Raw genomic sequence first — 71,845 nt, forward strand, 5'->3', positions numbered from 1 at the left:
CGATGATCCTACTCGATTTTTCAGGGCACGCATGCACTTAGGGCACTTAGGGCACTTAGGCTTCGAGATGGAAGATTTCGCCAGAGACTTTTTAATGTTATTGTCGTTTTTCCAAGCTATGCGTACGCGCAGTTTTCATTTTTTAACAGTATGTTTGATTTTCCAAGGCAAATGCTCATCTATGTAAGGTAGCGTTACGAATCCGTCTTCCGATAGGACGTGTTCCCGCCTCCTACCACCCATCCCCCCAGGCGCTCTAGACTTTTTTGCTTCCTCCAACAGTCTACCTAAAAGTTGCGGGGAATATCCGTCGCCCAACAGAAAGCCCATTTTTTGTTTAGGCTCTTTCTTTCCTTTCCACTACTTGATGAGCTGTTTAGAGTCCTATGGGACATGTTACGAATTATATTGTGCTTAGTGGAAGTTGGATGCGCTGATTTGCTGTGCAGAATGATATCAGAGTTAGTGGGTTTGATAAAGAGCTCCGTTTCTAACGTTGTGCGGTTGCTCCTCCTTTCCACCGTCACTAGCTTATGCAAATGTGGGGTCCCCTTTCTGTTGTCCGTGCGTCCATACCCCAGCATAATAATCGATGTATTTAGTCAAGAAAGTTGGTTTTAGTGGGCTGGCGGCCAGAGTCTTCGTCTCAAATTGATGTAAAAATATTATCGCCAGAGGAGGAGAGCATGGGTCCCCCCATTGCTATTCCCAATTTCTGTCGGTAAAGGCTATCTCCGAATGAGAAAACATTTTCCTGGAGACACCGCTCTAAGAGACCGCAGATATCCTCTTTTGGTGGACCGAAAGCATCAATTTCGTGAAAATGTTTGCCTTAGTTTGCACGGCCGCGATAGCGTCATTGACTAGTATCTTTCCATATAAATTGGCAACATCTACACTGGACCAACTCATTAAACTAACTTTCTCGGTTCGATGCATCAATGATCATGCTGCGGTGTGGACGCACGGACAGCCTGCCCTTGACAATTTTTTAGAGTTCATGAACAACCAGCATCAAAATCTCGCTTTCACGATGGAGCATTCAGGGGCGGAAAAGGGTTCCATATTTTGATACGCTAGTGACGGTGGAAAGGAGGAACAACCGCACAACGTTAGAAACGGAGCTCTTTATCAAACCCACCAACTCTGGTATCATTCTGCACTGCGAATCAGCGCATCCAACTTCCACTAAGCACAACATAATTCGTAACATGTCCTCATCAGGTAGTGAAAAGGAAAGAAAGAGCAAAAACGAAAAATGGGCTTCGCTGTTGAGCGATGGACATTCTCCGCAACTGTTAGGTACAATGTTGGAAGAAGCAAAAAAATATTGAGCGCCTGGGAGGATGGGTCTTAGGGAGGCGGGAACACGTCCTATCGGAAGACGGATTCTTAACGCTACCTTACATAGATGAGCATTTGCTTTGGAAAAGCAGACACATTGCTAAAAAATGAAAACTGCGCGCACTCATAGCTTGGAAAAACGACAGTAACATTAAAAAGTTTCTGTTGAGTTCTCCATTTCGAAGCCTAAGGGCCGGGTGGCAACATATGTCATAATGCAGTTCTGAGTTTCAAGGGGTTTGCACGCAAAAAAGCGTAATTTACGAAATCAAATAAAGCTATGTGAAAAGAACATCAGAGGGGCATAGTCGATGTCGGGGAGTCCATGCGCCCTATTCGTCTGAGATATAATTAACACCTGCGATACGCTAAAACAAACAGGGAATACCCCTTTCGGTGACCATTTTCTGTCAAAACACGCTCAGGCTGAAATCGAGGGAGGTAAGAACCATGCGCCCCTTTTAGAGCTCAAAGTCGTCTGCGGAGCACAGGACCACCCAGACAGGAAAATAATAGAATCTATTCTTATAAAAAGTCGGCGACCAAATCTTAACATACAGGGTTCATCATGGCCGATCATGCGAAGGTGATATATGTCCTTATGTGTGATGTGGGCTAGCTTAAAATTGTTTACATGTGCAAGTGATACCTGACGTGCGATGTGCGATGCCTGTTCAACTGAAATCGTTTGCATGTACAATTGATGCGTGATGTGTGATGCCTGTCTACTTCAACTCGCTTGCATGTTTGAATGAAGCGTAATGCGCGATGCCCGTTTGCTTGAATTCGTTTGCATGTTCACGTATGTTCGCGTATTCTAATTCTTAGATGGGCACTGTGTCGTGGTAATGGCTGGCAATCGCTCTTTGTATAATCTCCTGATTGTTGGTGTCCTGTAAAAACTGTGGCTTGCTGTTTCAAAAAAGAGCCCTGAAAATCGGGTAGGATCATCGGCAGGCAATTTTTAATTTCCTTTTGCTATTGTTTTAGTAAAGACATGCTGCCGAAATATCAACCTAACTTTTTCCATTCTCCTGTTTTTTTCGAGGAATAAGGCCAATACAACCGCCTTATCCCGCCTATCATTTCAATGGCAAACATCTGCATTATTTTGGACGACGCTTACCACCGCTGAATTACAGTGCTGCGTAATCTAATGACTCATGCGTGATTGAGGCAAGCAAGCCTTTTGCTTTTCTCAGGGCAATATGCCTTTTCACGATCTATACTCGACGCTCAGTGACAGTTGTGAATGCTAGAAGAGCCGGGGGGTTGGCGTGCCTGTAAAGTCTAATCAACAACAAAACGACACTCAACAAAACCATCACGCGTAGTAGCCAGAGCAGCCAAAGCGACCGTGGCTACCACCATATGCCGCCAGGAAACGCACGAGCTTCTGGGCATCACGGACGAACCAGACCACCAGCCCGGTCTTAGCACCACTTAGCGACTTAGGAAACCCCTGGAGCACCACTCAGCGACTTAGGAAACTCCTGGAACACCACTCAGCCGCTTGGCAGCAGGCCCGCCAGCGACGTCATCTCTATACCGCCTCACACAGCCGCTCCGTTCCATCATTATCGGGATCAGTGGATGCCTGAGCACTGTCGGAGGACTAGCTGACCAAAACGTTGGGTCTATATACCAGCACACAGGACGGCGGCGGGGGTTGAAACGCTGTCCCATCCGTGATGCAAACGCCTCGTCTGAAACACTCCGGAAAATCCAGATGAAATTTGTTGTTGTTTCCCATGGAAGTAACGCGGGCGCGAACACAGTGTTTGGTTAGAAGCCCATCGTCTGTTTGCTTCACTGCCTGCAGACAAGGAGAACACTGTCCGTTTTCCCCCAACCTACCGCCACCTCTTCTGCGCGGCCACTGCCTACGCGACCTCCTGGTGTCATTTTGGTTCCGTCGAACAGCAGTGCGCAGTGATACGAGCTTCGCACATTTGTACGCAAAGAGTACAAGTCAGCGCTATCCTACAGCTAGGCAGCACCAATACATTTAAAAAGCTGAGATATTAGCTGCTTTCACGATGGATTAATGCACTGAAAAGTTTTAAAAGTTGTTTTGATGTTTCTATGAGGTTTTAGTATACAGTTAACATTTTGAGAAGGAAAAGGTTGCGTTCGTCCAATGCCATCAACATGCGATAGGTAAACTACGTGTACCCAACAAAGAATGTGTCTGCTAAAAAAAACCTAGACCCCTTATAGACATATTCCTTCAGCTCATGCCTTCAGCTTGCCTAAATTCTAGGAAATTACCGGGCCTGGCAAGCAGCAATATGAGTCGGTTGGGGACGTTAGATGCTGGCTGCACCATTGTTGTTTAAATCAGTGCTGTGTGGGACTAGGCAGTCTAAGTTTTATTGAAGGATCCTTTAACTTCGATAATGTTGAGGTATGTAAGCTCTTTAATTATTGTACCTGCAAGTGCTGCATGCCTCTGAACAGAGAAGCCACGAGGATACAGGAGTTGTGTTGTCGCCGGAGTAAGAGATGCAACCGAATGTATTTAATACGTTTTGAAAAGCTTCGGCAACAAGACATCTGGCACCATACCTAAACATAAGGGTATGATCTAACTTATAGTCAGCCAACCGCAACTTTATCGAATTATGTGTCCTTACAAACATGTTTTTAAATCTCCGCGAAACACTTGTAGCCGAAGATCGGTAACGAAATGTGTGCGGTTAGAATACAAACGTCGAAAAGCTTTTTTAAAAGCTTTAGAACACGCGTGGGTGGGAGTCAATTTGACCATCCTTTTCGGAATGGTTTCCGAACGGCGCGGCGTAGCCGCACCAAAATTTGCATAGCTGCAGACAACAGAATAGCAGACTTTTCTGTGGTAAATAGATTAGGTTTACCTTATAAAGCCGCTGACCTAAGGTAGGGGTGAAAGGCAAGCCATGGATTCAGAGAAAGCAATTTCTAGAGAATCGTTTAATCTGATGGAACAACGGAATGTTAGACGAAGCCATACATATCTAAGATAGTTTCCTAGGCAACACAACAACTGAATTGCAACGTCCTATTGGCCTAGAGTCGGATATGAAGGTCAGACCAAGGTCAAAACCAGCCTGTATTTTTACTCGACAGCTTGCCGTATTAAATAGTTTTTGGTGCTCCTTTTAAATTTACTTACAACAGGGACAACGTCACGCATCTTCAACGTATGATCCGATATCTTCATTGTATCACTGACCTAAAATGACGCCGGTCAAGACGTTGTTTTCAAGAACATAGCACCTAGCGTAATCCTTGGCGCTTATTCAAATGAAAAAGCAAAGGAGTCTTGTATGATGTTGATCACCATGATCTTATAAAGATCAAACAAGGTCACGGACATCAAATTCACATCAACATTTTTTGCTTTTTATCTATATCTTACTATCTATGCTCACGGCGGTTGCATAGAAAGGTTTGTGGACACTTTGGACAACATTCTGGAGTTTGAACTTGTTTGGCCTTATTTGACCAGAAGATCATAAACTAGAAGCCTTAACTTTTGACACCAGTAAATTCACTTACAGGTCAACATGAATTTGGCGTCTCTAGCTTTTGTAGCATTTGAGATCTCAGATGGGCGTCTAATTGACCCCCCCCCCCCCCCGAGGGAAGGGTATTCAACCGGCCGCCGGGGCACGTATCAAAAAGGGTTTTCACTGTAGCCCTTGGTGAAAACCTTCATTGTGACCAACCCAGACGTTACATTGCCTTTGGCCAGCCATGCAAAATGTCATTACGTGTGCCATATGGAGGTTGATGATGACTTTGATTGGTGGTTGTTCTGAAGAAAGGTTCCAAGCGAAGACCATGCAAAATGTCTTTCTAGGATATTTCCTTTACAGTGCACGAGAGAGATATTTGGCAGGTGTTTATTTAGCCGGCAATATACTTTACCGCTTGCGCCGTCTGGTGCGATCTGGACTGCACCTTGTTACGTGTTGCGGTGGCGGCAGCCCTCCGCTGGCTTATCTGTACAGGGTTCGGCGTATCGTTGTTTGAACTTCTTCCACACACTTCTAGTTGGTTCGGACTTCCCCCGTCCATGGGACGTCCGCTGTTCAGGAAGACGTAAAGCGGGAAAAGAGGAATATAGGCAGTAAAAGGGGGAGAAAAGCGGTCCAGTCGATCGGCGGATCGGTCTTACGGTAGAGGACGGGGGGGGGGGGACAGCGATCAGCCCCGGTGGCAGGTGGCCTCAGGTCAGCCAGAGGCCGGGTCGCCAGCCAGTATAGGGGTTGGTCGAGCGTCTGCGGGTGCCCAGCATGAGGCCTGATGTCCATATGACCTGCGGGTCAGGCAAGGAGGGGTCAGCGGCCAGTCTCTGTATTGGTCTGGTGACTCTCGGCGGCCACCGTGTGACCTGGCTGTCAGATGACCTGTGAGACAGCCGGATGGCGGGGTCAGCAAGTGATCTCTGTGTAAGTCTGCTGTCTGCGGGCGGTAAACGTTAAACACTTTTCTTCCGTGCAGCTGCGCTTTCGATGCATCGAGCACCAGTTGATTGATTTGATTTGGCCACTTCTTCCAACAGCAATGAGACCATCCCCCTCAGTCAGACTTGTGCCTGGTTCCCAAGATTTCTTCCCGAGAACCGGTTCCTGGTTCCTGGTTCCGGAACCAGGAAGAACCCAGGAACCAGTCTGACAATAAGTCGAAAGGCTCAGTAAAAACCAGGATCCAGCTTGACAATAAGTAGAAAGATCCAACAAGAACCAGGATCCAGCTTGACAATAAGCCAAAAGATCCAACAAGAACCAAGATCCAGCTTGACATGAAGACGAAAGATCCAGCAAGAACCAAGATCCAGCTTGGATTAGACATAGGGACCCAACAGGAACAAATATCCAGCCTGGAATTATGTTGAGGGATCCAGCAAGAACCAAGACCCAGCCTGGAACATGCACAGTGATCCAGCAAAAATCAAGATCCAGCTCAGGCTTAAGATAGAGATTCAATTTCAGCAGGAACCAAGATCCATTCTAAAATTATGTTCAGGAGCAAAGCAAGAACCAGAATCGTACCAGAATTTCTTCACAGCAGTTGCTGCTTACACTCCCCACTTTTCCAGGTCCAGCAATGTATACTGTTCTGAATGTAAATTAATAAAATTAGGTCCATGAACATTGCTGGTTATCTGCTCAGGCTGTTCCTCACATACCATAAAACAAATTTACCGTTCTTCAATGTTAATAACACAACAAATTCAGAGGAACAACATCAGTAGCTTGTCAAGACACAGGTATGATGCAGACTTGCCAGGTCTGCAACTGGGCTGTTAGCCGCCTAATGCTCTCCTGAAAGGAAAGGCCCGTGCGGATATCACGGAAATAATGAATGATATATATATATATATATATATATATATATATATATATATATCAGTTTACATGAGAATAACACAAAATGATCAGCTCCTCGAGCTCGAGTTCCTCCAGTCCCTGCTAGAAAAATACTTATGCACAGATCGCAACTTTACGTTCGTTGTTAAGCGTATTTGGGAGGAGCATTATGCATATAAATAAGACAGTACTAATATCCTTATTCCCCTTAACATAGCTAGGAGAATGGAGAGATAGATGTATTGATATTTCAGCTACACGTCTTTATCGAAACGAATATCAGTTACAACTGACCTTCGTTTCCATAAAGGCATGTAGCTGAAATAACTGACTTTCGTTTCGAGTCAGCTGTAACTGACTCTAATCTCTACCAACCCGAAACTCTACTGACTCGAAACTTTACTGAATCGAAACTGACCAACACAGCACTGCTGGCCCTGGGAATAAGGCTAGCAATGCCGTCTTATTTAGATCCGAACTTGTATGCATGGTCGACGGCAGCACAGTTGAAAGAAATCTTATGGGCAACAAGCTTCGAGTGATAAAATCGTAACTGGGTACATGGCCATCGTGCTACCGCAAATCAAGAAGAGAAAAGCTATGCTTTGTAGATTCTGTACCGGCCCCAAACGTGAGATGTACGGTTACCTGTAGTATAGCGAAAACATGCCAAAATGTGCACGACAGATGTTCCTCTTATAGTTCACCATGTCACTTAGTCACCCCAGCATTTCAACGACGAACATCTGCATTATTTCGGATGACGCGTACCGCCGCTATGCTTGCGTGATGCGTTAGGTCATAACTCGTGCGTGATTAAAGCTATATAACTTTAACGGACTATATAACTTTTCGCGATCCATAGTCGACGATTCATGACACTTCGCTATGAACGCTACGTGACCTTAGAGGCCGACACACTCGTAAAAGTTATGTAACAACGGCACTCGACGAGACCGCCACGCACAGTAGCCAGATCAGCCGAAGCGACCGTCGTTACCACGATATCCCAGCAGGAATCATACGAGCTTCTGGCCATCGCGACCGGACTAGGTCACTAATCTGGGCCTAGCGCTACCTAACGACTCAGAAAACACATAGGTAGTACTCGACCGCTCGACAGGCGGCCCGGCAGCGACGTCTGCGCTGCCTCATCTCACACAGCTGTTGACCAGCCAAACCCCATCAACCAAGGCCCAAGAAGACCTAGTGCCAGTCGTTGGCAGGCTGCCAAATTCCTGCCGCTTCGAGTGGCGTCGACAGCGGGCCCTGCACTGTCTCGGCCAGAGAGCCTCCGTGTGGATGGTACTGCCCCTCGCGGACCCTGTGCTCCCAGGGGTTCGGCCGGGAATGACGTCATGGGTTGTCAAGAGTGACGTCAAGGGTTTAGAGGGTCTGGACGACCGGCCCCACGGATCGTTACAGCGGTCAGGCGACAACAAACAGCGCTGTTTGCTGGCTTTTGACACGAGTACGGTCAAAAGAAAAGGCGGCATATGAGCGTGAATTAGCTATGATGATGGAGTCAGGAGCAGCAAGAAGCGCGTCATTTCAGCAAATTGGCGATTGGCCTGCTATTTTATCGCCTGCCTGCTGTGGAAATAATGGGTAAGACAAATCGATGGGCCATGGCTTCAAATGTGTCGGCTGCATAACAGTGCAGAGTAAACTTGTAGCCGCCGATGATGAGCCAAGCACTTAGTGCTGACATTCAATGGCTAAGGGAATGTTCTGCATTTGAAGATATTAAAGCTATCATAAAATATGATGGAATAAACTCACGTATAGGTATTGATGTCCTTTCAACTGGAAAAGCTTTCTCTAGACTATATAATTTCTACATTCAGTGAATATGCTCATCGATGCGTCATTGTTTGATTGCGTCATGGAACGTTGGTATGACGCCTGGGTGCTGCCAAACTACCCGCGCGAGTTTGCCACTCGCTTGCAATGCTTCAGACTCTTCGAGATATAGCAGCACGATGTTGGACGTGCTCGCTAGGCTATTCAGCCCTTTTTCGTAATGTTCTTGCATATGTATTGCCCACTTTAGCATATTCTTTTGCATTCGCATACTCGGTTTTAGTGTCATTCTTAAAGTCTTCGCTTACAAGTCTTTTTCCGCGGCAACTAGCAAGTGAAGAAACCATATCCAACTTCTTACACTGTGAGAAGTTGATGATGACAGAGTCAGAATCACACAAAACGTGACTCGTGATTGAAGCTTGTGCAGCTTGCTCAACATTATTTGAGAACTAAGTGATGTGTGCTGTATTTGGAAACCCCGCTCGTGGACGCCAGATCCGAACGGCTGGACGGTAATCCTTTTCCTGGCCTCGAACGCCGTCTGGCTTATGAGGTGGCAAGATTTTAATGACGCTACCATGGTGCCACGCTGACCCAAATGACCTTGGGATAGCCTGCAAGAAATGTCTGCGCATCCTTGCGGGTGTTTGGCTAAAAAATAAAGTGTTTTAGGTCTTAAGGAGTGCAAGTTTGTGAACTACACCGAATGACGTTTAAAATGGCTCTTTCATCTTAAAACACCTTGCAAATGTGGAGCACTTCCTTGAAGAAAGCAGGCATTAAAATGGATATTGTTCAGTCACAGAAAGCGCCCGGAATACATGTGAAACCCGAGCGCCTGGACCAGCGCCATCAGGCTGGGTCCGCTGAGGAATCGGAGAAGAGGTGGGGTGCGTCTGCTGATCACATTGGAGACGGGTGGAACACCCAGCACGACTGGGAGCACAGCCAGGGGCCGGAACAGCGGCCCGGACATGGCTCTGATGCTGCTCTGCCGGAGGGCAGCAGGTGCTGGCGCTGATGAGAGACTGCCGTCTTCTTCTCATTTTGTACGATGCCTAGCCGCACACTACGTCTCCCCCCGCTGTTGCCTCGTTCAGCGATGTTCCGCATCGATCTCTTCGTCAGCATAGACACTGTTGTTGCTGACGCTGACAGAAGCCCGGCCGGGTATGAACTCACGCGCGAATAGCGTCTGACCTAACGACGCCACAGGCCATTTCACCGCCAGCTAGTGCAAACAGTGATGTTCGCTGGTGGCGTGGGGTCCCGCGTTTCCATTGGTGGCCAAAGAATGCCGAGTGGTCGCTTTGCCAGCGTGAACGGATGGTCTCTTGCGTTTTTCCTAAGGCGCGACAGTTTGCCGTGTTTGCAGAAGTAGCGGGTGAAGCGAGTGCATGTTTGCAAGTGTTGACCTCGTGTCAAATGCGCAAAAGTGCCGCTCGATAGAAAGGTGCCAATGTGCATAGTCTAAAAGGTGTGGAGCACTTCACGGATGGGAGCAATCCGCGGATGGTGGATCCATACGAAGATTGGATTGGACTGGATCAGAAATTTTTATCCAAACATGGATTAGTACCGTACTGGATTTTCAAATTTCCCAGCTCAAACTGATTGAACGGATTGAAAACCAATGAAATGGAAATTATCACTTAATTGTCACCGATATGCTCAATGAAGACACAAAACAAGAAAGTAACCTTTGAACCAATGAAATGAAGCACTTTCAGTTCCAAGTAATGCACAGGCCACATGCTAAATAACTCGGTTGCGTATACCACAGGCAAATTTTCTGTTGAACAGATCACATTGTCAAATTGATATGGATGAGTGAAACTCGTAGATGCTGTTATGGAACACTAGAGCTCTTATTGCTTACAAGACCACTAAAATGTCTTAATAATCTAGTAGCCTATCTGATGTGCAGCATCTGTGCAAATTTGCATTTTTCCCAATTGTGTTCTTGGGGGCTCGCGGGCCATGCAAAAAACAAAACGGAGGTGGTCTTGGAGCTCTGTGGTGCTTTGTTTGACTATAACATGTTCTTGAAACATTTTGCAAGCATTTCGTAGCAGTTTAAAAAGCTCTTGTGTCTTGCGAGAACACTTAAGGCAATTCTACAGCCACCAATTGTCTCTTTACGGGAACTGGCTCCCTACGGATTCATAGGCCGCCAACTCCATAGGCTCAACCAATATTGTGCAAGGTACCACGACGTAACCAAACAATGACATATTGAAAATAATTTTCACTACACAGAGAAACTGTGCTGTCTAGAGCGGCATTTTTCACTTCAATATGCCAAAAGTTACAAGTGTGCTTATTTCATCACATCTGACGTTTGGTTCAATATCTTCAAATGTGAAACATGCACTTTAAACCACTGCACATAGACAGGGACATCGTTTTGTTTACGCACGCAGACTTTATCGCGTCAGCACGCCCTTGGAAGCCGGCGTACAAAAAAATCCAGGGCATTGACATCCGGTCCGTGGCCTCGAAGATCTCTAGTTACTCGGCAGTAGCTGCACACTGGTCATGGACGGTTCTTGCCGGGTGACCTGCGACTTTTTTATCGCGAGCTACGTATAAAATCATTTACCGTGTTAATTGAAACAAACAGTTGCATTCAGGCTACATTTACATTTTTGGTTCAATAAAGAAAAGTGTTAATTAATAGTGCTCTTAAACCAATCAACTTGACTTCCTCTACCAATGACCAGGACTACCATATTTAAGATTGCCGCCAAAATGCAACAGATACTAAAGGATATGCTGAAACCTAAGCTGTGAAGTGTATTTCCGAGGAGCATTTCATAATTACATAGGAAAGTACTTTAACTTTCGTCGGATTACCAGGAGAAAGTAGAAATAGTCGTGTTAATATCTCGGCTCAGTGCCATTATTAAGTAGTACTGTACCGGATATCGTGTGACCACTCACACTGGTTTTGATAAAGACATGCAGCTGAAATACTAATACATTTATCTCTGCTTTCCTCTGGTCATGTGACGAGGAATAGGCACAAAGTATTGTTTTATGTAAGAAATTCTGGGGCTATGACAAGGATGTTGCCAAGGGCAACACGACACCAATCTCACAGCTGTGTCAAAGATTTCGTCCGGACCGTTTTGGACGGATGGATTTGTGAGATCCGAGCTTGCGCTGAACAGTGTTTGCGTGATGATCCCCAGCACCGATCGCACAGTACCAGGTCCGCGACAGAGTTCTGCGGCGAAAGTTCAACGTGCCGCAAGGCAGACCACCTGAGGTGGGGTCATGCCATCTGACCTCGCCTGACCTTCCGCGCGTTCGTTGCCATCGGCCGTAGACCATATGTCAAGGGTGAATAGCGAGCGTCTGTGGCGATTCGAACTCATCCCGCCACGGGTGGGTGGGTCGGATTGTAAGCGCGCTAACGAACTGAGCTTTCGAAAGGGGCCCGGAAGTCGTCTATATTGATGCCCTTCTCACGATCCTGCCTCCCAGTTCAGCCACCACTGAATACAGTTTCAGTGCGCGACAGGGGCTGAAAACTTGCTTCGCTTAACTCTGGTACAGAAGAAGATCAGCACAGCAGCTGTGCATCGCGTGCAACTGCGATAATAAAATATATGCCGGCGTAGGACAACGGACGTCCAACTGCGCGTTGAAAGGGAAAGGAGATGATGGCCGCTTGGACTATTTCTCTCAAAAAATGCTCACAGGGCTACTGCTAAATTTTCGGAAAGTTTTGGGTCTCTTTTCTTGACACATGACAATGGCAGTTATGAAGCGACTGGTAACTCACTCATTTTTCATTCAAGTGTTGCTATAATAGTTTCCCGACCTCACCGCCCCTCCCCCTCCGTCAAAATGTGGTGGTGCCCCCCTGACAGTGAAGTGGATCTCGACTAGAACACTTCCTGGTGGTCTGAGAAATAAGTTTTTTTCGTGATTTCATTTGATGGAGAGAATTTTCCCCAGCAGCCAATTATTTACATGGCTGCATTGCTTTTTTAAAGCTTGACGTGCCTGATGTGACCAGCCAACCGATTTCATCCATAATTCTCAAACGTTCTTTTTATGAGTGGTATTCTGTCAGTAGACCGGACTGTTTAGGTCGTGGGGTGACCCCCACTTTTTAATTGTACCACACATGTATCTATAACGCCCTTCAGTCATCAAATTCAGCCTTTCTGTGCCGCTCACGACTCGGGTTTGCATTGCCAAACAAATGAAAGTCGAGCACGGAAGCCCTCCTCGGGCAGCACGTTCTCGCAGATAGCGAGCAGCCAGTCGGCAAAATGAAGTTTTTGTCTAGGAGCAAACGTCACCAGATCCTGTCAAGTACGCATGGCATGCAAACGACAACAAAACATGTGTCCGATAGACTTAATTCCGCGCCTTTCATATAGGCATCGCCGCGGTATTTCAGAGGCAACTCCGTTCACCGAGTTAAGAAACTTACCCGCTCGGCAAAGCAGTCATGAACAGTTTTCACGCATTTCAGTGTAGTAAGGGCAACATCACCTCACCGTACCGTGAGCTCCCGCGGCAGACCCAATCAGGGGAGGCAACTGGTCGAGTCGCTTCAGCGGATCCACGGCAGTCATTGGTGACCAGACCAGCGAATAGCCGAGTGGGTATACGCGGTGCGCAGCTGAAACAATTGTTTAAGGCACCAGGACAAACGATTGTGGAGCCTTTTAGTGTGTTCGTAGTGCTTGCGTACTGTCGACGGCTCTGGGGCTCGCTGACAAAAAAGAAGCTCCCTTTTGTCCCCGATCATGGAAGCCCCACCTCCGTTGTAAGTTCTGGCTGCGCCTGTCACTCTACACACCCACATTGGCAAAACCCCACGGACGCAGGTCACAGGTCATGTGAAGAAACCCATTCTAATAAAAATAAGCCTGATATAATCAAGATATACACCAGCGCCGGATGCTCGCAGGTCTACAAACCCGCACCGGTCGCACATGCGTGACAGAGGAACCAACCTCACCCGTCCCATCTTTCCAGTCGCCTCACAATGTGTGTTATGTTCTAGCTTTACGACGTAGTCGTACCTAGGACAACATTGACCGAGAGCCAGTGACGGCCGTTGCATCGGGAAATCGCGCTCACGAACACCACACATGAACAGCTCGACAATACTATTCTTTATTAGCATTGATCGCCAAATGGGTTATGGAATGGCAGGATTTGAATGACGTGATTATGAAGTCATAAATTCTAAGGTGACTTGAATACTCTCGCTGATATCCTTTTCCCTCTTTTCGCGGGCGTGTAGCTCAGAAACTAGAGGGGGTTTAGGTCTAAGACAGGCAGTTCTGAGAACAGCACCTCAAGGCCCTCTAGATGGCCACTCCAGTTCAAAGCCCCATATAAATGTGGAACACTCCTTTTCAGCGTTGTCACATCGCTTGGCAGACGCGTTATTCTCGCCAGCATTGTCAGTGAGTGAGAATAGGCGGTATCGCTGCAACAACCCGAACTGATCATTAAGGTGGCCGAACCAAATAAGGACATACGTGACCGAAGAGTCATGTCTTTAACATGGGCACATTGTTATTGTTTCGCATTAGACCAAACGGATTATTTTTCCGAAAAACAGTATGGTGAAACTAGAGGAAAGCGGTACAAAACATTCTCACACCAGCTTCGTGCTTATCAAACCAGCCTAATTGATAGGACATTGTGCTCTAAAATATTGCTCCAGCTGGTCCACCACGCGCCACGAACTTGAACAGTCTAAGCAATTGCTCGTTACTAAAGCCTTTTCGAACAGAGCCATTGGCGAAGAGATTGAGCCCACCTTGAATCGACGAAACCAGAAACCACTCGACAGTAAACCGGCCCATCAACTTTTGTATCATAATCAAGTCTCCCCGTCGCATAAGGTGCATGGATAAGTTTTGCGGGACATATTCAAGACAAATATCCCACCGACTGATGAAAACACTGAAGTAAGACTTATCACCTATTATAAGAGTAGAACAACTAGTAGCCTTATAATGAAAAACAACTTGACAGCGGACCAAAGCCAACTAAAGCGCACCAGTACAGTATATGAGTTTAATTGTCCTTACGAAGACTGCCGGCTTCGGAACTCTACATATATTGGTAAGACCACAACATGCCTGTCACGACGCGTGACTTTGCACCTGTAAGACGGAGCACCAGACCAAAATATGCGCAAGACCCACAACCAAAAACTTATGCGCTCTGACCCGACCGAAAAATCGATACTAAAATCATGTCCGAATAAGCGCCGCCGACAAGTTCTTGGAGCCATTCCCATCAGAGAAAGAACCCCTGACTTCAACAAACAACTTAAGTCATTTGGACCTGTTCAGTCACCCAATGACAGCAGGGCGATTCGATGGCTTTACCTTTCCATGGTGTCAAACTGGCTGGAAAAGTGATATGCGTCTGTTTGTGTGTTGTGTAACTTGACTACACATTCGGATGCATAATCTGTTAACTGATGGTTCACCAATGAGTCTCCAATAAGTCTCAAAGCATGCCTCGTATTTTGCCATCTTCTAATATTTTCCGTCGGACTGTCTCATATTGCTCTGAGAATGAGGAATGAATGTCCTTGAAACGTTAACTGCTATAAACTAATATATATGAATATAGGTGAGGGCGAGTTCATTTATAACTTACCAAACAAAACGAGGGATCTAATTCGAGCAATCGAACAAACGCCCAAGAAACTAACAGAGTGTATATTTGCCCTTGCGTATAACAAAACTTGCATATATATATATATATATATATATATATATATATATATATATATATATATATATATATATATATATATCTCTCTCTCTCTCTCTCTCTCTCCCTCTCCTCTCTCTCTCTCTCTCTTTCTCTCTCTCTCTCTCTCTCTCTCTCTCTCTCTCTCTCTCTCTCTCTCTCTCTCTCTCTCTCTCTCCTTCTCTCTCTCTCTCTCTCTCCTCTCTCTCTCTCTCTCTCTCTCTCTCTCTCTCTCTTCTCTCTCTCTCTCTCCTCTCTCTCTCTCTCTCTCTCTCTCTCTCTCTCTCTCTCTCTCTCTCTCTTTAACACCCCTGTCGGTGTGCGTGCGTATACATCCGCACAATATGCACATGCAGAAGTGGTGCATATCACCACACACCAAATATTCTTGAGCATACATGAATTTACACATGAACTGTCTCATTTCAGGGTTAGATATACTTCACGTTATATACCTCTGTTCATAACTCAGCTAGATATCACGGAGGCTGAAATATCTTGACAAGAAGCCAACAATCGCGTGATCGCTGCCGCCTTCACCGAGACATGCATCACAGAAAACCTGCCGTCGACATCAACGAGTATAGATAAGGAACATCAACAAGTATATATAATGCATTTCAGCATTAGGTTTAACATTGGTTTTCGGACAACGTTTTTGAAAGGTAAACGCCTTTTTATCTTGGCATTGGCTTACCGTGGGGTTCAAGTTAGCCAACGGGGACGCGCCTACGGAATCTAATTTTCTATAACAATTCCGATTAACTTCAGCTGTGATGACATTTTATGTCACGTCGGTACTGGACCACTTGTGTCGCTAAGTATGACGCATGACAGCCACAGGCAGGACACTAACCAAACCAGTCCGTCTCAGTCAGCCCCATCGAGGCTGCTCTCACAGCAGGGCACGTCAAATCCGCAGCATCCGCCACGGCAGTGGCCCATGTTCAGGTCAGCTCGGCGGACTTCTGAACAACTTGGAGCCGGTAATCAACAAAGAATGCTGAGGAGGCATGTACATGGCTAAAAAAAACCGGCATCCACACACCATACACATTAGCCAGCTGCGCACCACCGCGGCCAAGGCTACAAAGATTATAAGGTAGAACGCTCCGGTCTCCGTGGATGTAGAGCCTATGGCTTTGGGAGAGCCGCGAATTCGGACATTATATTCGTCCTTTGATTAGTCAAAGGATTTCATGTCGTGATAGAATTAAACCCCGGTTGACCATGACAATAAACCTCAATTTCCAGCACTGTGGTAGTGTGTTCAAGGGCTGGCCTCGGTCTGTGTGGCGCGATATTCTAGGATCTTGAGGTGGAAAAGTGATGTTTGTAATCGTGCATACACCTATAACTTAAGATGCTATTTTGGCAAGTACTAACCAAGCGTAGATGCTGCTGTTCAGGATCAATTGTTTTCATGTAAAAGGCTTGTCATTTTTTTGACGGCTAATCTGACGCGGCAAGACATGACACAAGACACAAGACACCGTCATGTCCACAAAATCTGCATTTGAAACAGGAAGCATGGCGTGAAGAGTGGTCAGGAAACAGATATGAACAGAAGTCAATGGAAAGCTTGAAAAGCTTGCAAAGTTTAAAAAATGAGCCTTTTCCCGATGTCGCGGAGTTAATTACCATCATAACCGAGATTTCCTGGGGTTTAAGGCTGTGACGACAAAAATCCTCTGCCCAGTCACAGGCTTAGAATGATGTCCCGAATTCACAGCAGGAGTTTAGAAATAGTGACACTTTTTTGTAATGTTAGATACCGGAGCACACCCCCATGACTACGGTCATGGCTATTAGATCGCGGCGACGCCAAGCACAATGCAGCGCGTGACTTTAAGTCGAACACCTCCATTAAGGAGAAATTCAAATTACAAATGGCGTAGCTAATATGGCCAGCCTAACCAAAGTGCACGTTTTCGTGCAACTTGTTTAGGCTCAGCTCTACAATTTCTTGGGACATGGCATTAAAAGCAAAAAAGTCATAAACGCAAATGACACCATGCTGCTTCAATAGGGAATCAGCTATGGCGTACTTAATGGTTAGTGCCGCCGCAATTGTAGTGGCAGGTTTTGAGAACTGAGTTATCTACAAGCAATAATTTTGGAAATTGTGAAATTTGAGGATTTTTGACGTGACCTATGGGCCACCAAATTTTCAGTTGCGAGAGGTAATCAGGTATGACACATTCAGTGGTGAAGGCTTCACAGCGATCGGTGCAGTAGGTTCTGAGATGTGAGTTGTCTGCTTTTGCATGTGAAATGTTCCTTTCACATTTTTGAGGTGTTTGATCCCAGGCCAGGTTATGATGTTGCCGCCCAATTACTAACCTTATTACACTGAATCGCTTGGTAAGGTATTCAAGGCAAATAGACGAGCCGCCTGACGGCTCGTCTAATACGGCTCGTCTAATACGGAATACGGCTCTGACGACGGGCCGACGAGGTAGAGCGCTGCTCGCTTCATTGATCGGTCTTTTAAACCCTGCCTTAAAATACGGTTCACAGTGATTCGATGCCTTCTAAACGTATACTGAGCATGGGTAAGAATACCGTGGCAATCTAAAAACCAGGGTAGTTGGCGACCCACTATTGCTTCTGTCGGTTGACAGGACGACTAGGCAAGGGACATGAGTCGATAGAAAGCGCAAGTTTAAGCCAGTTTTTCTCATTGCAAAAATGTATCACGGCAGCATTTTAACACGCTACTAGAACCACACCTCTCATCCATACCAAATTCAAAACTGCCAAAATGACATTACAAAAATGAATGTCGTGAAGGTGTAGCACACCATTTTGATCGTTCTTGGGACCTTCTCATACACTACGCAGCATTCCGGAAGCCGGCAGCAGCTATGTTAGTATGAGTGGACCACTGCACTGGTTACTGCACCGATTACTGGTTACTTTTTACTGCACTGGTTACGCCAGGAGTGAGAGAGTCAATTTCAGAAGCTTTCCAGCAGAAATCGTGACTTGAGAACGGCGACTGTTTCTTACCGCTTACCACGCTGGGACGGCACGCGAGTGATCTCTTTTGCGGCTTCCACCCGGTGTGACGCGCCCACCGGGTGTGACGCACCATGACAGCCATACGCAAATCCGGAAGTGCGAACAAGCCGAGCTATCCAGGAATTCGTTTAATACGTGCTCAAGTACCCGATCACGGCGTAAATCAACTGGGTATGGTAATACACTCACACTGTGACGTGCGCTTGACACCCACCATACTGCTTCCACCATACTGCTTCCATCATACTGCGCCGAGAGAATGATGTCGCCTTCTTACGCGCGATCATGCTCGCCGGTTAGCTGCAAGCATCAAGACAATAACGTCCTCGTCAGCAGGCATGGGCTGCGTCCCGGCACGCGTCCGTCCCTTAGGGAACCGGGGTGCTCCATGCTGATGACACCCTGCTGACCCTCGGATGACACTTGCTCCATGACTGATGACGCCCTGACTACACTATAAGGTCACCACAGAGTACGTTGGTTTATGTGACGACTGTTCACTACCGACGCGTTAGCCCATCATCGTTGGCCGTCATCCCAGGTCTTGTCTGGGAGGGATCAGCTATAAGGCGTAGGCGCGCGTCTGCACGTGGTCAAATCTTTAGGTTTTCATCTGGATTAAGTCACCTCTTTCGCCGCTGCTCACGGATGTATCGATACTTCAGGCATTCTTTCGAGACTTGTGGTTGTGTGCGCTCATTCCGAATGGGTCTGTTGTTCGGATATTTGCCTCAGATGGTTCGACTCCTCAGGCATTTCGAGTGTTTAGGAGAACTCGCTCCGAAGAGATGCTTATCTCGGATGCGTCATCGCTTCGGATGACCATCTGGAACGCCAGCACCTCAGTTGTTCATCTGGATAAGGATGACGCCGTACGTGACAGAGGCCGTCATGAGAGATAGCAGCGTGCTGCGGTTGACGTCGAAGAAGCCGGCCGCACTGATGTGGCAGTTGGTAATGTGCAGCTGCTGCGCGGCCTGCATGATCTCCAGCTGATGGTCCGGCCGTGACGTTCCCTGCTCGATCAGCATGGTCAGAGGACGCTGGGCCGCCGCCGCGACCTTCTGACCAGCCAGGCAGAGTACGGCACACCTTGCTAAGGCCACACATAAGTTGACAGCCACCATGGGGATGGTGGTGCTGTTGTCAGAAGATGACTTGTTGATGAAATCAAGTACGCTCTCCATAGCCAATGCAAAGCTAAGAACCATGAAGACGAGGATATGGACGCCGTACGTGGCGTTAAAGAGGTCTGCAGTGCGGGCGGCAGTGGCATATTTCTGACGAATTAGGCAAATTTGTTTTCCTGTGTGCGTGGACGTCGAAAGAGAGTGAGGATTGTTTGCAGATACATTGCCCACATCCGTCTTGTGAATATTGCCAGAATTTCCGACCAAAAACACGTTATTTCTCTTCTGCCTCGACACGGACTTGTTTTCGTGCAGTTCGGGATGCATCATCAGACTGACGTCTTCGGAGATAGCTTCAAACATGTCCGTGATGGCCAGCATGAAAGCCAAGATCTGCCAGAACAGCAGGATTCTGAGAACAACAGAAAACAAACCGACGGAAATCAAGATAGTGAACTTGAGATTATAATCGAGGATACCCTGAGAGTTGGCAATCAAGTCGAGCAGCAAGATGAGCCCTGAAATGGTGATATCGCGGATTCGTGTCTTGAAATTGTTGCCAAATCCTTGGCAAGCAGCCAGGAGCCTAGCGGCACTCCTGCCGATTAGGAAATTCACGATGCCGGTGGCGTTAAAAGACACGATCAAAGATATTTTTGTGACGACGGTGAGCAAAGGGCTGGATTTCAACAAACCGCTTTGTACACCGTCGATGACAGCGGAGAGGAGAAAGCTTGAGTAGACAACTGGTAGGACAGCTTGTACAAGCGCCATGAGGCTGGGTCCGCTGAGGAAGCGGTGACTAGGTGGGGCGCGTCTGCTGATCACATTGGAGACGGGCAGAACACCCAGCACGACTGAGAGCACTGCCAAGGGCCGGAACAGCGGCCCGGACATGGCTCCGATGCTGCGCTGCCGGATGGCAGCCGGTGCTGGCGCTGATGAGAGACCGCTGTCTTCCTCCTCTCTGTTCGCGGGCTTTCCACTGTGCTTGACTCGGACGGGTCACAGTCTGCTCGGTATCGGATAGCTGTCACGAGGATCCAGAGTTTCCGCGATGGTCCTGCTTCTCCTCGTGGACCCTGCCCTCACCAGAGAGCCTCTGACCAGCGGTGACCAGTTTGCGCGATGGTCCTGCTTCTCCTCGTGGACCCTGCCCTCACCAGAGAGCCTCTGACCAGCGGTGACCAGTTTGCGCGATGGTCCTGCTTCTCCTCGTGGACCCTGCCCTCACCAGGGAGCCTCTGACCAGCGGTGACCAGTTTGCGCGAGGATCCTGCTTCTCCTCGTGGACCCTGCCCTCACCAGAGAGCCTCTGACCAGCGGTGACCAGTTTCCGCGATGGTCCTGCTTCTCCTCGTGGACCCTGCCCTCACCAGAGAGCCTCTGACCAGCGGTGACCAGTTTGCGCGATGGTCCTGCTTCTCCTCGTGGACCCTGCCCTCACCAGAGAGCCTCTGGCCAGCGGCGACCAGTTTGCGCGAGGATCCTGCTTCTCCTCATGGACCCTGCCCTCACCAGAGAGCCTCTGACCAGCGGCGACCAGTTTGCGCGAGGATCCTGCTTCTCCTCATGGACCCTGCCCTCACCAGAGAGCCTCTGACCAGCGGCGACCAGTTTGCGCGAGGATCCTGCTTCTCCTCGTGGGCCCTGCCCTCACCAGGGAGCCTCTGACCAGCGGTGACCAGTTTGCGCGAGGATCCTGCTTCTCCTCATGGACCCTGCCCTCACCAGAGAGCCTCTGATCAGCGGTGACCAGTTTCCGCGATGGTCCTGCTTCTCCTCGTGGACCCTGCCCTCACCAGAGAGCCTCTGACCAGCGGTGACCAGTTTGCGCGAGGATCCTGCTTCTCCTCGTGGGCCCTGCCCTCACCAGGGAGCCTCTGACCAGCGGTGACCAGTTTGCGCGAGGATCCTGCTTCTCCTCATGGACCCTGCCCTCACCAGAGAGCCTCTGACCAGCGGTGACCAGTTTGCGCGAGGATCCTGCTTCTCCTCGTGGGCCCTGCCCTCACCAGAGAGCCTCTGACCAAGACTGGCCAAACGAAGCGGCGGGTGCGCACTACGACCTCATGGATCGTTACAACAGCTGCAGTGGAGCAAACAGCGATGTTTGCAGATGCTGTCGCCAGACCGACTAGTTATAAAGATGGCAAAGAGCATGCAAGTGCCTCGCTGACTAAGCTACGGAGCAAAGGGAAAGGTCAGACATCTTTTGGGGGAAAACGATGGGCCCGTCATGTTATTGTGTCTGTCTTTGAAAATGATGCTCTGGGATGATCGATGAGCTCTGGTGTGTTACGTGGCGCAACGCGTCGACAGTATAGTAAGGCTGAAGTGAAATGCCATCGATTTTGAGTAAAGCTTTTGAAACCTAAATGGATGACCGTCAATGACAGAAGGATGATGTGGATGACGCCACGCATGGTCGATGGTAATAGCAAAGGTCATGGAGAGTAAAACGTTGCGGTAAAAAGCGTTCATGAAATAGCTCCATTCTGTTTGTGCACAGGGCCAGAAGGATCATTTTGTCATCAATATTTGTTACTTATTATTTCTTGAAGTCCCTCTTCCGCTGAATGGACTTTCTTGTTTTGACTCCAGTGGATGAGAATGGACCAAACGCAAACAAAATACCCCTGCCCGCAAGCGGAAAGCATAGACACACCCACAATCAATAGAATCTGAGAGCAGGTGACGTCTGAACCCATTTTCAATGCAATTTAATGGTTCTCGTTGATGTCATGGAAAAGACCAAGCAAGATGTTGGAAGTTCATGACAGTGTGTATGTAGATCTCCGAGCTTTTGTTCAAGGGAATGTTCTACAGCTGAATACATTGAAGCAAGCAGCAGATGTGATGAAATAAACTCGCTTATAGCTATTAGTATACTTTTAAGTAGAAAAAACTTCTTAAGACAACGCAGTTTTTCTATTAAGTGAATATGCCCACCAATACGTGATGTTTAATACGTTTGATTACATCATCGTACCCTTCAAAACATTGTTTGAGAGCCATTTGACGGCTATTTCATCTGGAAATCGTACTCACGAACGCCAGACATGGCCGGCTAGGCAATCATATTTTTTAGTAGCCTTGATCGCCGCACGGCCAATGGAATGGCAGACTTTGCATGAAGTTAATAGGGCGTCATGAGTGACCTGTGACCTGGGTGACCTTGAAATAGTCGTTACGAAATAGCCTGTACATCTTCGGGGGCGTATATATAGGAAAATAGAGGGATTTAGGTCTTAAAAAAGACAAGGCCGTGGGCTGCACCGAAGGATCTTCGCAATGCCTATTTCAATTCAAAACCCCATACAGACGTAGAACACTCCAATTAAGCTTATTCTTCTGATGCGCCATTCCTTGCTTCCAGTCCTTTACCCTTCCATAGTCACACTCAAACAAACTTGCACAGTTCTCCCTGTATTTATCCAGCCCAAACCTTTTCATAGCGCATGATCCTTCCCTTCCGCAACCTGCCCTCTCTATCGCCAAAGTGGTACAGAGACACTCCTGCGTGAAGCATGACGGTGAATCTGCAACCTGTCTTGCAATAATAACAAGTGTATTGACATTCATGCCAATGGTTATGTTCTAAACATGAAAGATACATTTTGGTTGGTTTTTATCTTTAGCACACAATAACGGACACGTATTTGAAAACGTGTTTTTATTACGATGTCCGTAATAATGTCAGCGACCCTCTGCATGCTGAATACTGTCTTGTACCCTTAAATCCACCGCGAATTTGAAAAGCCGAGGCCACCTTACCATGGATCTTCAACGTTCTTGGTACGATATTACCACGTCTCTCCTACCGCCTGCCAAATGAAATTGGTCTGGAATAATTTTCAGGTGTTACAAATCAAATGCAATCATAGCAATGCTGCTTTTCGGGGCTACCGTAGCGCCTTAGTTAAGCAGCGTGGCTCAGGGACCAGAGGTACGGAATTCAATTCTACACGGTACTCGCCATTCTTATCAGCGGGAGCGGAAGGCGGCACCACGTTGCTTCAGCTGCTAAATTGAGTTCCTGTGGTTGTACCACAAAAATTGTGCCAATGAATGGAACCAACACATTTTGGGCGGTATTTTCCAGAGTGAAAAAGATATTTGGTAGGTGTCGGTCGACTTTTGTGAAAAATTTTGATCTTGCGCAGCTTTGAAACGTCGAATTTCCTCAATATAGCAAATGCATTTTTTAACGCGTCGTTTCACCGCTGTCTCCTGGCAGACTGAAGGAAGATTGTTTCCAAATAAGAGTTTCCAACTAATGATCCCGAAACACTAGGATTGGAGAAATTTCTTGCTTACATCAACCCCAAATACATATCAAAACATGGGAAGGCCTCTTTTTATGGCGGCCACTCTGGAGGCTCATTCGGCCGCCTATCTCTACCTCCAGCCATCGAACTATCTGCGTATCTCTACTTCCAGCCTGCCCCTTCCAGCCATCGAAATGTGTATTGAGAAGGTCGCACCAGCTCAGCTTTAGTTGTCATGTATAGGTTCACTGTGACAGTGTACTTAAAAATGTTTAATAGACTCTTTTCTGGGCGTGCCTACGCCATGATTACGCCATTCTATGTAGAACCGTCTTTTTGGTCTTCGAGCCCCGTTCGATGAGCGATGAACGACACTCACGGTAAGAATAAGCGCGCGAATTACTGAGATGCTTCTTTTTTGGTGATTTGCACTCTATTGTCGACTTTTCACAAAAATGCATCTTAACTTCGCCTTGAAATAGGAAGGCGTTCGTCCACAAAAAATAAAATCAACGGATATTTTTGAAAACTTTTCTAGGTAAAGTTCACATTGTTCTCCGGAACACAAATCAATGACAGAAAGCTAAGGAATGCTGTACGTACGGGCACGTTATGTCTTTCTTATCGACTCAGCCCCCAAACCGATTTAACAAGTAACACCCCTGATTTCGGCGCACGTGTCAAGTGCGGTTTGTGCGCCACCTGGCTCATGGCCTTCTCACGTCACCAACGCTCTGGGGGCTCTTTCCGCAGACACGGAATTTCCGTAACCCTCATACGTAAAACGTGAGAGAGCCGGCTACGGGTTGCCACATGCCAGTCTTTCGGTTGACTATGCCGGCTTCGAAGTGGTCCTCCAGCCATGTCAGGGCCTTAAGGGCCTGCTAAAGTGAGGAGAGTTGCCCCCGCATGCTGGAATCAGATTCTTCCTTGTTTCCACGCCCCGGGCTGTTGCCCAAGCTGTCCCCAGTGCCGCCCCAGCGTGCCGACTTACCGTCCTTTGTTGACGGGGCTATGAAATCGTGTGTGCGCTGGAAAGGCAATCGCGTTCGAGCCTGACGGGGGGGATAAAGCGCCATGCCCCCCCCCCCCCTTGTCCGAGCCACTGCCTACCGAACAAGCTCATGGGAAACGAGTTTTACATTGCAGTACTTCGATTCGTGCAGCGTTTTTTTTCAAAAACATTACGGCGAAAGGGAAAAAGTTGTAAATATTTTCTTGGCTCCAAATTTTTTGGGCTTCACAATTCAAGTTTTGCGGTCAGTAATTTCTGGAAGTTATCCGAAAACCATCTGAGAACTTCTTGCTTGGACCAATCCCTTAAGAGCCCGTCGCCTCGGTATGCAACTTCGATCTCAGTATCTATTTCACACCTGAATCTGAATCCCAACAATTGTTTACGCAGACCACGTGCAGTATTCTTCAAGTCTATCCAGCACTGAGAGTAGATATGCGGTATAACATGCTTGTGGCACTAAAATACACACGTGCACTTGTCCGATTACTGAAATTGCATCATTACCCTGTGTTGCCGTACTGGACGGTGACGTGCAATGGTTATGGTCCGGCTATAATCCATCGGTCATTCTTGATCAGCCGATCGTAGCTAGCGGCATTTGTTATCGGTGGTATGATCTAACAATAGACTTAAGTGTATCAGTGGCATAATGTCTACGCAGTCCATGACAGCCTGATCGTGTTTTGCCTGCCGGGGTAAAGAACGCATGCGTCAAATAAAACATCTTCAGCCAATCTCAGCTTCTCATGCTTGCACGGATAAAGAGTGTATAATTGCAATAGAGCCCTGAGAGCATGCTTTTTTTTAGTCCGGTGATGGCCTTGACCGAAGCCAATGATCGGCAACCAAAGCGTTTGCCGAGAGGACCGCCTAAGCAGCGCATGCCATTGTTAAAGGTCCGCATACGTATTTCATTTGCTCGTCGAGGAGTACCGGTGGCTGGCGTTGTTGATCGCTCTCGATGGTGGGATCTAGACGAGGACACGCTAAAACAGCTCGCAGTTAGTGATCCCCGACCGAGGTAACACAACTCAATGTCCATGTTGCGAAACCACGCGGTATCTATCGAGATGATGTAACCGTGTCATGGCAGGTATTGGCATAGACTATGGCAGTCAACCCAGTTGAGAAGTCTCAGCTTTTTGCTGACCGCACGGATGAGAGATGTGCTCAAAGTTGATTCCCGAAAGGGGTGCACTAGAAAATGAGTCCCGAAGAGGTACACATGGAATTGAGTCTTGAAAGCGTACTTCGTTGAACCTGACAAAAGCTCACGATCAAGGCCAATGACCGTCTGTCCAGAACGTTTAACGGAAAACTAAAGCAGCGGTCTTAGCTACTTGGCCCTTGAGTTTTAGGGGTTAGCTGTTGGTTTAGTGGTTATTTGGTTTAGGGGTTTAGGGGTTATATTGGTTTAGGGGTGTGCTAGGGGTTAGCTATTGGTTTGGTTCCGATGGTGGGTTATCAATTACAATTTAGCTGCGGTTTCCCTGCAACAAGCTCATATCTTGCTTAATTGGTTTTCACGTGGCGTCTGCCGCCGTACAGAATAGCTTTCTGTTACACCCGAATAAAAATTGGTAAGGAGAAGGATATGTATATAAACCAAGAAGTGTTCAGTATTTCCAACACACACATAGCAAGCGCAAAAGCGTGCAATAATTTACCAGATTGACAACGCGCTTTCGTGTCGGGCAAGTCGTTGTAGGCATAGGCAGTTTACGAGACCATTATAATCGAGCTGTTTTTAGCCGTGTATTATTATATTTGACGCTCATATTATGCTTCCTACCTAGGGCTCCTGCCTTTTTCTTTTTTGATTTTTTGAATTCATAGCCTCATTTATGGTTGTTGTTTGACTCGATTAGTCATTAATCATTGCTGCAGGCTCATAAAGTGCACCATGGCCGAGGATTATGATTTAAGCGAGAGAGAAGCTTGGTGTGATAAGACAATACTATGAGCCTTATTCAGCGGAGAAAACAGCAAAACGGCTCCAACAGCAAAACTCCTTGGGCCGTTCGGTGAGCAACAGGTACAGAGCCTCATATATGCGTTTTTCTGTGTTTTGGGGTCTTGAAATGCTCGCTAGTGTGTTTGACAAGCAAAGAGAAGCCATGCGTTCTTCGGAGCTGCCCTCTGAGGAAGCAACCTGTGCGTCGCTCTGGGTATGAGTGATTGGGTCCAAAAGATGACACCCTTCGGGAGGACGGGGGGGGGGGGGGGAGCGGACGACGGACCCTCAGGAGAAAGGACTGTAACGTGGGAACGGAGCATCAGGAAGAAGGACTGCACGGTGACGAGAGGACTGTGAGAGAAACAAAAGATCAGGAGGTAGGACCGCCCAGTTACGAGAGGACTGTGGGAAGAACAAAGAATCAGGAGGTAGGACCGCCCAGTTACGAGAGGACTGTGGGAGGAACAACGAATCAGGAGGTAGGACCGCCCAGTTACGAGAGGGCCGTGGGAGGAACAAAGAATCAGGAGGTAGGTCCGCCCAGTTACGAGAGGACTGTGAGAGGAACAGACCATCATGCTTTCTATTTGTGCTGGAGGGTCTTCCAATACCACGCTTCACGTGCTTCAGCCAGGAAAGCAAAATTAAGCGTTTTTCGACTCTTCAAGCTGCGGCACAGTGGCCGGTGCGTCGGCCATGGTATGAGCGTCTGAACATCCGAGAGTGGTAACCGCTTGCGAACGGGGGTGGGGACAGCGACGGGCGACGGGGGCTTAGTGGAAAGGACTGTGACATGGAAAGGAGCATTAGGAGAAAAACCACTCAATGACAAAGTGCGTTGCGCTCAGCGAAAGAACTTGTGCAGAGCAGGAACAGTGAGCCGGCAGGAAGGATCGCGCAGAGCAGAAGGGCATGAAGTTAACCGCGCCTGGCGAAGCGCCCTTTGACCCAAATATCAGCAGTCTGGACGGAGGTAGTGCGCAGTGCAGGAACCGTGAATGAGGAAGGAGGACAGCACAGTTCAAAACAGTTAGTGGGAATGAGGCAATACACCTTTCATACGCAATAAGCGTCGATAAAGAACCGCACAGTTCATAAACAGTGTGCGTCGGCAAAGCTCTGCTCAGTGCGAGAGCAATGACTCCTGACCTGACTGAGAGAGGAGGGACCAGCCCTGCACCGACAGAGGGCGGGGCGTGCACTCCTGTCGATGGCACGTTGTTGCGCCGGACGTCACTGCGCGGGGGGGGAGTATCCGGTGTGACCCCGAGTGACCTTGGCCCGGCGTGACTCCGCACCCCGGTGGGCATAAAGCGCGGCGGCGAACGTGCGTAACCACTGCTTCACCATGGCCTCCGTCAGCCGGCTGGTGGTGCTGGTGCTGGTGCTGGTGCTCCTGGCCACGGCAGTCTCCGAGGCCGCAAGTAAGCACCCGAGGAGCCACGAACGGGTGGGCGCCGGGGTACGTTGGGGCCCAGCCCTGGCCGGGGTCGTTGGGTGTCGGCGGTGTCGGGAGCCTGGGAGGGATGTTGCAATGCTATAGTATCGGTGTTTTCCCCAGGTTCGTCTAGGCCCCTGTAAGCGATTTCCCGTAGTTAATTCCATTAAATGGCGTTGAATCCATGATCGCACAGTCCGTTTGGCAAAAATCAGTTACTTACCGCTTCGTACACCTCACCTTAAAGTCCATTTGCAACAGCAATACTGTACGCATTCCAGCACCGCACGGGGCATCGGCGATTCTTGACGAAATTTACGTTTTCCACATGATTCTAGCGCCCAAGGTATGCAATGTCACTTGCACCTTGCATGAAACACTCAAGTAAGGGTTGCAGGCTCCTGGGATGATTTTGTCATCCGGTTGTATGCAACACTGTACTCTTTCGTGCCATATGATAGTTATGTAGCAGCAATGTGCCGAGATTTTTGACGTGCAGGGGCTGAGATCGCATCTAGCTGGAGGAGTTGGTGTTCCAGCCGCTCCTGCCCGCATCTCAGCCCTTCCAAGTTGGCTGCAAGACCCAAAACGTTCCCATCGGATTTCCCAAGGCTGGCTTAATCTGTGTTTGGCTGCCCCCTTAGTACCTTGCTTGCCTTTCACGTATTTTTCGTCGTTCATTTCCTTGAGTTTGGCATGAGCTTACATTTTTCCCAGCTTTACTTATTTGCTGTTTTAGGTTTCTTGATGTTTTCTGTTGTGAACGTCTGAAACGTTGCCTTTATGCACAAATGGTCTATAGAAATAAAACTTTATTATGGGAATAACTGAAATGGAATATTGAGGTATATACCGGTCCAACGTATATCTCATGTGCCATATTATATGGATAAATGAGCTTGAAACTTAAACCATGAAAATATTGCTTTCCCACACTGCCTATCACGGCACAGACTGACGCCATTATAAGCAGGTGCGGGGAAATCGATGCATGTTTGTCAACAGCTTTTGAAGACGGGTCGTCTTCTGAAGAAAAAACGCATCACGCACTTTCATGAACCATTTCCACGTGAAAGCCATTGTCCACGTGCTTCTGCCCCCCTCAGTGATTCCAGGCGACCTGTTTCCGTCCCCCGGTGACTCCGGTGACATGCTTTCGTTACCACGCCGAACCGCAGGTGACTTGCCTTCGTTCCCTGGTGACCCGCTTCCGTCCCCTGCGATCTCGGTGACATGCTTCCGCTGCCATCACCGATCCCCGGTGACCTGCTTCCGTCCCCGGTGATCCCGGTGACCTGCCTCTGTCCCCCGGTGACCCCGGTGACCCGCTTTCGTTCCCCGGTGACCCCAGTGCCCATGTGCTCTCGTTCCTTCAGTGATCCCCGGTGGTCCGCTTCCGTTCCCCCGGTGACCCCGGTGACCTGCTTCCGTCCCCGGTGACCCCGGTGACCTGCTTCCGTCCCCGGTGATCCCGGTGATCTGCCTCCGTCGCCGGTGATCCCGGTGATCTGCCTCCGTCGCCGGTCATTCTGGTGACCTTTTATCGTTCCCCCGGTAACCCGGCTACCCCGGTGACCTGTCATGCCGACAGGGCGGCGGAAGTACCGCAGACGTCGTCGGCAGAATGTGGCCAAAGCTGTGTCGTTCGGCCGCTTGCAAGCAGCCGGCTGCCTGCCCGCTGACTTCCAGGTCCCAGACATGGCGGAGTGCGTAGCGGCCGGACAGGCGTCGGGGGGCCTCCGAGAGACGCTGCGGTGTCTGGCCGAGAGGTGAGGCGCGGAGCTACGGCGCGTCTTCTGCGGAGGGAAGGGCAGCGAGTTTTGTCCGCTTATTTTTGTGTGACGTCAGAGAGTGGGTGCATGACCTGTGCAGAGATGGGGCTGTCTTTGCTGCACCCTCGCCTCCGCTACCCTGCCTGAGTGTCTGTCAGACAAGGAGAGGCTCTCCACATGTCACTGACTGGACCCGTCTGACCTGACAACATTCCAAGTGACACAAGCTCCACCTACCCCGGTTAACGCCTTCTTGCTATATTTAACCTACGTGACCCCAAGTGACCCCAAGTGACGCGCTTGCGTGCTTTTCAGCCTTCAAATCGTCAACAGCATGGGCCTGAACGAGGAAGGCATCCGCAACTTCGTCATGTCGCTCTCGGAGGGAGACAACGACTGGCGAGGGGTGCAGCTGGGGCTGATGGAGCAGTGCCGCCGAAGCATGATGAACGACACAATACCGGCGCCGCAACAGGGCATTTACATGTTGACCTGCTGGCGCGGGCTGGCTGACGTGGAATGCAGGCGGAGTACGATGGAGAAGTTGGGCGCGGAGGCTGGCGGCAACCAGGGAAGCTGGACTGGACAAGCTCTCATGTTCATGGATGCGGGCGTCTGCATGAAGCCCGTGCAGGGAGCATACCACGGCGACTTCTTTATGAGCTGCGCAAATGAGACGGGCGTACGCCTTCCGGCGATCGATGCCGGCATCAGGTTCGTCAAGCGGTACATGGCTGTCTTCGAGAGCGGCAACAACGACCAGGCGACGCCAGACAGCACAGCCGTGCAGAGCGTGGACCAGCAGCTGGCGCTCTTTAAGGCGACAGTAGTGTGCGTCATGCAGATGCTCGGGGAGGCCAACGGTGACCAGATCAACGAGGACGCCATGCTGAGCAACGTCATGTCTTCCCAGGCGCCCGAGGTGATGAAGGGGGTGGCGCAGGAGATCATTACACAGTGCGCCCTTGCAGATCGTTCAGCCGACCCCTTCATTGAATGCTGGTTCATATCGGCGGCGTCCGGCTGCGCCCGGATCAAGGCGCACATGATGGCCACAGCGGATAATACGCCAGCGCCGGGGAGGTGTGGCGGCGCTCGCCGTCGGCGGAAGCAGCGCAGGAGGCGCCCCAACAACCAGGAGGGTTAGAGAGCTGGAGCAAGACGTCACCGATGGAGACGCCACCGTTGGAGACGACACCGTCGGAGACGACACCGCTGGAGACGCCACCGTTGGAGACGTCACCGTTGGAGACGCCACCGTTGGAAACGACACCGCTGGAGATGCTACCGCAGGAGACGCCACCGCTGGAGACGTCACCGTTGGAGACGCCACCGTTGGAGACGCCACCGCTAGAGACGTCACCGCTGGAGACGCCACCGCTGGACGCGTCAACGTTGGAGACGCTACGGCTGTACACGCCACCGCTGGAGACGCCACCGCTGGAGACAATACCGCTGGAGACGCCACCGCTGGAGACAATTCCGCTGGAGACGTCGCAGTTGGAGACGACGTCACTGGAGACGCTACGGCTGTACACGCTACCGCTGGGGACGCCACCTCTGGAGACAACACCGCTGGAGACGCCGCTGCTGGAGACGCCACCGTTGGAGACAACACCGCTGGAGACGTCACCGTTGGAGACGTCACCGTTGGATGTGTTGGATTGTGCCAGCGAACGCCTGTTCGTGTCGCAGCGATGTGACGCTTCGCTTACACCGAAAGCATCGCACATTACCGTACGCGGTGTCCAGGCACGTTCGGAATATTCAGTTGCATTTATGTTCGGCAGCGATATCGACTAAACTCTCCACAGTCTTCCGGACTCCCTCCATTACTAATACAAATGCTTCTCATCGCCATTCGCTGTCTCCTGTCGAGGAAGCGGAGGTGAAAAATTGAGGTGGCTCTGTCGTCTGTGCTGTAAGGCCTAAGTAAATTTCCCATAGGATCGACACCTCTTGCAGTTGCGAAACATCAACCCGCTTATCCAAATTCACCGTTTCATCGTGTTTTCTCGCAATCCCCGTCCGCTCTGCTTGTGTACTGACTTCCCGCGAAGTCCCGCCAGAGCACCTGCACGTATCCCCATACGGTCCTCGTGCGGACGAAGTCCCGGTCGTGTAGATGACCCAGGACAGTTTCAGCAATGCTCCCATCTTGGCCGCTCTGCTGATTCTGCAGATCTGCAGCGGTCTTCTCAGGAAGTAATTGTTGTAACGTAACCAGCCCAAGCCGACATTTCCGCGAAGGGGAATTTGTCACATCCAACCGTGCTGCTGAAAGAAAATGACATTGAAGCGGAGACCGAGGGTAGAGCAGATTGTATTTGAAAGGTGAACAAACTTGGGAACTTAAGAAGGCGCCATATGCTGAACGACTGATTATAGCTTTTCAGCAATGAGAAGCTGTTTTATAAAGTTGTAATGTTCCCCCTACTCCTTAGCCTTTCAGCATCGCATCGATAAATTTACACATCCATCACTGAGACTGCTGGCGTGACTGCACTATTATACTACACTTCACTATCAGGCGTGACTTTCCCGATCATCGCATTTTTTAATCTAGCCGTCTTGTTTGCTGATCATGGCGGGCGCAAAACCCGTAACCAGCGAAGCAGACCCACGCCACTTGATGATGAATGCAAGAAGTTCCTTGAGTCCCTTGGTTTTCGACATTGCGAGTTTAGAGTTCTTAGGATCATCGACCATAATATACCAGGATGAACCAGTTAAATGACGTTATCACATAACCATTAGCTCGGTTTTAGCACTCGCTACGCTGCGCTATAAGTTGTGTGCTAACGCTAACGCTAAGCTAACGCTATATAAGCTAACGCTAATAAGCTAACGCTATACGCTGTGTGTATGATCGCAAGCGACCAAGGATAAGCAGAAATTACACTTTAAATTCAAGAAACAACTATCCACGTAGGAACTCTCAACTCACACCAACACATTTTCTAACACTGAAAACAACCAACTCGTAATGTACCGCGAGATATTGCCAGTTGAACGGCGATATTGAGCAATCATTTATGGTGTTAAGATTGCATTTGACGCTTATAGGAGTCAGGCTGTCGACCATGAACGCTCCATTGAAACGTCAAATATCATCACAATGCATTCTTATAATTACTTGATACCACCATTGGCCAGCACGACATGATAGAGTGAAAATCAGTAATCACTAGCAAAACCAATAATAGCGGCCACAAACGAGGACCTTTAGAATTCAGGACAAGTGGCGCTTGACGAAAGCGACATCACATACCGAGGACCCAGTCACAGCAAAGGTGTCCGGGTGGAAGAGAATGGAAAAGACGGTATTGAGGAAAATGTCGAAGACAAACGTTTAAAAGGAAGGTCAGAACGGAGAATATCAGAGGATAAAAGGTCACGAGTAAGATCGAAAGATCAAAATATAAGTTAAAAGAGGACAAATACGAAGGGGCAAAACGCAACTTAGTCAAACATGATGTGAATTAAATACGAAAAAAAATTAACATTGATAAACGTCAACACTGCAGAAGTCAAGCTCAAAAGTAAAAGACATAGTCAAATATAGGCATATCTATGTGTGTAAATTACCCTCACATCCAACCCCAGTATGTCTGATATATCTGCGCCTTCCCCGATCGGGTGGAAGTGCCGCCGAGGGGGGCGACCGCTGCACACGCGGACTTTGCCCGCGCCTCTCCCGGCCGGGTCTCCTGGAGAACCCGTGAGCGCGGTGTCCTTGACCGGTGTCAACGTCACCCCGGTGACCGACAGCAAGACCTGGGCGGAGGACACGAGGCCCCTCAGGACTGGCTAGGCTCGCTCCAGCCGGCGAGGCTCGCTCCAGCCGGCGAGACTCGCTCCAGACGGCGTGGCTCGCTGCGGCCGGCGAGGCTCGCTCCGGCCGGTGGGGCTCGCTCCGGACCGGTTGGTGACTGCCGGGTAGCGTTCAGAGCTGACTGATGTGCTAGAGCGCAACCACCTGGGTCGCTCCGCGCGCTGACCCCGAACGCTGCTAACTGGGGCTCGCAATCCATGACACTTCCGCTACAGAAGTGGGCCATCGCGAGCCCCGATGCGCCCCAGTTGACTTTCCGGGAGACTAGCATTGGTCCGATGCTTGTGGTGAGACTCGGGGCTCAGCGGTGCACGCGCCTGACTGGCCCAGATGTGTCCTGCCTTTCATATTTAGCATCTGCTTGACCCCTGCCATCTGTTATGGCAATTTGCGGGGCCATCTTCCGCGAGGAGTTCCGCTTTCCTGAGTTTCTTCCGAAAGAATTTCGAAGGCTTAGTTTCTCAAAGCAGACATCCCTTCTGGATCTCAATATGGGCTCTGCTGGGCACGCTGCAGCATTGTATGCAGCCTCTTCTATCTAATATGGTACGATGGAATATGGTACGCAACCTCTTGTATCTAATGTGGTACGATGGAACATTCTTCGCAGACTCTTGCATACTGAAGCTGACGAGTTGCATGCCAGGCCCCCAGCGACGCGCATTCCCGTGGCCTGGGATGCTGAATTGACGCGACATTTATCGTCGATGCCTCCACCGCACAGCCGCGCCCTGGGTCACAGCACGACCCGCGCACACACCTGTGTGGCCGACCACGAGTGGAGCGCTCGTCTCGTGGCGCGTGACGGTCACGCCTGGCCAAGTTCGCCCCGGACTAGCGGCGAATGCCCGTGACTTCACCCGTGCGGCGGCCCTGGGTAATCATCAACGAAACGGCGAGCAGTAGGCATGGAGGGTTGCCGTCTGCCACCATCATCATCATCATCTTCTTCTTCTTCTTCATCATCATAATATACATCATCATCATCATCGCATCACCGCCTTTGTCACCAGACAAAGGATGACGATCGCCTGCACCGTCTGTTATTCATATCACCATCACGCTGACAATTGTAACTTTCGCTGACGTTTCTATCGCTACCATCCTAACCCGCATCGACGTAAGTTTTATTCGCTTCTTATTGAGCCCGGCTGCCAGCGATGTCAGGACCTGCTGTTTGGTAAACAGACGTGAGCCCTAGACGGAGCCGCCCCGCCGTGACCCGGTGCTGCAGGGTGCAGGAGTGGGGGAGGAGAGGGGGGGGGGGGGCTGCAGCCCGGCAGTCGATTCCCTCCCCCTCCCCCCTCTTCACGCTATCATTAGAGCGGCTGCGCATGGACCGAGGACAGAGGAATGCGATGAGGAAGCATGTGTAGGCCTCGCGCTTTGAATAGCTCAAGTAAGTGACGAGGCACGACGGTTCAAAGATTTGCAAACAAACTTAGAGCCAAAAAATGCAGGCATCCTTGAGTAGTGACCATCTACTCAGAAGAGGCAGTGGAAATGTTCGTAAATCGAACTTGGCTGGTGTACCATCATCACTTGCAAAGGCCACGTTAAGCCGCATTGTTCTATCGATGGTCGATAGAACAATGATCGATGATCTAACAATATCGATAGCGATGGTAGACATGCATCTTGCATCGCTAGCGTGAGAGGCATGGCGACGACGGTCGAGTATCGGTGCGACGCTTTGATGCCATCGATTCCCAGTGTTGACTGTTTCGGCAGATGACCTCTAACACTGTCCTCAGCGAATGCTGACTTTTGTGGCGCCGTCCTGCAGTCGTAAACAGGCTAACAGCGGACAACTTGTTGCAGCGGACAGTAATAGCGGACAACGACAACAAGTTGTCGGTGATTCGAGTGCCGCTGGCAACTTCATGGAAAATACGCGGACTTCATAGAGCATAACTGTCGTGCATTTTATTTCCAGTATCTTGAGTGACCACCTACCATAAATAGAAATCGTGGGTAAACTTTTGCTGAGTATCTTCGTTGAGGCTTTCTGACCTTAGCCTTGCGAAGACTACGCTATTGCTGTAAGTCACCGCTCCATGCACAAACCAACACTCAAAGCTGACGCGGTAACGAGAATCAGTGTAAATTTGGCTTGCTTTTAAGCAAAACGTTGTGGATGCACCCCAAACTTCGGGCCAAACTTCGGCGAACACTGACAGGTGACAAAAACGACCAGAATTGACAAGTGACAATGGCGAACTTAGATCTGCATTTGCAGTGGTGGCAAGTGAGGCTTTCTCGAACTGTTTGAATGCATAACAGCACTTCAACGGAGGGGAAATCTGGAGAGCAAAATTTGAACGCTGAACGACCGCTGACATTGCCTAAGTGAGCAGAGCGTGAGCTCACCACGGAGAAATGCCTCGAATTATGTTTCCTGATCATTTATTTCTACTGCTTCATGGAGGCAGCCGAAATAAATGATCATTGAGCTTTATACCGCCTTTTCATCAGCTTTGACGCATGACTAGACGGCACAAAGTCGGCAAGCGCTATGGTGACGCCTACACTAGATTAGAATTAATGCTATGGGCTTATGGGTCGAATTAATGCTATGCTATGCTAGCTATGGGTCCCCAATGGGTTTTACGATTGTTTCTTGAACAGACACAATGGAGTCCTTCAGAACAGCCACCGCCTAGCACGTACACGCGTGTAAAAAAGCACGAAAACACGAGTACAAGGCAGGGAGGGCGAGAAAGAGGGGGGGGGGGGGGTTGGCTGTCACGCACCTTTCCGTCAAGGTTACAAGCGAATCAACCCGTGGTGCTGCACGAAAACACTGGCTCATGGGTAAAGTTTGTTTTCCATGACCCACCTACGTTCCTCGATGCCAGCACATCCCACCCAGCACAACACACCTAGCACATCACACCCAGCATATCCCACCCGAAATAATTCTAACACGAATCGGCCATAGAACCTCCGTTTCTTAGGGAAGCAAGCCCGCAAGCACTTGCCCCTAATACATAATTTATAAAGGCACACACATGCACACACCATGACCATCGTGTCAAGGGGAAACACGTTCCATCTAACCAAAGCCCCTGAACAATGGCAACAAACCTGGATACCTGCTCAGTCCCAGCTACACCGAATCAGACGTAGAATGAGTCGCATGCAGACCGAACAGGCTCCTTCCGAATTAGAGGGCTTCGCGGATTAGGTTTACCGGTTACGTGTGCCCGGAATGGACAACGAGTTGGGTTGGTCACACATTTTTGTAAAATTACGGCATGGGTACAGGTACGGGCACGTGTGCGGGTACGGGTACGGGTACGGACACGGGCACGGACACGGACACGGACACGGACACGGACACGGACACGGACACGGACACGGACACGGACACGGACACGGATACGGACGCGGGTACGGGTACGGGGTACGGGTACGGGTACGGGTACGGGTACGGGTACGGGTACGGGTACCGGTACACGTACGGGTACGGGCACGGGTAGAGGTACGGGTATGGATACAGGTGCGGGTACGGGTGCGAAATATCGGATGCCATTCCAAGAAATTCTGCACATTGCTCGCTTTTGAACCAAAATCACGTGACATCTGAGTTTTCGTGTCTGATGGTTCAAAAGCAAATCAATTTCGGTATACTTGTGATTTCCATTTGTGCAACATTTCTGTTGCTCTCTGGCAACCGCATATTTTCCTATGTAAATAAAACTGATGTTATTGCTGTTTGCGCTGCTTTTAGTCAGGATTAGTTGTACCGATAGTTTTTTGCAACGATCCATGGAAAGCACTAACTTGCGTGGAAACTTCCCTAGGCCCCTTCCAAAAAACAGCACTTGAGTCCTGGAAAAAATCCGGACAAGTTCGTAGCGGGCCGGTTGTTGATAAGTAACGGCTTGCGATTGGATACGGGCATAGACAGCCACTGGCGTAGCTGATGGGCTGACTAAAGGAAATTGGATCCGCGAAGAATTCCACTCAGAGCCTTTTCATAGTCGTCACATCTTCCCCGCAGGTCACCAGCCCGGAACGTCAGGTCGATCAGGTCAGGTCACAAGTTTGGGTATCGAAGGAGGGGGGGGGGGGGGGGGGGGTATCCGAGCGCTGGGCGACGGCAGGCGCCAGTAATGCCCTATAATAGCCGGTCAGGCGGCCAGCGCCGCGCCGTTACGATAGATGGGCTGATTTCATGGGGTCATTGTTTGCTGGCTGCCACCATGACCACGGGGTCAACAGCAGCCGGGGTGGGCCGGGGCCGCCGCGGGGTCACTCTCCTACGCGGGCCGCCGGCGAGCGGTCACGGCTTCGTGCTGACCCCGCCGAGACGGCCCATGGGCGCCCGAGGGGAGTCGGGCCCGACGGTCACCAGCGCAAAGGTCAGTGCGGTGAGACCTCTGACCTCGTGCCCCCCCCCCACCGCCGCGGTGACGCAAGAGGGAATGGGTGGGGCGAGCGTGTGTTGGGGGGGGGGGGGGGGGCAGAAAGCTGTTTGACGGGTGAAGAGCGGTGGCCAACGGAGAGGAGGGGTGGGATGGGAGTGACGGCTGCTGCGTACCTCCGATAAGTTTGTTTTAGTGCTTTGCGGGGTGGCGGGCATGTGAATATGTTCAGACAAACGAAATGTGCAGTTAAATCACACGATATTGTGTTGTTGCACGCTGGTGTCTTGACTCATTTACGTCAGCTGCCAACCTATTTATCAAGTATTTCATCTCGATAGGGCTTACCAACGTCTGACAGATGGAGAGTGAGATGAATGTGCCAACAGTGGGGTAAGAGCAGTAACCACGATTTCACGTGAGGTGTAACGGTAAAGTCTCTGTCTCGCTGACCTGAAATGGAGCCTTGCATTTACTTTCAGCTCGAGGATATTGCAACAAGATCTCCAAAAGCAAACCACAATCGAAACATTATGCATTGTTACTTAAATGCAATTAAATGTAATGGCAACATGTCACGAAGTAACTAAACTATGTTGCGATGGCTCATTTGACTGTAAATACTAAGCCAGTAAGATACAAAGATGCATAACAAAATAAGATAACATAAGATAAAGATTCATAACAACACTCATTTTTGGATACTTGCAGCTCCACACCCTTTTCAAAATTATTAAATTGATTACGAGCCCCGAAAAAGATACTCGTTTGTTGTGGAGGATGGGCGAGCTAGTTCGTAAAAATGGAGACAAAATTTCGCACGCTGTAGTTCAAAATGCGGGCCAAGATACATGCCGTGAACCTAATACAAAAAAGAGAAAACCAACATGACTTGACTCACTATCGAAGGGACGTGCCTTCCCCTGCAGTGCTGGGAGAGGATTGTACCATTCATGTCTTTACAGGTGGCTGTTCTGTAGACCGAGCGGCCATCATCCACGGCTGAGGCATGGATGAGAAGCCAGCTGCACAAGCTGGCCACCCGGTGAGGCTCCTCGCCGCGTACTCTCCTCTCGTACACCGTACACCTCTCGTGCACCTCTCGTGCATTGTGCACACCGCACCCCCTCGCGTACACGTCTCGTAACCTCTTGCGAGGGGTGGCTACTTAAGTATTTGGAGTTTTCAGCGAAAAGTCGTCAAACGGTTATCCGAGTATCCTGCAGTCGACGTGAGTTTTGAGCACCCGTTCATTGTGTTCTTTGATTCTCTTTGGTACTCTCTGAATGCCTTTCATGGTAATGCAGGCCTTAAAGTCCCTAAATGGTATTGCACGTCACAATCTGATCCGGTAGCTGTACTTTACTGTACTGTGTACTTAAGCTCTTTGAAAGGCAATAGATGCGTTTTCAAAGGATGTGCAACGTGTCTACTGAATGCGTCGTTTGCCAGACGTCCGTGAGATGGCTGCCCAATACATCGCTGCCAAAGAAAGTGCTGCCAGCACATTGCTGCCAAACATACTGGGCTGTGACTCACAGTGACATTAAGAAACACTTGCATTGCAATGACGTTCATCACACCGACAGATTACTGCGTTTAGACCGTGAATACTGAAGAGCAGCGATTGGACGATCATCGTTGTACCGCTGCCTGAACGCAAGGAAGCAAATAGGTCGGTCATGACAAAGCAAGGTCGCGCTAGCTCTGCGATGATGAAGCCACTTCAGTGGAACGCGGCTGCAAAGTGCTTGGGACAAATGTGGCTTTTAGAGTGTGATGCTTGAAAATCTTTCGACGAATCCCCGCTCCCCACCTCCCCGTACAGTGAGCTCATCGACTGGATCTTACAGTGTGGAGACTTCTCTACAGCTTAAACTCGAATCATGGTGCAGTTATGTGTCTTAAGGAATGCCTTGACTGGCCTAATTCTTGTCCCGGCCGAGTGACATGCAACCGAGTTATCGAAAAAGGCGCCCGTGACCAATACAGTAAGCATAAAACTATCCTGTTTGGGAAAACCCTGGCAGCCCGACTCCCCCCGCCCCCCCCCCCCCCGCCCCCCCCCCCGATAAATGTTTTCAAACCCCGCTCCTTAATCGAGATACTCAAGAGGGCAGGTGAAGTGTGATATGACAGACCCCAAAGCCTCGCATGTATGAACTGAATGGAAAAGTTATAATAAAGCTTGCAAAATTTGCCCGCTGTTGTACACATCTTCTTTGGCTCCACGTACGAATCTTTGTATGGTTACAAGATAGATAACGTAACAATGAAGTTGTCAAAATCCCCCACAATATGCCAAACATAGATGGCGCGCACTTGCATGTTGAAAACAGCCTGTGAATTATTCCATAACACCCCCGACCGAGCGGAAGGTATTTTGACTCGCGTAACTGGCGGAGTGTAAGAACTCTACACCATTTGGTCATTTATTGAGCTAGAGCTGCGAAGTCAATCTTCCTAGTGCCTACGGAATCCAACGACGTCCAATTTGATCTCCTGCGGTCCAACGATCAAAGTGACGATCAGATTCACTCTAGTGCTTAGGAAAAGTCAAGGCATGCAACAATTTGGGGATTAGAATGACACTTTTGCGGCAAAAAATGTTATAACCATGCTGTGAATCAGAAACAAAAACATGCAATAATTTGGAGCTTAGAATGGTACTTTTGCGGCAGAACATGCTAAAACCATGCTGTGAATCAGATCCAACGCAGTGAATTGGCCCGACGTTGATCAAAGGTAAAACAAATCATAAGTGGAGTAATGCTGTTTTGGACACACCACGGAAAGAAGACTACATACGTGACTGTAAAGGAATTAGGTTGCTATCTTCCCCAAACGCGCAATTCTGGTAGTGAGCCAAAAAACTAGCATTTGACGTAAAAATGTTCCTGCAAGCCTTCAGAAATGAGGCTTTAGATCAGTAACCTAGTGCGGCATGGGGGCGATATCACCGATTTTCCAGCATCGTGTTTCCGTGGTTTTGCAACATCTTTGTCTTGTCCGCCGAGTTATGTACGCTCATGTTGGTAAACGTAAATATACTTACCTGCCGGAAAAAGACATGCCGTGGTTTGTCCAAGTCCTGGTCTCACAGACAAAGTAAAAAATGTGATCGGGCTGTCAAACCGTAAAAAATACAGCAAAACCAAACAATCCGGTGACTTGTAAGAATAGTGCTTGGCGATTTTTCGCTCCAATCTCTTCTGAGTAAACGCAAGGTATGCTCGCTTCGACCTTTTCCATTTTCAGGATATAATGACGTTGCTTTGGATATCTGTTTCTGCACTCAGCATCGTGATTTTTGCCCCAGGATCGTCACAGGACACGCGCACACAGGGGTATCGGGCAGCGCTACCACATCGACCCAGGTTTGGTGAAAACCTGTCACTCAATACAGATAACTTCCCCTCCTGGAACCGAGTCCGGCGCTGACACCCTAAGTCCAAAAAAAGTTTCAAACATTCTGTCATCTGTCATTTGTTTTCGAGTAACCTGGTCCCTGTTGCCGCAGGCGCCTCACGATGAGCCGATTTCGCTGTGCACCAGACTTCTGAAGTTCCTGTTTGGCCACGTGGGGCTGTTCCTGCTGGTGTCGGCGGTGGCGGCACTGGGTGAGAGCTCAGCGGGGTGATGTGCGATGTTTTTCGTGGTCTCCAACTGGCATGAATCGAGCAGAATCTTCTTAAGCCATAGCGGTGTTACAATTTCGCCAGTAGATTAGTCTACCCCGGCTTGGAATTTGCGCTAATGCACTTCCGCACGTGATGGACGTTCCGCGTGCAAGGAATTGATCGTGTTTCTTTCACATAATGTGTTGTTTTCACTCGGCCAATTGGTACATGACGTGAGGTTAGCAATTACCAGTGAAATGCGCTACCATCAGTCTTGTACTCCAAAATTGATGTTATACACACGTGAACTAAACGGGGCTGCTTTAATTCGTGTGCCACCCGAATAAAATGGCGAGAGCATTACAGCCTTCCATCCAGCTATGATGACCTACGCTGGGTTTGTCCTAGCGTTGCTTTGGGTGTCCCACTGGTTTGAAATATTTCCGCGTGAAGTACAGGCCTAATTACCAATTCTTAGAGGATACCGGCGTTATGAGGCTTTCGCCGCGCGCACCAAACAGGTAAGACGCACACACTAACCACTGAAACGTCGCCAACGACGTTGTATGCGTACGTCGTGTACGTCGTGTGCGTCGTGCGCGAGGTATGCATGTAGGTGTGAACGTCATGTGTTTCGCAATAGCTTTTGAAACTTGGAGACGGGTTGTGGCACCATACTTATTAATTCACACTTCTTACCTCTACCGTTTAAGGTACCAATTTTCCAAGCAAATGTTAAACAGCCCCACGCCTCTCCAATAAATGCTAAATTGTCTTTTTGTTCGAGTAGGTGCAGCCAAAACTCAACAATAGCGTATTCCGAGTTTAAAAAAATTCGAAGCAGAAGTTGTGAAAGAAACTTGGCCATGTGACCGCATCAGTCGGGTGCTCCAGGCTCTGGAAGAAACCGAGCACATGATCGGGGCGTATGGCGAAAGCATGGAAGGTTTTGAACTATGAGTAAGATTTGTCGCGGTTTTGGGGCGGTTTGTGCGTAATATTTACGCGACGAAGCCAGCGGTTCAGGGGTGCAACTTTGGGCTTAGAGTTCATGGACCCTGTGATTTTGAATTTTTGATATATTTTGCTTAATTTGATTTGATGTCACGTTCTAGATGATAACATCAAGACAACATTTTAAATTTTTATGCATCTTATTATTCAACAATGCCATTTGATGCCTCGCATTGTGCAACGATTCGTATTTCCGTAACTATCCTCTTCAAGTTTTTTGTTTAGCAGAACGCTGTCGTACATTGCACCTATCACTGATAAAGCCTTTCGTAGCAAGCAAGACGGGTAATCCGACCTATTGTGGAACAGGTCACAATGGAGTTCGAATCGAGTCCATTCGCTCCATTGCTCCTCTGTGGATACACTGCATTAGCACACAGATTAGCATTGGCTTACTAATAAGGTGTAAAGAAACTGCTTGGGCAACGCAATGCACCTAACCGCTTGAAGTAGTTTTGGCAGCACTGCCCTTGTAAAGTCGCAGAGTTGAAGTGTATGGTAGCCCTAGGATAGCGATGTGATACAACTGTCCCATGCGCACTGCGGGAAAACAGTCCAAAGCCGGGTTTATAAACCGGAAACCAGCCCGATGGGCACATTGGGTGAAGTTCTCCAGGCGTTTTGCAGCTACGTTCAGCTTTGTGATATGTTATCGCTACTCACAGTAAATGCTAACAAAAGCGAGCCCGGAAGGAAAAAAACGTTTTATTTTACCTGATGTACCACTCCGCGAATATACGGCTTCTGTCGAAAGGTAATATGAAGCGTGGAAAGTGAGTAGTACCCCACGAAGTGACCTGGTCTCGGATGATCACCTGAGACCTCACCATAGATCTGCAAGATCAGCTGGGAAATTGTATTGCAAAAGTTCATTCGGTGGCATCTCCCTTGTAACTTATTTTGAACCCGAAGGATTGGCCATCGCCAAATGCATTGCACAAGCATTGACAGCAACATGTTGCTGCAACAGGCCATCTGTCACATGATGGCACCTCCGCACAGCAACGAAAACTGCGCCACAAAACCTGTCATCATAGTAATCACTGAGCCTAGCTTACAACCGGCCTTCTGTGCCGGAGAATCGGCCAGCAAACTGTGAGCGTGCACCACTCCCACGCACCAAAACGCAGTTCGCAGAGCATGTTCAACATCATTACGCGTCGGAAAGTTGCTCTGATTTATCGAGGCGCCATTGGGCCGCGGTGCAACGAGCGTTACGCGGACCAGGCACGGAACCTGCTGCTAAATTCGAGTTAATGGCCGGGCTGGGCACGCCACGCCGTCCGCGTCACATCCGGACCAGGGCGCAGTATTCGGCGCCCATTGTGATTTGCATGCAATTCTCGGTAGACGCTGGCAGTGACGCATTGCCACTAACCCGGAAACTGCATGACTTTAGGCCCCGCAAAAGGCCGCTGCGTTTTGTCGGCCGCTTTGGCTCAGGCCGTGCATTTGAAGCTGCAGACGTGGAGGCGGGAAGCGGCGCGCTGTGCGGAGCAAAAGGGCGGCTGAATGTCCTACCGGGACTGAATGGCGCAGCGTCAGACGTCCTTTCAACGAGCGGCCGTTTCGGATCGCCGCCACGAGTCCGGTTTCCATGACTGCAGACCATGCAGAAGTCCAACCCTCCGGATTCCGTGCGTTACATAAATCCCGTGGCGTATACTGAATACGTTACGCGTCAATAGGGGCCATTTACTTGGCAGCGACAGTGCTGCCGCGTGGTGGTCGGACAAATGTAAATGGTGATTTGGATAAGTTGCAGGAAATTTTGCACGACTGAGGCTTGCTTTCATATGTGCCGTGTGCAGACAAATTGGTCCAGTGCTTTCAATGCATTTTTTATTATCATGCAGCACTGTCCATCCATCGACTTTGCGTTGGTCATATATTTCGCAAAAAAGGAGAAATAGCGTCATCAAAAGTGGTAAAGAATCATCCATGTCACACGCTTAAAACGCCACTTACGCAAACCACTCAGTCGCACCTAATTTTGCGTTCACATGCTTATGGTAGCTGCGGACATTGAACCACAGCACAAAGTACAGCTTGGAAAGTTGGCGCCTCCACAGACGAAATTCTGACTCGCCCAGTGCAAAGCCCCCTCTTTCGCCACCGCCCTCAAAACTAGGTTGAGTTGTCACATCTGCGCCATATGCATGTCGGAAAAATCAGGCCCTCGAAAAGCGTCATGAACTTGCATGCCGGTTCCAGCAATGGGAACTGAGCGCCACGATTTGCCCAGACAGAAGAGAGAAACGATATCCAGCGATACCGGCTCGGTGTTATTTTGTGTTGCATACCTCGGATTGAAGCCGCGAGAGGCGGCGAACCCACTATCTGACCGCATGATACTAACAAGGCTCACCAGACTGTAGCCCATCCATACGAGCATCAATGAAAACCACGCGCCTGAACCCCCAATGATATTTGATGGCCGTTCACTGAAGTTATGTTTGTTAAGGTCAGATACTTAGGCCCGTTACGTTCTAAGTTACGTCCGTGCCGTTCGTTGACCGCTTCGTATACGCCACGCGCCGAACCGAGCGGCAGTTGAGCGGGAGTGCAGGCGCGCTGTCAGCAATTCTCCCCTCCCCCCGCGCGGACTCCTCCGCGCGCGGCGGCGCGTACGATCCACGTGATTCGTCAGACCGGCTCCCTCTGCTGACCAATCAGAAGGCAGTACCTGGAGGAAGAGCAGAGGTTGTGCGAACGCGCCCGCCGCGCGCGGCTGGCTGCTGAGTCCTGCAATTTCACCACGCGCGATCGGCGATATGCTCAGTGCGAGGTCGGATAACATGCGCGCTCCGGGTCGGGGAGCCGCCTGACGCTGCTCCGCCGCTTGAGAAAATATGGACGTGGGGCGGTGGTAGCTAATGCTCATTGGCACCATCTGTTGTCCTTGGATGCGGACTTCTTCATAAATTTCGTTTTCATACGTAACACATTTCTTGCTTTGTATATCCCCGCTTCCTCCTCCATTGCGACGCACCGTTACCATGCGCAAGGCCCCTCCCTCTGATTGCGCTGTGTAACGTGCGATGTCAAAAAGGGTAACGACGTCCGTTTGACCCCTAACTGAGCTGGAGATATGAAACAAGAATGTGCGTGTTGCCTGTCATGAGAAGGATCCAACGTTATCCAGATTTAAGATTTTAAGGCATCCACAAAATAATTTAACATGGTTTGCGGCCACAGCTGCGGGGACAGTTACCCTGCCCAAGCCCCTCGCTGTTTACGCTTCGCTCCATCCTTCCCCATCATCTCCATGCGTAGCGTAGCATATGGGTGGCCCCTGGTGGTTTCTCACAGAAGCACCGAGTCAGTTCACCGCTTTCCTCTTTTCTTCTGTACGCGGGAACGTGGCCGTGGGCCGTGGGCCGTGGGCTGTGGGCCGTGGGCTGTGGGCTGTGGGCCGTGGGTCGTGGGCCGTGGGCCGTGGGCCGTGGATCGTGGGTCGTGGGCCGTGGGTCGTGAGCCTTGCCAGTAAATGGTCTCCGTGGTAAAACGCGCGCCTTTTTGTATAATTCCGGTATGTCGTGTTTATGCATCATAACCTACGAGTGCAATAAAAGGTGTTTTTTGTCATTTGGTATGAGTAACGATGCCACAGCTATCGAAATTCCACGACAACGATCGACATTTTTTCAACAAAATGAGCGTGCACACTCGAGCTTCCACTTTGGTTTAGCATGCCGCTGACATGCAACCGCTCGTCGATGGCAGGAAGGAGCACCTTGCAGACATCATAGCAATTGCAAACAGCACTTCCTGAGCTTGCTGGTTGGTTCAGCACGCACTGAATGAAATTAATGCCAAAAGACCTCTAGAGCTTGAAGCGAATAATGATTCGTAAGCCAATAAGATCGGAACGTGAACTGAAAAGCCAACAAGCACTGAAACGGGAATAGTTCAAAGCCACGGCATCACCCACGAGAGTAACCTTACCGCTCAGGATTACATCGATGCAGGTGTAGTGGTCTGACCGCTGGGTGTACAGGTGCAGCGGTCTGACTGCCGGGTGCACAGGTGTAGTGGTCTGACTGCCAGTGTCTCTGCTTTTTTCCTGCATCTGTGACACCTACCCGGTAGGTGCTATGGCTTTCATGGAGTTGGAGAAAGAGCATGAAGCGCACCGGTACCTGCTGAAAAAGAACCGGGCCAGGGACATCTTGGACGCCAATAGCTACATCTCCTCCTTCTTCTGGCACTACCAAGCCAACCCTAATATCACCTGGCTGCAATGGGACCGCAAGGTGAGGACTCTCTCCCTCTCGCCCTCGTTCCCTCTCTCTGTCTCTCTCCCTCTCTCTCTTTCTCTCTCTTTCTCTCTTTCTCTCTCTCTCCCTCTCTCTGTCTCTTTTTTCCCCTCCCTCTTTCTTTCTCTCTCTCTCTCTCCCTCTCTCTCTTTCTCCCCCCCCTCTCTCTCTCTGTCCCTCTTCCTTTGCTCTCTCTCTCTCTCTCTCTCTCTCTCTCTCTCTCTCTCTCTCTCCTCTCTTCTCTCTCTCTCTCTCTCTCTCTCTCTCTTCTCTCTCTCTCTCTCTCTCTCTCTCTCTCTCTCTCTCTCTTGTTTCCGCTGTGATAGTGGGAGTCGGCGACACATCCCCCCAGGCTATCACGTGCCCAGCATGGTTCTGTAACATGCGGCTCTAACTCGGGCAGGTCCAAAATAGCTTGAAGCAGCTGGAACAATACGTGGCGGACGCCGTCAACACGTACCAATACGACGGCACCGTGGACGGCTGGAACACGGACTGGACCTTCTCCAAGGCTCTTCTCTTCACCATCAGCATCATGACCACCATCGGCTACGGGCACATCTTTCCCCGGACGTTCCGGGGCCAGCTCTTCACCATCATCTACGCCATGATCGGCTCGCCGCTGCTGCTCGTCTTCCTGGCCAACGTCGGCGACGGCATGGCCAAGACCTTCACCTACATCTACAGGCGAGTGGGTCCGAAAGGACTCCTCGCACCTTGAACGCACGTTTGCAGCGTGAAAATCGAAAGGGAGAAGCATCGACCTTGGCGCACATCCGCGCGAAGGCTAGCTCCGCAGAGCCTTCCAGACACGTCGACTTCCTTCGGTACACGAGGTTGACGTTGGACTGAGGCGACCGCCAGCAGCCCAGGCGAAACTCTACGTGTGGGGCCGTCCAGAAACGTGCGCAAAATCGGCGCCACCAAAGTTGTGGGCTGAGATAAAGGTCTACTGCGGCTGTGCCCGCGTGAAGCTTGGCGTGCAGTGAGTGGCACGAGCCGCCGGCAGTTTTGGCTCTTCGCTGCAGCCAGAGTTAAGCGCGAGTTCGTCTGGCGCCGTGCGGTCCCGTCTGCTGTCGGCGCTGACCGCTTTGACTGTGACTGTCCCTCTGCCTGTGTCTGCGACTGAGACTATGACCGCCTGTGTCTGTGACTGTGGCTGTGAATGTGACTGTGACTGTGACTGTGACGGTGACGGTGACGGTGACGGTGACGGTGACGGTGACGGTGACGGTGACGGTGACTGTGACTGTGGCTCTGCCTGTGACTGTGACTCTGCCTGTAACTGAGACTGTGACTCTGCCTGTGACTGTGACTCTGCCTGTCTGTGACTGTGACTGTAAATCTGCTTGTGTCGGTGACTGAGACTGGTTCGAGTCTAGTCTGCTGTCAGTGGTGCTGGTTGAGACTGCGGCTGTGACTTTACCGACCGCGTCGGCGACTGTGCCTGGTTTCAGCCGGGTTTGCAGCCGGCGATGCCGGCTAAGATTAACATTACTCTGACTGTTTTTGGCTGCTGCCTGGCTCCAGTCACGTCCGCTGCCGGTGATTGCGGTCGAAACTCTAAGACTGTGATGACTGGTGACATGGCTCTGACTTCGGTTGACTCTGGCTGCCCGATTTCAGTCGCATCTGCTGTCGGTTGTGCTGGCTGGGACTGTGACCAGATCTGTGCTTAATTAAAAATGCATCGATTTATGATTCATTGGCTACATCAGTTTTAATGAGTTTCTAGTGGCTCAATTTTTCATATGCAATAAAAGGTGAATCATTAATCGAACCATTGGCGTTCCTAGGAATAATTCATTCCAATCAAGCAAAGCCAGAGTGAATGCTAAATGAATCGATTCATTTTCTAGGATTTTAGTATACAATCAGTATCATCAGTACAGTATAAAATCGTCACACCTTACCTGTGAGAAAAGGGTTTATTCACTGAGATGCAACAGATGAAACGTGTTTTGAATAAGATCTGAATCATTCATCAGAGATAATGAATCAATGGCAACACGATTCTACGAACTTCGAGTAGAACACAAGTCTGACTGCGGCTGCGGCATATAACTATGTCTTATGATTATAGCCGTAACGGTGACTGCGATTGCGATTGTGATGCTGACTGTGACTGTGACTGTGATGCTGACTGCGATACTGACTGTGACTGTGGCTATAACTGTGACCGTGACTGTGGCTATGACTGTGACTGTGACTGTAGCTGCGGCTTATGTGACTGTGACTGTGATGCTGACTGTGACTGACTGTGACTGTGACTGACTGTGACTGACTGTGACTGACTGTGACTGACTGTGACTGTGACTGTGACTGTGACTGTGACTGTGACTGTGACTGTGACTGTGACTGTGACTGTGACTGTGACTGTGACTGTGACTGCGACTGCGACTGCGACTGCGACTATGGCTGTAGCTATGACTGTGACTGTGACTGTAGCTGCGGCTTTTGTGACTGTGACTGTGATGCTGACTGTGACTGACTGCGACTGTGACTGTGACTGTGACTGTGACTGTGCCCGCTTCTAGTCGCATCTGCTGCCGGTGGTGTCGCTCCCGTCGTTACCGGTCCGAGGCTGGCCCCGGCAAGAGAGCCAAGCGTCTGAGCGACGACGTGGTGGGATCCGAGAACTTCATGCCCACCGACAAGGTATGCGGTCGTGCCGGTCACCGACGGGAAAAGCCAGTACCTTCAGTTTACGCCAAGAAACTCCGGTGAGCAAAGGCTCGCATCATTCCCTTGTTCTTCACGCCTGTGCTATGCCTTATGATGCTCTCCGGTCGCGATATGAGGACATTAACAGTAATCGAAGCGTTCAGCTAAAAAAGAAAAGCGTTGAGGTGGAAAACTTCACGGGTGGGTTCGACAGGTACCCATATGGAACGGGTGACGGGCTGGGTTGGTTACATATTTTGTGGAAATTAGGGGTTACGCTTACCACACCTTTACCTTACCATACCAGGGCAAGGGTATGAGTAAGCCATTTAAGAATGTCGGGCACATTCATCGAGAAGAAATATACAATGTCACGGTTTGCCTTAGTTATAATCATAATTAGCTTCATTCAAACTAGTGTTACAATTATCAACGCACAGCAGTAGACATAAGTGCTAATTTTTTGAAACCCTTCGGTAACTTTCCAAATCCCAAAACAAATACCACCGGATGGGTATTAGGTTGACACATCTCGGTAGCCATGGCTAGCGGCTGGGTATGGAAGACCTCTACAAAAGGTAGCAAGCGTCTCGTTTCGACAATTTTAATGTATTGCTTGCATTTTTAACAGTGTCCCGAAATAGCACTAGTTGGAAAGAAGCATGAGTGCCCAGGGCTGGTCTGACTTTTCGCTACAAGGCGACTTCAGTAGTCTCACTTTTGTCCAAACTCATGCATGTTTAGGAGAAGGGGAGGGGGCGCAGAAAAAAAAAGATTGCTATCTTTAATCCATCCGCACCCATAGGTGGCCAGCAAATAGCTCTAAAATGAGCATTAACATTGGGTCGAGCGCTCGCAACAAAACACTTGGCGCCCTCTAATCATACGGATTCTATGTGAATGACCATAACATCGAACGGGTGTTTTACCGGATCAAAAAGGATTTTTGGGAGGGGAGACGGCACTTCTTAACATGAAAATGTTTTTTCAGTGCGTCGAGACGGCTGTTGTTGAACATTTCGTAATGCCGAGGATATTTTTAAATCCTTCATTACAGCCAAAGCAAATATTCTACATTAGCCATCAGCAATCAGCTGATCACATCGGCTAGCCGACTAGCCGCCGGAAACCGGCTAGCTATAATCAACCTCGGGATCAGGTGTCGAGCTTGGTTTTGATGGTATTTAGCGGCCAAGTAAGGCTCATTTTGCCATATTTTCTAAAATGATAAGCTTCAGAATGACAGGGCCCACCATGACCAGGAGAAAATGAGCCGCTCTTTGTGTGCGCATATGCACCAGGCCTAGTTTTCTAGGGCTGTGCACAGGAACATGGTTTACCGCATGCAATTAGCATGTATGAGAGTCTCAAAGTTGAATGACCGGAATCCGAGCTTTTGTTGAGGGGCGTCACACCTCAATGGAGCCCTCAATGTTGTGTATTCGCCCCCCTTGACGAAACCCTGGATACGCCACTGGGTGTAGTAAACATCGCTGTAATAGTATACATCTTTCAAGGTTCGGGAACCTAGAATCAACCACACAATCTAACCGCAAACTCCCGAAACGTCAGTCATCAGAGGCGATACAGCCGCGAGTCATTGGCGTATCCCACCACTTATCATCACCACCAATGTGCCCCTGATACTGGTTTATCTGCAGGTCCAGGTACCCATCGTCATCAACCTGATCCTGATCGGCCTGTGCCTGGTTTTTGGTGCCGTCATCTTCGCCACCTGGGAAAGCTGGAGCTTCAGCTCGGCCTGCTACTTCAGCTTCGTCACCCTCTCCACCATCGGCTTCGGGGATATGGTGCCCGGCAACAGGTGAGCGACTCAGCCGACTTCGTCGAGAAGTTGTCGTTTGTCATGATTCACTTAAGTGTATTGTGATTTCACGCGAGTGCCTTTTTCAACGACCGGTCGCGTTTCAGCTTCCTCGACACCAACGATGACGGCATGGCGTCTTTCAAGATGGCGTTTACGATCGTGTATTGCATCTTCGGTGAGTTTCGAGCACAATTTGATCTGTTCACACCTGGCTGACAGTAATGGGCTACTGCCAGCGCCGACGCTAAGCAGTGATTGTCTCATGGGCCCTGACGTCACCACACGATTATGAAATGTCGGGTCAACAGCAGAGTTTTTAGGCAGAAGCTTAACGTGCTGTTATGCTCGGCGTGGTCCGTCCAGCCCTCTGACGTCACATGACCTTTAGCGCGAACGTTGCCATAGAACCCAGGTCATCGGTCAGAGACAAACACAGAGCGCCTGCAGCGACTTCAACCCACCCGGCTACAGGGGTCAAAAGGCAAACGCTCTAGCTCACTGAGCTACCGGGGCTGACATGGCTTGGACACAGCTACGCCTTCGCCATTGTTAAATGAATGTGAAAAATAAAACGACCCCTTTGCGCAAATGTATAGTGGTATGCTGCATTCTTGCGCATTGCACTTCAAGTACTCAGAAAATAGACGTGTTTGTGACCATTTTTCATTCATTTGATAACACAATAATGTCCATGAAGTTGCTTTGCGAGTTGACATATGCAAAGCACTATGGCGTGTCCTCACTTGTCCCAAGATTGATTTGCTCCCAGGGAAACAAGGAAAGTTACCTTCATCTTGGCAAGGTTTCAGCAGCCTAACACATGTCTGCAACATCACGTTAATGCTTTGGCTCGAGCACATTGGCTCCTCCAGTTTACGCGCAATCTCGCCAAACCATAAAGCCCGTCACGGTCACGGTTACGGTCAAACCCGGTCAAAAGCTAAACCGGTCAAACTTAACGCTTCCAGCGATGAGGGCTAGTTGTTTCAGTCGTTTAGTCCATTGCGTGGTAATACAAACAGCATTGTACCTTACGTAAGTGCTGACGCAGTGGTCATGGGCCAACATTTGACATTCCGCCAGTTCATGACTCAGAGCTTTAAGGTGCTCATATTTCCCTCAAAGTGCACTCAACCACTTGATGCTCAATTACGCTGTTGGGTGTCAGCGAACCACGTTGGACACTCGCGCTTAACGCGCGTCATGGAACACCCTCGAAAGGCATGTTCGTTGACGGAGAAGTAGACCGAGATCAACTTTTACTTTTAAGTTCCATCTTTCGATTAATGACTCTGATCAAATGTGAATTAAGTTACATGGAAACAATTTCGCCAATTCTGTTGCCTTTGTGATGGTTTGTCTGTGATGCGGTAGTTATTTACTTTTTAGTGATGCGGTAGTTTTTACTTAGCTGTCTTTTCGGTGCTGAAAATGCAAAATCGTAGAAATGCGATCTCCCTAAATATTTCACGTTTATTCGTCCAGCACCTCTTCTCGTCCGCGGATCAGGAAGAACGATCGTCCAGATGCCCCGCAGCTTCTTCATGTGGAGAGGCATGCCATGCCGTCATGCCCCATAACCCCTCCCCCCAGGAACGAGTCGGACATGACGGTATGGCGCCCTGTTTGTTTGCGAGCCGACGCAAGCTAAATTGCCGATGGCAATTCTGTTTCGGTGTGTTTACGTGATGTAGTCAGTGACTAATCGTTTCTGTTTGTAAAATGATAAACAGCAACAAACAAATGCCATAAGAGGCAAATTCTGATAGAAAATGACAAAAAATGACAAATGATAAATTTCACGTAACAAACACATCACAAATGGCCCAAATGCTGAAAAATTTGTTGATAAGATTTGCAGACATATTCGTTTTGTTTGACTAGCCCGCGTGACCTCTTGCCGATTTTTCCGCTCTTGCCGCCTCCCCCAGCGGACTCCGCGCTCTTGCCGCCTCGCGCCGCTCCTCCAGCGGCTCGCGCCTAACGTCCTCCATCGACAGGGATGGCGCTCATCAGCATGTGCATCCAGATGATGCAGGAGCAGATCGTGACCAAGGTGCGCTGGACGGCTCACGAGCTTGGCATCATGAAGACGCCGGCCGCCGGACGTCGCGTGGTGCGTTACAAGCGCTCGCGAAGGGGTGCCGTGCTCCAGACGGCCGACGACGCCGACGGCAGCCGCGTGCGCACCCCGTCGGCCGACAGGGAGCGCCGCCGCCGGCTGCGTCGGGAGAGACGCGCCGCACGCGCCGCCGACGAGCAGGCGCTCGTCCCCGCCCCCGCCCCCGCCGCCGCCGCCGCTGCCGCCCCTGCTCCTGCCGCCGCCACCGTCGCCGATGACGACGATGACGACGATCTGTTCGATTTGGCGTAGTCGCGCAGAGAAGGGGCGGGATGCCAGCCGGTGCCTGAAAGGACCTTCCGACTGGGAGCTCCCAAAATTGGGACCAGAGGCTTCTGGGTCGTGTTGCGATGTTCCGCGTCGTGAACTCCGCCCGTCCAAGTAGCCTTAAATTTCGGAGTTGGTAGCCAGCAATAACGTCAGATGATTCAGGACGGTCTCGGAACGTAACCGAACGAGCCAATATTTGGTAAGATGCTGCCTTTAGTTTCAAATACTGAACGTTGGCAAGCGGGAATGAGGTGGCATCTATGTGTCTTATAACGCGCTCATGAAGGTCAACATGGATACGATATGCGCTTGAATTTGGACTTGACCACGATGACATATGCACCATATGTAGCTGATTGCGAATTCTAGATGTTCTTTGATAGCCATGCCTTAACATTGGAGCCCAGCTTGGACCATGATAATGACCTCGCTTCAATTGTTTTGCCAGAAACTCCGGGAAAGACACATTCCCTGAGCTTTTGTTAGATAACCGCGCAATTTTCGTGTTGAGGTGGACGGACCTGTAATTGCCCCCAATCGATGCTCATTGCCCGGTTGGTTACCGCAGGGTAACTGAGGAAGACACGATATATCGGAACACTATGTGCCATTGGTCATGGCCCTTTCGGACCATGACCCACAGGCCCTCAGTCATGACCTCCGCGGGTCATGACCCTTCGGGTCGCGACCTCCCGCGGGTCATGGCAGCCGTTGGATTATAATCTTGGTTGGCTCATGACCCCTGGTGAGTCAAATCCCCTGAAGGGTATGACCTCGCTCAGGTCAAAAGCTTTCGTTATTCACGACCGCTGACATGTCACGACCGCTGCTGAGCTGGCGGGCGCAGATCGTCCCCCGGCGGACCCCACAGCCCCTGTGTTTGGTCCTCTGTGACCTTACCAGGGGCCCTCCAATGTACACGTGCCAAACTGGGGACCGGGGCCCGCGGTGCCGGACCCTCCTTCCTCCCTCGTCCGGTGCCGGGGCCCCTCGAACCACTGGGCCCGCCTGGGACCGCCGCGCCTGCCAGGAGCCAACCCCACCAGCGGCTGGACACGCCGCCACTGATGGGGTTGGACGGCTCGGCAGCGGGCTCACGGTTACGTGAGGCGCCTTGTTGTGTGTGATTCTGAAAATACAAGCTTGAAACGCTCGCATCGTTCGAGTTTTTAGAGCGGGGTGACAGGGGTCCCGCTTTTATTGAGGACTCATGCTGGTGAAAATGTTTTGCTACCTGGTTAGCTCTGTACGGTGTACTGTGGTGAACGCCAGGGGTATTTAAAAAGGCAGAGACCACATCGCGACAGGGACGATCATGGCATCTCATAGCTCGACCACCGAATCCAGTATTCAACCCACGGTTTTCATCCAGCCCAGTGTTCATCCAGTTCGATCTAATCTTTGAATATTAAATCTAACCTACATGTTCACCGCGATTAGCTTACAACATACAGCAGAGCAAAAAAAGTGTAGGAAAGGTGAAATTGGAGGAAATCATACATGCGTTCACCCCATCAGTCTATTGCTTGTTTTTTCATTACTAAACAACCGGTTCGTAGGTCGAAGTTCTGTCATCTTATACAACACGCCATGTTAAAATCAAAATATATACCTTGATGACGATAACCATTTTCGGTTGAAACACTGCAGTAGAGTCTGATCCCAACTGACTGACTGTTTCCATGCACCAGCTGACATATTTGACAATAATCTGGTGCGCCTCGCAAGCTCAGTGTACAAATTAAAGACGTTAATATAGGTAACCGCCGTGCACCACCCTAGCTGTAGCAGTTATATACTGAATCATCTTTCCTTCATCGAAAGCCACTGTTGTACATCCGATGTATCGACGACATTTTTGGTATCAAAGCCCAGGACACTGACTCGCTGTTAGATTTTTTTGCCAACATTAAGTAACGTCATCCCGATATGCCTTTCATGCCAGCGCACGGCAAACAATGCAGCTGACTGGATCCTCGACGCCATATTTGTGGTACTGCCACATGGGACCTACAACACAGCGATGTGCTGGAAACCCATGCTGACCTCGATTATACTGTTGTGCAATATGGCACACCCCTGGCTAAAAGACACGTGGTCCTCATATCACAAATGCGTTCAGTTATGCCCTCAGTTGTTCTCCTTTCAGTCGTGTGGGTGTGGTAGACTGGATGTGACTTGAAAATATAAGAAATGAATATGAAATAACGCTCATTTTTCCGCGAGAACACATATCCGGAACACGGAGTGCCGGGTGCCGCTTGTGTTGCGTGTCCTCGATACCAGTCCTATTAAAATAAAAAAGGACATGGAAGGGTGAAGTGAACATATTCCGCACATATAGACACACCGTGCCATAGATGACGCAATGTGCCATAGATGACACACTCCGCCATACATGACGCACTGTGCCATAAATGACGCACTGTGCCATAGATGACACACTGTGCCATACATGACGCAATGTGCCATAGATGACGCACTATGCCATAGATGACGCACTGTGCCATCAATGACACACTATGCCATAGATGACGCACTGTGCCATAGATGACGCACTGTGCCAACAGGTGAATCCGAATACCGTCGCACGAGTGCACGGCGGAATGATTGCAGATAGCTTGCGTGATTCTAGGGCGGCATGACTAGCAGTTCCAATTCGAAATTTCTTCTAGCTGATCCGCCCTGGAAACCCTAGCATTTTGCTGGAGGCGAGACTTTGTCGCAGACACGTCAGTGGGCTGGAAAGAAAAGGAACAGAAAACGAGCCATGATATAAAACATCTTGTAACATTTGTCCAGGGACAGTTTATGTGTGGTAACTGAAACGTAACATTTGAAATCGGTTTACTGTAAACTTGAGTGGCACGCATTTACGGAATTTGAACATCGTTAGGCAAAAACATGACAGGTAAGCCCGTCATGACCCGCGCGTTTCGCACACGTGCAGTTTGCTCGAGACGGTGCAACGCGCGCGTGGCTTCGTAGATTCCGCATTGTGCAACACACACTATGAACTTTAAAATATAACCGCAGAAGACACCACAGACCTTAACATATCAAAATCCCTACGCACAGTCGTAGGCTTTTCCCAGGTCAGACGTGCGCGCGTCGTCTTGGAACGTCACATATACAGCGTTTTCCATGTAGAGCATGTCTAGAAATGTCGATGCAATTATTGCTTTGAACATTTATGTTCTGTAAGAAACCTCTCCTGACCTTATGCTTGGTTTCGGTCATCTACATCCTCAAATCTAGCGGTCCGTGCTTCGGGCAGCTCTCAGCCCGCTCTGGCCATGCGGTGTTTCTATAATACCATATTGAACGGTGCTATCTTTATTCAGCTATTCGCACTGGGACCATGACCGATTTCTGAAGTATATTTGCTATTGCTGAAGCATATTAAATGGTAACAGCGATGCGGGTGCAAGATGCCCGATGATATTCTATAATATTTCTCGAACATGTATCTATAAGACGCTGAGAAAAGTACCGTCGATATCGGCGTTCAATATTGCCCGATGCCAGTGTGTCGACCTCGACAGCTTTTTTCACGCATGACGCGGCTACCATTGCATTTCGTATTCCACTTGCCCTCAATGTTCGTCAGGAGCAGTCCAAAATGCAGGGGCCCGCTACTGGGCTTAGCTTTGACAGTAAGTGACCAATGCTCTGCGCGGGACCTCCAAGCGACTTTATCGGGTCGTTGCCGTCGTCGTTTGCATTGGAGCTTTACGACACACTCAGCTGCTCAGGCCTTATGGTGTCGCCTACCTCGGCGAATGGATTTATAGCAATTCTAGCAATCCCGCGTAGTCCTCGCGACGGTGTGCACTGTATGCGCGAGGCCGACTCTGGGCGGGGCAACGCTTCTTGTCAATAAGCGCGATCATCCACGCCCTGGCGGCCGCTCTGGGAACTGTTTTGGATATTCTGTACTTTGGACATCACGTACTTAAGATATCGTGTACTTTGGACAGTAGAATGTCTGGCGCGACGCGCTATGTGAACGCAAATGACCAAGCTCCGTGGTTGGATCTAAGTGCTTCAGCTGTCTGCTAAGCCGAAACTAAACGGTCCAACTCAACTGAAGCGTCGATAATGAGGCATCGGGCTGAGGCGGTCGATTTTGCGAGGCACGTTTGTCGACCAGGTCAGTCACGAGTCAATATGATGGGCTGCCGGCCACGTCAGTCGCGAGTCGGTGAGCTGGACTGTTGGCCAGGCCAGTCACGAGTCGGTGAGGTGGACTGTCGGCCAGGCCAGTCACGAGTCGGTGAGATGGACTGTCGGCCAGGCCAGTCACGAGTCGGTGAGCTGGACTGTCGGCCAGGTCAGTCACGAGTCGGTGAGCTTGGCTGTCGGCCAGGTCAGTCAGGAGTCGGTGAGATGGGCTGTCGGCCAGGCCAGTCACGAGTCGGTGAGCTGGACTGTCGGCCAGGTCAGTCACGAGTCGGTGAGCTGGGCTGTCGGCCAGGTCAGTCACGAGTCGGTGAGATGGGCTGTCGGCCAGGTCAGTCACGAGTCGGTGAAATTGACTGTATTGGCCAGGCGGCTATCCGGTTCAAGGCACGACAGGTCAGCCAAATGGCTGTGTAGTCACCGCAGAGCATCCCTTACCTCTGGCGGTTGGCAACAGCCGAGGTTGTCCCCAATGTCCCGTCATAGAAAGCCATACATGCTACCTACCAAACTGACAGCACATTTTTCGATGAGGCTCATTGATTTAGTTATTTGCCAGTTTTGAATTGAGCTTAAATAATCTGGTCTTTGTCAGCGCAGCATCAACATATATAACACTGTAGGCATAGAGCGGGCTTCCCCCTTTCATCGGGTCACTCTTGCACGTATGCACACGGAGCAAGTTGGCACCGCGCTGCAACCTGAGAAACTGTACGCAAATAGCACGATATTAGACACGGCAGTATATTATGACAAAAAAAGCTGCTAACGGTCTCCATCACACGTTGAGCTGCGAAACGCATTGGACAATATTAATACAAATTCCGTCGGAATCAATCCGTCTAACAAACCACGCCACACCGCAACGCAAGATTTTATGTAGTGACCCAACACAATGCCGACAACGATTGCGGCAAATTATGAAGCAGGTATAGGTGACAGTTGTCTTGTTTTCGGCTTTACGTTATCGATCTGAGCAAAAAAATAAGTCACATATCCGTTTTGATCATTCGCATGCTGTGACAAAATGAAGAGAATGGTCTCAGAACAAAGGGAACAAAGAATTAACCTGGCTTAAGAAGGTGTCATCAGTCACTTTAACTTCGCAGTCTAACATACGCAAATCATCCAAAGATAAAGTACTCAATGACGCACGACTAGTTAGCCCCAGGAGGCAGGGCACCACCATTTCATCCGCTTGTTGGGATTCTGTAAGAATCCACTCTTCAGACTATGACGTAAACGGTTCCAGAGTCCATGGTCCAGTACAAAGATCTCCTCGAACGGCACGAGCCTCCATTTACAGACCTCTGTATAGGCCCGGCGCCTAAGTCGATGACGCTTTCAATGGATACGCTGAATGCCGATGTTTTTTAGGTGCTTGAAGCTTTTACTTCCATGAAGTGATGTCGCCATTATATACGTCTCTTGGTTTGAACGCACGAACATGGGTAAGTCACGTGATTTGGGTCCAGCCAGTCACACGAGACTGCCATCTGTTTACACTGTATCTAAACACTTCTAAAAGGTACCAAAATGGCATACGAAAACTCAAGTTTAGGCTCGATTTTTTCGGTACGCCCATTGTTTCACAAGCATGGTCTCAATGAGCAAAAATGGCATGTTCCATATTGGCGATTCGCGGTCACAACCCTTGCCTTCTTTTCCTCTGTAGAATCCCGTGGGACTTGGCGAAGTTACAAGCCTGACATTGACATCGCGTTGTTATTTCTTCCCTGCGGCTTCAGAGCGTAAGCTCACACCAGAGTTGACCGAGGCAGATTCCAAGACAAAGCCACGGGACGGAAGCCGACCTGCGACGAAGACGACTGGCGGCTATATGACCGATAGTAGCGCTCTCTTCTGGCCGGTAGCTGCCGCCACCTATTGAGCAAATGGTGGTAACACCCTGTGTAGAGGGTAGGGGCGATGAATGCTGGTCCGGTGGGCTCAGTTTTGTGCGAACAGTCGGGGGTTGTCTGAGAGTTGAGAGCGCCAGCATAGTTTGGAAAAAATAATAGTCCTTAGTGTGAGCAATGCTTATCTCACTTCCCCTCGTAGAAAGAAACATTGTGCGCAGTTGGACGAGCAAGATGATAACAAACGCATTATCATGATGTAGATGAAATAGAAACGTAAATGAATGAAGGCGGTCGCCTTCAGGCATCCGTTCATAAAGTTATTTTGACAGTGATGAAATACACAGCAGTGAAGCACTGGTGCTACATGTTTGCGTACGCTCTGCTCACTCCTTAATTCGTCGGGGCCGCGAGATACAGACGCCAGTAATTCTATTCTTGTCACGGTGGCACCGCAGAAACTGGTCGACTGGACTGAGCGGCCTTCTGACGTAGTTGACCTCAACACCAAGACAAGGACTTCCACCGCGTGGGCTACATCTCACACTAAAAGCAGACTTACCCCACGCTGATGCGTAAAGCTGACAGCGTGGGGTAAACCCTGCAGCCGATGGGTAAACCCGACAGCTGCAGGTTCTGGAAGGAGTATCACGCAGACGTTTTTTTTTAAAATTCAAGTCATAGGTGCAGTTAGCCCTCAAAAGGGAGTTAAGCGTAATTCTCTCAGGTGCTAATGCATGTACGTTACTCACCAAAATATGAGGGTTTACCTGTTCCATTTACATTAACAACAGCAGTTACTTTTGGCGTTTAACCACCACGGAAAGGGTAACCAGGTTAACATAACCTCTTCGCAAGGGCCTTTTTTGTTTACCTTTAGATCGGAAGTGAATTTTACGCCCAGCATGCAGATAAACCCATTGTGCGTTATCGAATAACGTAAAACTTGAAAGACATGAAGACTAACATGATGGTCTTCGTGTCACGTGACGATGGCTACAGCCCGCGCGTGACTGACTCGGACTGCAGCCAGACGCACCGATGGTGTACAGCCTCGATCCTGTCCACTATTCGAGCTGAAAAAACACGTCGCATGCTCTTTTTATTTCCGAGGGCTTCCCGGCTTCCACTGTCAACTGGGCTAGGTAACTGTATATCAGTGACCAGGTGTGAGCATATATTGATGCGTAAATAACACATTATTACTGGCCTTATTCCTCGTAGAATTACCAGGAGAATTAAGATATAGGTGTATTAAATTGCTACATGATCATCAAATATACGTTAACCACGCAGCAAGAGACACTCAAGCGTTCAGTTTCAAAGCGCGTGACAGCAGGAGCCTGAAGTAGGTACTATCTGCTAGGCAATTTAAATGATATGAATTGATGGGCATGTTCATAACCGGATCTTCAAACCGTGCCCGATAATCGAATTTCGATCGGCATGTTCCGCCGAAGGCCGCATCCACGGAACCGCCACAGACCGCATCATGCCGGAAGGTCGGCGGGGTAGGCTCCCTGCACCTCCCTCTGAGCTGTATAGGCCGCCTTCACCTCCCTCTGAGCTGTCTAGGCTTTCTCCACCTCTCGCTGAGCGGGGTAGGCTTTCTCCACCTCCCTCTGAGCTGTATAGGCTCCCTCCACCTCCCTCTGAGCTGTCTAGGCTGCCTCCACCTCCCTCTAAGCTGTCTAGGCTGCCTCCACGTCTCTCTGAGCTGTCTAGGCTGCCTCCACCTCCCTCTGAGCTGTCTAGGCTCCCTCCATCTCTCCCTGAGCGGGGTAGGCTCCCTCCACCTATCTCTGAGCTGTTTAGGCTCCCTCCACCTCCCACTAAACTGTCTAGGCTTCCTCCACCTCTCGCTGAGCGGGGTAGGCTCCCTCCACCTGTCTCTGAGCTGTCTAGGCTTCTTCCACCTCTCTCTGAGCGATCTAGACTCCCCTCCCCCCCCCCCCCCACCGCTCTGAGCCATTCGATAACAATTGGTGGGAACCGGGAAGCCCCCTGGGAATAACAGCACGTGACGTGTTTTTCTACTTGAAGCACTTGAACAGCTGACAGGATACGAGGCCGTACAACTCCAGTCCCGCTGACTGCGGTCCGCATCAGTCCGCATCACTGAATGCAGTCCGCACCAATGCGCATCGCTGACTGCAGTCCGCATCAGTCCGCATCGCTGACTGCAGTCTGCATCAGTCCGCATCGCAGACTGCAGTCCGCACCAATGCGCATCGCTGACTGCAGTCCGCATCAGTCCGCATCGCTGACTGCAGTCTGCATCAGTCCGCATCGCAGACTGCAGTCCGCATCAGTCCGCATCGCAGACTGCAGTCCGCATCACGCACGTCCTGTCCTTGTAGGTGGTGAGCACCTATATTAGGTCCTTAGGAGCAGGAGGCATAATCACGCTGCACGAAACCCACCACATTATGTCTCGGTGTTATCCAAAATTCGTTTTATTCATGCTTTACCTGATCATGGTATTAGCCGACTATTATGTCGTCAGCAATAACTGGACAATTATAATTCTTGAACGTTGTAGTCAGTGCACGACGCATTCTCCGATGAGTCGATGGGGTTGCACAATCCACATTTCCTGCAACACCATTGCGTTGATTGCCATATTCATCCTAACGTTCACATTTTTAAGCGGTTTTATTGCGATGCTAGTAACGATTTCACCTGATGGCGTTTTTCCTTCCATTCTATTTCGGTTAATCTTTTCTTTGTAGTTAGTGAGAAATGTCATCATAATGAGACAAAGCAACCCATTAATCGCTAACTGAACCACACAAATAAAGCTTGATAAGCCAATCATCTCATGATTGTAAAGAGACGTACTTCGAGCTTAAAAACACCGGCTGGTCGAGGTTTGTGCTATGATTTTTGTCAAGGCCTTCGCCGTCCGCGAAGAATAAAACGAAAGCTTTCAGCTACTAGTCTCGCTATTTCCGGAACTCATCTACCGGTGCGTATGCATCCTCACGCCACCAGTACAAACTTTCGGATACACCCAGCGTGTTTGGGGGCTGCAAAGGATACGTCAACTGATTGTCATCCACACGAAACGCTATCACTTATCATCTCCGCGAAGTTTGTCGTTTATTCGCAACACCTTTCTTGCGTTACGGCACGTGTTTGCATCGAAAATATCTCGTGAGCATTGTTCTGTGGTGGAAAATAGGATGACAATCGTGTTTTTCATGGCGTTGTGTGTGCCTACGATCCGTATGAGAGGCATCGGCCGATCAGTTAAGTGTGGTAGCAATGAGCCAGCGGCTGTGTTTTTGGCCTGACATTCTGAGGCTATGACTAACCGCTCAGCAGGACTTGGAGGATTGGCAGCTACAAACGTTTGCCGATATTGGTCAACTTTGATTCCAAAAAGCGACATTTCAATCGCAAAAACAAACAAAAAGGGTATCACCGCCTATGCACTTTGCTTTCCACCGTAACAAAAAAAGCAGTAATCAACGTACCACAGATGCTTATTCGCCTCGTATTTTGCCAGCATCAATACACGAGGCAATTTCTGGCGAAAATTCGGCTAGCAATGAAATCTGGATAATATGCTGCTACTTCTCAAGCATTCAAGGTCACTGGCCCGACCGAAGAAAGTCATGTTCGAGTGTAAAATAGGCCTGTGGAGTATAGTGACATATCCTCAGAGTTCGTTCGGCATCTTCCCTATTGCCGAGAAATCCGCCTTAACGCCGGCGCCATTTTGAAAACTTTGAACTTCAGCATGGGCTCTGTGAGAGGTGAGGGGGAAACGGTGAACTCTGAGTCAGCGCAGTGTTTCAGCCTATGGGGCTAGACGCAGGAGAGAATGTGGACGTGTATTCCCGTTGTTTAAGCTTCCCGTAGTTATCTAGGGGGAATGCTGATTTTTTGCTCATTATCGCAAAAACACAATTGCGAAAGGTGAGCGTGGTCCCAATCCACACAATGCCGCTGTGCCGCTCGACCGGGCTGGGGGAATCTTGGCAATGCAGAGTTGGTGAGCGGAACAAGTTATACAAGTTATACCATTCGCGATACTGTCCAACAGACTGACGTGCTGACGATCTGGCTCACAGACCGCGAAAAACCGGCTGGTAGCGAACAGGTTGATGTGCTCGGCCTTGCTATGAACCATCCGATCAAAATGCGCTGGCCATTCAGTACGACGGCACAATCCCGCACATTTTATGAATGACACGTGAGACTGGTTCCAATCGCTTTGCAGAAATGAATGTTGGGCCTGAGTGCCTGAGCGTACATAGCAAGATTTGCGTTATACATATGATATGATATGATATGGTATGATATATGATATGATATGATATGATATGATCAATCCACCGTCTGAGTAGTGCGGTGTTAGTTCATTCATGACGCCGCCAGGGTTCTCAGGATGACAGGGATCGTTAGATGTATGGACCTTGACGTACAGTGTTACGACAGGCTTGGCGCTGTGCCAGATAAACCTTTGGACAGCTTTCAGCTGACGTCTTCATGTTGGAGCAAAGACCAAAAAAGTGTTCTGGTTTTGTTTTCAAAATGTTTGGGTGCGTTCTAAAACAAACTTGACTTTGTGTGCACTTGCGTTCTAACGATTGTTTCAAATAAACTTCGTTTGGTAAAAGATATCTTTATGATCTTCCAAGTCCAGGAAGTGTCTAAATGCACCCAAATTTGGCCCTTTTGAGCGGGACCGGTCGGGCTGCTCCCTGGACATTTCCCTGGATCCACCTTCGCTCAACGCCAACGTTCTAGCTGAAATGCACCATCACAACGATTCTATATCACAATAACAGTATCCTTCCACGAATACGTCTGAGGCTTAAATAGAGTCTCTCACATTTGCATATAATTTTGGACCGAGATAGACATTTTGTGGATCACTCAGTGCAGTTCACATCCATGCGTTTTTTTAGGCTTAAAACCCTCTTGTCTCTGAGCTTGATGTCCGCGGTCATGTACAGATTATTCCGCACAGACAATTTTAATGTGTCCCAAACATTCATGACACTCACATAAGTACCGTCACCTTATTGGCCATGTAGTGACCAAGGACAAGCCCAAGTATGACCATCGAGTAATTCGTGACTGGGCCACGTCATCACGATTCGTGACATCACCGTTCATCACTGGGCATTTAAATATTTTGATGCATTGGGTGCAAAATTCCAACAAAAGTCACGTTTTGTGCCAAATAATACAGAATTTGCCCAGTGGTGCGAGTAATGACGGCAGTAAGACTAGGAATGGAATGATTTAACGGGAGTGTTCCACGTTTCTATGGGGTTTTGAACTGAAATAGCCACCCTGAAGACCCTTCGGTGCAGTTCACAGCTCTGCACTTCTTAAGATCTACATCCCTCTAGTTCTTTAGCTGCACGCCGCGCAAATTGGGAAGGCATTTCCGGGAGGTTATTTGAAGATCGCCTTGGCATTTGTGACGTCACATTAACGTGATTCAAATCCTGCCCTTTCATAAGCCATGCGGCCCAGAAAAGGCCGCATGGCCAAACAAGCCAAAGGCCGAGAAAAGATATCATAGCTGATTCGTTCACATCTCGCTTTTGTGAGCACGATTTCCAAACATCACCGGAGTCAAATGGCTCTCAATCAGTGTTGTGCAACAGGGTGTGTCATCGAGGGCGGGGGGAGGGGAGAATCTCTTGGAATCAACTGAGACAAAGTTTTTCCTTGGCATACGGGTTAATGATAAGCTTTCAGGTCTGTCGCACCGCGCCGATGTTGATATTCGTGAGGCGGGAGCCGTTTTTCTTTGATAGACCAAGAAAATCGTATTCGATACTAGTACCATCTATTTTACGCACTGGGATCATCTACCAACAAGCCTCAAAGCTGCCATCTTCCACACTACTGGTACTTGGCAGATTACGTGTGAAATGATATCATGAAGAGCATCAGCAAAACCTTGCCAAACAGCTTTTAAGCTAACTTTTTAGTAAAGAACATTAATGTTCGGTAAAACCTAAAGCTGCGCAGCTATGAGAATGCTCCAGCATGCCGTGTTAGGTTCAAGTCTGTTATTGCCAACGCATCATTGCGATGTTGATTTGCAATTCATGTGCTTTTTGCGTGAGAGACATGGGCTTTTTAGTTTAGTTTTGCCAGCACTGAAACATTTCTTTCGAAGAGTTGCTTGTATGAGCATGCCGAAGGCTACATGGTCGCGCACAAAACATTTTATTACAGGCCACCCGGCTCTACTGTCCCACCACCAGCTGCCGACTACGGGAAAACCTTGAGTTACATCAGGTGACTGAGGGAATCGAAGAGGAATCTCACTAATACCATGTTAAGACCGCGACAGTAGAAATCAGGGTACCGTGGACCAACGAAGTGATCCCTGTTCATGATTTAAAGTAAGTGGCAAAATTGATCGAGAGGGATCGATATCATCCCAACAGAGTTATCAGCGAGACATCAAGGAAAGAAAGACAGTGACACAGCAACGCCGCTACTGCGAAATTCAACAAGCTTCTTGATGTCGCGAAATGTAAGTGCAAGCCTCAGTGCAGCTTTCCATGCCCAATTGCCTGCACAGTGTATCACGAGGACGTTGCCATGATGGACCAGTGCAGGCACCAGAAGCTTACCCTGGGGTCGTATGACCGGGATACGACTGTGACCAGGGAGGCTCGCGAGGTGCGGAGGATGGCCAGACAACTCCAGGGGCGTTGTGGCTCGGCCGCCAGTGAGGCGGTGTCTGTTGCTGAACCTGAGTCGCCTTCCCCGCCGACTGCTGAGCCCGCACGGCCTGCTGAACCAGCGCTGACTGCTAGTGCTGACCCCGAGTCTGCTCCAGGACCAAGAAGTCTCAGCGCTGACGAGTCAGCTGGGAGCAGGATTCATGTATTCATTCACGGTTCTGCACATGGTGGAAGATGGCGACGACGCCGATTGTTGATTCCGGTGGAGACGACAGCCACTATAGATTATAATGTTAACGATCTGACTAGCACCGCCCTGGCGGTTGACAGCTACGATGGCTCGAAACTGGTCGCTGCTGCTATCGTCGCCTTTCAACAAGACAGTAGAGATGGACTGGCTACCTGAAATCAAACATCGTTGATCCTAGGAAGATCTGCCACGCAAGAGACAGAAGGAGAAAAGAGACGGCTCGTCAAAATGGTGGAGCAATTCACGAGTCAGGTTCGACCGTCCTCTACTCCAACGGCCGCAAAGGCAGAAGTTACATGAGCCACACGGAGCCAGACGAATGCCGTCAAAAAACACGTGGTTGTCATCACTGAGCCAGGCAGCCGCTAAGTGACTCGTCTTGCGCCCGAGTTCGGCTGCGCCCTGCACTTGTCCAACGAGCTACACTCCGTGATCCCGCACTGCGACGGTCACATCAATGTGCTCGGCTGCGATGGCACGGCCGTCAACACCGAAACGATAGTCGACGTGTGCCGGCTGTTTGAGCTGGCCCCCGTGCCACCCGAACACTGGTTCATCTGCCAGCTGCGTGGCAACGAGTTAAACCTCCTCCTCCATCTGCTGCTGAGCTTTGACGGCAGGACCATGGGATCGAAATTTTTGCTGGACCCATCAGCAAGACCTGTGCCGGATAGGTCTGGGAGAGAGACGTTGTGGCACTCAAGCCTAGGTCGGGGCACGTGCCAAACCTGCCGGTCGACCTGATTCAACAGCTGAGCACAAACTAGCAGCTGCTGTACCTTCTGGCCTCCGGCGTTCCAAACGCCTCTGTCCGAAACGTGACAGCCCAGCGGCTACTCGGACCATCGAACCATGTCAGGTAAATATGAAAACACGTTATCCTCGAATTTATAACAATGAGTGTTTAAAGTCCATCAAGTATCAATCGATACTTCATGTGCTCACTGTTAAACATTTACTTATTATCATACCTTGTGCCGTTAGTATATCACATCATTTGTTGGTTCGCTCATGCTTACTAGGATATTTGTTTACATGTAATCCGTTACATTTGAGGACTCTGGATATCGGCATAGTTATATACACTAAAGAGGCGCAATAATTTTTGTTTGACCCAATGCGCAGTTCGTAGCGAATTGTTCAAATATATTCGCTTTTGTTTTCAGATGGTCGGCACTGGCCGCTGGTCTGCTCCTAGTTCACATCTCTACCGAGACTTCCAGCAGCGCTCTCAAGAACCTCGTCCAGTGCGTGGTCGACCACTGTGCGTTGGTTTGGTCAGCCATCCGGCAAAACAGCGGCTGCGACTTTGGCTTACGCAATTCATTCCGGAGCATCGGGCTGCTCCGTGACCTGACGCAGCACACATTGGCCACAGTGCAGCCAGCCCTCCAGCGTAACGTGTACTGGGTCCGTCCGGAACAGCTGCTGCTGGATGTGGTGTGGGATGAGAACCGCATGGTCCGCGGAAAGGCGGTTACGATCGTCGCGCCGCTCGTGAGCAGCAAACCGAGGACCTTCTTCAGCCTAGGGTCTTCGCCATTTCAGCGGTAAACTTTGAGGCCATGAGGTACACCGGGCTGATTCCCTGGCACGGACCAGTCACACAACCCCCATTGCGAAGCCGTGTGCTGTGGAACCGTCAGCGACTGTGTGCTGCGGAACAAAGTGCAGACACTGCTGGCCATCTTGCCCTATCTGGTTCACACTACGCGGGCGACGCAGCGCCGCACTGCCGAGGACGTCTGGGGCTGTAGCTGGAGCTTCAGCGATGTGTGGAGCCCAGCTGCGAATGTAGTTCTGCTACCGTACGATCTCTGCCAACGCGTGTTTTGGGTTTCCAGTCTGTGAGCAGTTGCTGTTTGGGCCGAGATGTGCATGGGGTCACCCTATTGCCCCTCCCCCTCTCTACGTCCGCGGTACAGGCTGCAGAACTTGCTGTATGTATTAAGTTGTACACCAGACAATATAGTCTGAGTCGTATCGCATACATAGTTTTGTTTGCATCCCGTCAGTTGTCTTAGATAAGTGAAAGCCTAAAGAAATACTAACCAGTGTACTAAATTCGTATGAGTTCATACTCAGCAGCACATAAAGTTTCCGCCAAAAGGCAATCAATCGGGCAATGTCTGATCGGCATATTACAACTCAGACCGGGACATTCTCGCACGATGGCTTAAGGAGCGCTCAGTAGCATCGCTTATTTACGCAAAGGTATTTTGTGTCGCTTGCCACCCACGACTTGGTGTTACCTGCGGTAGTGGACGCCGCTCAGCATTAAGTGACTGCAACGCCGGGCGTCGGCTTGCGGCGATATTTAGATCGACTCGCGTCTCACGAATTTAAGTTTTTGAGAAGAACATTCGCTATGCCGTGTACTTTTGGGCTCCAGCGCCAAAGAATTTCTTTGTATCACTTGGTTTTGCTACTGAGGACACACCTTGTTGTGCGAGGCATGATGACGTAATTGAATAATGATGCATCGATGAACATATTTCCAAAAAGAGAAGTCGCACTGTCAAGAGCAGTCTGTTCTGCCTAAAAGTATACCAATAATTAGAAGCGAGTTTGTTCCACCATATCTGTTGGTTGCCTTAATATCCTCAGCTGTGAAACGTTCCCTTTAAGAATGCGTCATAGCTGAGTATGTGAATGCGAATTAATCATTTAAAATCACGGAGAAACAAAAAAAAAAACGCCACAAAAAAGGGCTAAAATACGCGCACATGACGTTATTGGGGTTTCACAGACGCGCGCCAGCGTGCGCGTCACCTCTCAACAGGTTGAAGAGGTACAAGTGAGTCAGCCCGTCCGCTACAGTGGCAATTCTGACACAACCATTTGGCAGCAAATCTGGCGTCAAACGAACGCTCCATGACGTAATCAGACGATGACGTATTGAGAAGCTTGCCTTCTAAATAGCGAGGTTATGTTGCTTAGGCGTTGCCCTTATGTTGCACTTCAAAACACATCAACAGCTACAAGTGAGCTCATTTCATCATATCTGATGTTTCCCTCAACATCTTTAAATGTGGAACATTCCCTTTAAGGACTGGTCACGCAGAATTTTTGGAGCGCATGGAATGTGCGTACTAGAGCTACCACTTTTCGAGGTTTGGGAAACCCGCGCCCACCTGGTGCCCAAATTCTAAAACCCGCTCCCGCCAGGAAGCCTTCTCCAAAACATCCACACAGGCCCAACATCCTTACGTTTCATTCCAGACACGCATGCTCAACGTTAAAATAAGAGTACCAAAACAAGGGACTGTAAAAAGACCACTAACATACTGCTATTTTAGTTGTGTTTTTCATGGTTGAGATTGAAACCTCTTATTTTGCATTCCTGGTACACATCCTCCACCTTGTCCTAATAATGGAGCCGTCAGCAAGAAACTAAAGTAAGCATCGATTCCTTCAGTTATTTTTCAACTTAACACTGAAGTTGTAACGTTTCATGTGTTTTAGAACTTTCGCCCGTCCTGAAAATGCTACTAAAAGACAGAAGTATACAATCATCTTGGCACCAGACATCGCCAAGACATTTATTTTTCTCCAGGACAAAGTCTTTTTGATCCTTCAGAAGGTTGTTAAAAAGGAGCTAGCGAGTGAGGCCTTGAACGAAAGAAATCCATCAACTTGAACCATATGTTACCATACATAAAATATTCCTGAATGTACGATTGCCTGGGCATATATGGTTGGTTTGCATTCATACATTATGGTGCGCCTTTTGTTATTGATGGGCATAAAGTTTAAGGGCAAGGACTTCTAAGCCGTTACTTCCTCGAAGAAACATTGACTTATACGGTATACGTTCAAGTTTAAGTTCAATCTCAATTTGTTGAAAAATCGTGCCAAAAGATTGGCTTATTGTTTGACTCGGTACAAGTGCAAAAGGAACATAAGCACAATTATAAGAAGTGAAAGGAACGCGAAAACATTCGAACATTTTCATTAATTCCGTACTTCACATATTTCGTCAAAAACATGATCATTAACCGTCAATACATGTACTCAACGGCACACGCATCGTCCAGTTTGCTGCAAAACTCCCAGCGGATGCGGGAGGCGCTAATGGTTGACGGTAGGCGACTCCAGGACGACGCCGCGTGATTCGAGAAAGCCCCGCGTGCCGCCGACGGGCGAAGAGCTGGCAGATCAAGGGCTCCCACCGCTGCCGGGCGGGTGGCAAGCTGGCATACGGTGACATTCTAGGTGGACAGGGCCCGGATAGCCGCAGGAGCCCGCAAGTCATTAAGGGTCCTACAGTGATGCCGTCACGGTGGGTGACGAGGTCAGTAACACCGCGCCAGCCCAGCCCTCGGACGGTCATCGCCATCGAAAGTCGCCGACGAGTGCCAGAGACGAGCCTTTGGGGCTTTGTGGGGCCGAGCGGAGCGATCGGTCCCAAAGCTTATCACCCCATGCACTTTGTTTAGGTGATACCCTGAAGCCCCACCCCAGTCCGAAGGACAGTACAGAAGCTGGTGGAAGACGTGGAACTGAATAACGAGTTTACGGACCTCGAGCGCAGGGTGAGAGCGAGCAGAAAAGGCTGGAGCCACACTTTTTGACAACACGAGATGTGTGCATCTCTCAGGAAAGGATCTCGAGCACACTTGACGGTAGGGCGCCAAGAGCATATAACGCTATTGAAAGTCCTATGCATAATTCCGGACTATATATGTATATATATATATATATATATATATATATATATATATATATATATATATATGTACATATGCGTGTGCGTGTGTGTGTGTGTGTGTGTGTGTGTGTGTGTGTGTGTGTGTGTGTGGTGTGTGTGTGTGTGTGTGTGTGTGTGTGTGTGTGTGTGTGTGTGTGTGTGTGTGTGTGTGTGTGTGTGTGTGTGTGTGTTTGTGTGTGTGTGTGTCACCAGGCCACTTTTCCGAAATAATGTAGGTGAATGTTTGTTTTTCAGTTCCACGGTACAAACATTTACAATCTCGAAATATTTACTCTCACAATATTCTTTTCATCAGTATGGGTGCTACGGTGCTAAGAACATACCGACGT

The 71,845-nt window shown here is 49.5% G+C and overlaps 3 protein-coding genes across 3 annotated transcripts; all 3 read left to right on the forward strand.

The window, feature by feature from the left end:
• The first annotated feature begins 28,002 nt into the window (after positions 1-28,002).
• LOC119114014 (uncharacterized) lies at positions 28,003-31,011 on the forward strand. The gene is made up of 3 exons (XM_037238246.1): positions 28,003-28,078; positions 29,684-29,861; positions 30,180-31,011. The coding sequence occupies exons 1-3, from the start codon at positions 28,003-28,005 to the stop codon at positions 31,009-31,011; spliced, it is 1,086 nt and encodes a 361-aa protein (XP_037094141.1).
• Positions 31,012-31,034: 23 nt separating this feature from the next.
• On the forward strand, positions 31,035-33,678 carry LOC119114015 (repetitive proline-rich cell wall protein 2-like). The gene is made up of 2 exons (XM_037238247.1): positions 31,035-31,498; positions 33,636-33,678. The coding sequence occupies exons 1-2, from the start codon at positions 31,035-31,037 to the stop codon at positions 33,676-33,678; spliced, it is 507 nt and encodes a 168-aa protein (XP_037094142.1).
• A 5,377-nt stretch (positions 33,679-39,055) lies between these two features.
• LOC119114016 (TWiK family of potassium channels protein 7) lies at positions 39,056-54,914 on the forward strand. The gene is made up of 9 exons (XM_037238248.1): positions 39,056-39,114; positions 41,590-41,689; positions 46,796-46,959; positions 47,366-47,649; positions 49,500-49,620; positions 51,288-51,451; positions 51,559-51,629; positions 53,455-53,628; positions 54,877-54,914. Exons 1-9 carry the CDS (start codon positions 39,079-39,081, stop codon positions 54,912-54,914), a joined length of 1,152 nt encoding a protein of 383 aa, XP_037094143.1. The 5' UTR covers positions 39,056-39,078.
• The last annotated feature ends 16,931 nt before the right edge of the window (positions 54,915-71,845 follow it).

This window comes from Pollicipes pollicipes, unplaced genomic scaffold (assembly GCF_011947565.3).
Source record: "Pollicipes pollicipes isolate AB1234 unplaced genomic scaffold, Ppol_2.1 Scaffold_7262;HRSCAF=8765_pilon_pilon_pilon, whole genome shotgun sequence".
Classification (NCBI taxonomy): domain Eukaryota; kingdom Metazoa; phylum Arthropoda; class Thecostraca; order Pollicipedomorpha; family Pollicipedidae; genus Pollicipes; species Pollicipes pollicipes.

Excerpts from the sequence above, each read along its gene's own strand:
- LOC119114014 (XM_037238246.1), top strand. The coding sequence starts at position 28,003 with ATGGCCTCCGTCAGCCGGCTGGTGGTGCTGGTGCTGGTGCTGGTGCTC. Across the intron at positions 28,079-29,683 it reads GGCAGTCTCCGAGGCCGCAA|GGCGGCGGAAGTACCGCAGA; the intron begins GTAAGCACCCGA and ends TCATGCCGACAG. Across the intron at positions 29,862-30,179 it reads CTGCGGTGTCTGGCCGAGAG|CCTTCAAATCGTCAACAGCA; the intron begins GTGAGGCGCGGA and ends CGTGCTTTTCAG.
- LOC119114015 (XM_037238247.1), top strand. The coding sequence starts at position 31,035 with ATGGAGACGCCACCGTTGGAGACGACACCGTCGGAGACGACACCGCTG. Across the intron at positions 31,499-33,635 it reads ACACCGCTGGAGACGTCACC|CAAGACCTGGGCGGAGGACA; the intron begins GTTGGAGACGTC and ends GGTGACCGACAG.
- LOC119114016 (XM_037238248.1), top strand. The coding sequence starts at position 39,079 with ATGGATGAGAAGCCAGCTGCACAAGCTGGCCACCCG. Across the intron at positions 39,115-41,589 it reads CTGCACAAGCTGGCCACCCG|GCGCCTCACGATGAGCCGAT; the intron begins GTGAGGCTCCTC and ends CTGTTGCCGCAG. Across the intron at positions 53,629-54,876 it reads GACGGCCGACGACGCCGACG|GAGCCAACCCCACCAGCGGC; the intron begins GCAGCCGCGTGC and ends CGCGCCTGCCAG.